Source organism: Engystomops pustulosus, chromosome 8, assembly GCF_040894005.1.
Source record: "Engystomops pustulosus chromosome 8, aEngPut4.maternal, whole genome shotgun sequence".
Lineage (NCBI taxonomy): Eukaryota > Metazoa > Chordata > Amphibia > Anura > Leptodactylidae > Engystomops > Engystomops pustulosus.
The window spans coordinates 88,597,391-88,669,479 of record NC_092418.1 but is presented as its reverse complement, the minus strand read 5'-3'; the positions used below and the strand labels follow the sequence as shown (position 1 = coordinate 88,669,479).

At 35.4% G+C, this 72,089-nt stretch overlaps 6 protein-coding genes across 9 annotated transcripts; all 6 read left to right on the top strand.

Annotated features, from left to right (window-relative positions):
- Positions 1–450: 450 nt before the first annotated feature.
- HOXD11 (homeobox D11) lies at positions 451–2,092 on the top strand. The gene is made up of 2 exons (XM_072119904.1): positions 451–1,072; positions 1,722–2,092. The coding sequence occupies exons 1-2, from the start codon at positions 451–453 to the stop codon at positions 1,952–1,954; spliced, it is 855 nt and encodes a 284-aa protein (XP_071976005.1). The 3' UTR covers positions 1,955–2,092.
- Positions 2,093–8,811: 6,719 nt separating this feature from the next.
- On the top strand, positions 8,812–11,759 carry HOXD10 (homeobox D10). Its single transcript, XM_072119903.1, has 2 exons — positions 8,812–9,599; positions 11,004–11,759. The coding sequence occupies exons 1-2, from the start codon at positions 8,861–8,863 to the stop codon at positions 11,279–11,281; spliced, it is 1,017 nt and encodes a 338-aa protein (XP_071976004.1). The 5' UTR covers positions 8,812–8,860; the 3' UTR covers positions 11,282–11,759.
- A 3,294-nt stretch (positions 11,760–15,053) lies between these two features.
- Positions 15,054–16,657, top strand: HOXD9 (homeobox D9). Its single transcript, XM_072119902.1, has 2 exons — positions 15,054–15,671; positions 15,959–16,657. Exons 1-2 carry the CDS (start codon positions 15,071–15,073, stop codon positions 16,198–16,200), a joined length of 843 nt encoding a protein of 280 aa, XP_071976003.1. The 5' UTR covers positions 15,054–15,070; the 3' UTR covers positions 16,201–16,657.
- A 5,289-nt stretch (positions 16,658–21,946) lies between these two features.
- On the top strand, positions 21,947–25,070 carry HOXD8 (homeobox D8). The gene is made up of 3 exons (XM_072119901.1): positions 21,947–22,012; positions 22,826–23,234; positions 24,474–25,070. Exons 1-3 carry the CDS (start codon positions 21,992–21,994, stop codon positions 24,752–24,754), a joined length of 711 nt encoding a protein of 236 aa, XP_071976002.1. The 5' UTR covers positions 21,947–21,991; the 3' UTR covers positions 24,755–25,070.
- Positions 25,071–28,588: 3,518 nt separating this feature from the next.
- On the top strand, positions 28,589–66,564 carry HOXD3 (homeobox D3). 4 transcript variants are annotated; one of them, XM_072121652.1, is made up of 5 exons: positions 28,589–28,863; positions 43,911–43,937; positions 59,076–59,160; positions 62,740–63,259; positions 64,302–66,564. In XM_072121652.1, the coding sequence occupies exons 4-5, from the start codon at positions 62,773–62,775 to the stop codon at positions 65,048–65,050; spliced, it is 1,236 nt and encodes a 411-aa protein (XP_071977753.1). In that variant the 5' UTR covers positions 28,589–28,863; positions 43,911–43,937; positions 59,076–59,160; positions 62,740–62,772; the 3' UTR covers positions 65,051–66,564. The 4 variants fall into 4 exon arrangements, with proteins under 4 accessions (XP_071977753.1, XP_071977754.1, XP_071977750.1 ...); XM_072121653.1 differs by lacking the exons at positions 28,589–28,863; positions 43,911–43,937 and adding an exon at positions 54,154–54,587; XM_072121649.1 differs by lacking the exons at positions 28,589–28,863; positions 43,911–43,937 and adding an exon at positions 54,154–54,591.
- Positions 47,562–51,153, top strand: HOXD4 (homeobox D4). Its single transcript, XM_072121654.1, has 2 exons — positions 47,562–48,827; positions 50,271–51,153. The coding sequence occupies exons 1-2, from the start codon at positions 48,419–48,421 to the stop codon at positions 50,570–50,572; spliced, it is 711 nt and encodes a 236-aa protein (XP_071977755.1). The 5' UTR covers positions 47,562–48,418; the 3' UTR covers positions 50,573–51,153.
- Positions 66,565–72,089: the final 5,525 nt, after the last annotated feature.

Below are 72,089 nucleotides of genomic sequence, written 5' to 3'. Positions count from 1 at the left end.
TATATGTATAATATAGTCTATAATGAAGTTCATGACTGTATGGAGGGTGATATATCCAGACTCATTATATAGATATGCAACAATTCTGGTAAAATAGCAGTAACTTTCCCACCTGGGAGCCCTTTAGTTGGTCTTTAGACCCAATCTGCTTGGAAATAGAGGTATCATTGTGTGTGAGAGAGGTGCAGGAGCAGAGGGTTGCACCTTTGTGTGTGTAGTGTGGAGGGATGTAGCATTCTGCAGGCTTCTTATAGATATCAGGACATTGTACATGGGGGGATCACGTGACGCAATTACCACTAGAATCAATCAAGATGAATTGCACGTCAGCAGCACGTTCAGGCTTTTTTCTTTAGTTGATGCTGTCCAAGCCCCTCTTGAGCAATACATGGATCTTGTTCAATGCAGTGAAATCTCCTTGTTGCTTTCCATCGCAAAAGGGGAGAAGAGATGACTGAGTTTGAGAATTGCAGCAACAACAGTGCAACACCCAACATGTATCTGCCTGGCTGTGCTGCTGCTGCTGCTGCTGCTTACTATGTGTCTCCATCGGATTTCTCCAGCAAGTCCTCGTTCCTGTCCCAGTCCTCCTCCTGCCCTATGACTTTCTCCTATTCTTCCAATTTAACTCATCATGTGCAACCTGTGAGGGAAGTGGCATTCAGGGAGTATGGCAGCAAGTGGCAATACAGGGGCAGCTACCCTTCTTATTACCCCAGTGAGGATGTCATGCACAGGGACCTCATCCAGCCTGGGAACAGAAGATCGGATATGTTATTCAAATCGGACTCAATGTGCAACCACCATGGACCCTCCGGTGCCACCTCCAACTTCTACAGCTCGGTGGGAAGGAATGGCATCCTACCACAGGGTTTTGACCAGTTCTATGATACCAGCCAAACATCATCTTACCAGATGGATATGGAGGAGCAGCCTGCAAAGTCTGAGCTCAAAACCTCCAACCCCAATAGCAAAGTGACCTCTGCACAGGACAAGAAAGTGACAAGTCCAGATAGCCCCGAATCCCCTTCTCCTGGGGGGGAGGCTGCAGCAGACAAGAGCAACACTTCAGGTAGGCATCAACTGGGGGCAAGAGTACAAGGCCAGCACTTTGTCAGCCTCCTTTTTATGTGCTATTTTATAAGCATTCAAGGGTTTTATATATCCTATAAGGTTCCCTTTACCGCTGTAAAGAGTGTGTTTACGACAGGGAACTAATTTAAGATGAGGATGGTCTATTGTTCTGCATTTTCTATTATGTTATCATGTTTTGCTGATCACCCTCCCACCACCATTACTTGTCGAGTGCCATAAAATGCATTAGTATGGACTGTAGTGTTCAATAGCTTTCATATTTGTTATAACTGTATGTCCTGTGTGGTTATGTCTACATGTCTGTGGTTATGTGTGTATGTACATGTGCACATGGCTCATATATATATATATATATATATATATATATATATATATATATATACATAATAAGAATATACAATTAAATTTTATATATTTGCATGGCATGTGTGTTTGTGTTTATTTCTATGTATATACCGTTTCTATATTATATGTATATATGTGTATGTAGCTAATATATATATATATATATATATATATATATATATATATATATATATATATATATATATATATATAATACATAAAAAGAATATACATATATTATGAATTACGTTTTTTACACATTTTCCCATTATTTTCGGCAGCTTCCCAGCGACTTAGGAAAAAGAGGTGCCCTTATAGCAAGTACCAGATTAGGGAGCTGGAGCGGGAATTTTTCTTCAATGTCTACATCAACAAGGAGAAGAGGTTACAGCTGTCCAGGATGCTCAACCTTACTGACCGCCAAGTCAAGATCTGGTTCCAGAACCGAAGGATGAAAGAAAAGAAACTCAATAGGGATCGACTGCAATATTTCACTGGGAACCCACTTTTTTGAGAGAGGGGAGACTGCACAATTTCTATACTTGGGATCCTTCTTATCATTGTACTTGGACCATGATATCTTGAGAGGATTTCCAAAACCTCTGGAGGATGCCTTCTTGGTAAGGAAAGGGTCTACAAAACGTCACTTACACAATGCAGCCAATGGTGTGTTTTTTTTTTTGGGGTGTTTTTTTTTTCTTCTTTTCTCCCCTTCCCTGAATCTATAACACTGATTATAGAGTATTTAGACTGACTGCAAACTACTAGGGGACTCCAGTGACTCCAGTACACATTAACGAATGCAGCTTTATCACACATACATATATATCTCTCTCCATATATATGTATGTATACATGTGCACGACAATGATGTTCTCTTGTGAAAATTGTTTTATGCTAAATCGGTGTTACCTTGGACACATTGCATGAGTTCCAATGTCTCAGAGGTCTTTAAATATATATGTCAGTCATTTATTGCATTATATATATAACCCCATCTGTACATATTTATTAAATTTTCAATGTTATTTTTTAACCAACCTGAATACGTCTTCTATGACTTCTAGCCTCATTTTTACATAAAGATGCAATAATGGAATATTCATTCAGAGACACGACTACAAATGTAACCACATGTATAGTCACGACTACAAATGCTACTACATTCATAGTCACGACTTTATAACCAGATTATATCAGTCTGTAGATGGAATAAGTTGAGTCACAATTGGGACATTTGGTGTGTTTGTTGAGGATCAAAAGTCAGGGATCTGGGAAAATTTGTTTATTTTGAAATCTGAAGAATTTGGTTGGGGCTTATTCCATTACAGTTTATATGGCGTGACCTACTGGGCTGTTTACAAAACCTTGAACTGTCTAGACAACACAATAAAAGTAAGGGGATCCAAGCACCATAATTGGCTTATATTAGACACCTTCTGGTGGGCTAAAAGCGATTTCCGCAAAGTGCAATAAAGGAAGAAGTGAGAAAGGGGGCTGTTTTCTTCAATGGCACTCAGTGGGCGTTATTATCCTGGCACAGAACTCAGGCAGACAAGGACTGAGGAACAGACCCACAAGAAAAGGAACTGAGAACAAAGACACTGAGAAAAATATATTGTTAGGGAAAAAATTCCTTCAATTTGGGGGAGAAAAAAACTAAGCAGTTGCCTTTGAACTTCCAAAATGTCAAGGTCATCACCTTTCACCTTACCAAATAATTAAATACCCTAAAGCTCTCTTATTATTTTTCCTAGCTGCCACCCAGTAGTGTGCATTGAAATATCTAGATATTTTATTATAGGCGAAGTAAATGACTTAAACAACATCCCCCTTCCTTCCTACCCTTTCTTCTTCTCCTTCCTCTCCCTTCTTTCTTTTTTTTTCATCCTTTCTTTCTTTCTTCTTTCTTCCTTTCTTTCTTTTTTTTTCCTTTCGTTCTTCCTTTCTTTTCTTTATGTCGTTCCATAATCATCACACTTTCCTTATTAATATGTTAGGTTTATTATAAAATTCCTGCTCATGGAATAAATCCCTAGAATCTATATAATTACCTACACACAAACATAAATATTTTCATCTGTACTAAAAAAAAAAAAAAAAATCAAAATATACAAATGTTGTAAATTAAACATGCCAAGTAAATTCCATTAATTATTTTTTAAATAGCAAGAGACTAATAATAATAATATAATACAAAAAGTAAATTCCCTTTAATGACATCTTTATTACAAAAATGTGCAATAAAATGTAATTTCTATCGATATATACTTGTTCATTCTTTTATATAACAATATTTTCCCATCTAGTGTCCTCGGTGCAGCCAAAAAAATATAAATGCCGCATTGTGTGCCATATCTCAAATGTCCACAAGAGGGCGACTTTTGCACTACAAATAGCTCAAGTGTTGCAGCATTGTCCATAAATTAGAACCCAAGTCACATAAGGATTCTAGATTCTTCTCCAGAGCAACAGTTCTGCTGAAATATGGTTTAAGTAATAAGTATTTGGATACCCATGCCATGGGCACAATCCTGAAATAAAATACACCATAGAAGAAAGAGGAAAATATTAAAATCACTGACAAATCCACAACCATAGGGAATGTACAATATGTACAATATCCATTCTGTGATGAGGACAGACCATATAGCAATAGTATATGTCCCTATAGTTTGTGTGAATTTGTATAAACGGCATTGTCAATATCATTGCTATCTCATTAGGAGAAGCAATGAGTGCAGGGAGTCTGTAGTATAGGAGCAGCTCAGACAGAGGAGAAGACTTTTGTACTAAGGTATTTATGGCTGGATCTATGCCGCAGGCTGCAGGAAACACTGTTTATTATGTTTTCTCTGTAGAAATACCAGAAGAATTCCAAATTCACCAGTTACTTCTCTGTCATTTTCATGGATCTGATAGGAATAATCTGTATCAATAAAATAAAAAAAATGTAGTTATAGACATAAAGTGATATTATTGTGCGAGAATAGATTTTCAGGCGTTGTTCAGAATTGTTGTATGTATGTGTACATATATATATATATATATATATATATATATATATATATATATATATAATATAGATTATAGATATGCACATATTAATATGTATATAGATATGTATGTGTTATATATATATATATACACACACAAAATGAATGCTTGGGCTGATAGACACATCTTTTTATATTTCGATTGAATAGAGATAACTGTAATAGACCCTTCCTTCCCTTCATATCTTTAAAAAAAGCAACAAAAAAATACACGTTATAGATATGTTTTTATCTATCCTGTCATATCTTTCATTTTTGTATGTAATTGGGATCCCTCGATATAAAGATAGATAAATAGATAGATGCTATATTTTAAAATTTCTGTATACATATATTTATTTAATTAATCACTGTATAGTTTAGCATATATGTTATTTTCTTTCTTTCTTTCTTTCTTTCTTTCTTTCTTTCTTTCTTTCTTTCTTTCTTTCTTTCTTTCTTTCTTTCTTTCTTTCTTTCTTTCTTCTAGTTTACATCTATCATTTAATTTTCTATATCATATTCCGTTACCTGAGGTTTACCTTTATCTATCTGTCTATCTATCTATCTATCTATCTATCTATCTATCTATCTATCTATCTATCTATCTATCTATCTATCCATCCATGTATCTATCACAGATAACCCCCATCTTTCTGTACCTTCCCTGTTTATGTGTTTATTATCTAGCTAGCTACATTTCATCTATCGCACTTCTGTTTAGCTTCCTATGTTCTATTTATCTGTTATCAAATAAGCAGTTGAGCTATGGGGGCATTTTCCTATTAATAATTTATCTGTTATCACACAAAAAATATCCAAACATATGAATATATCATATTTCATATGTCGATAAAGTAGATACATTGTAGTAAAACTTTTTAAGGTATATCTATCCGGCCTTCTCTCATATTTTAATTATATATTTTATAATATTTTAATACTAATCTCCGAACACTTGTATGTATCTATGATCGCCTTATATCTATTTTCTGTTTCACTATCTGTCCATCTATTTACTATCTATATATCTACGTACCTATCATCTATGTATCTATCGTCATCTATATATCTATCATTTTCTATTTATCTATTATCTATCTAGAGGCCTGGATGCCTTTCTGGGGAGCAAAAATATCACAGGTTATGGGGGGGGGGGATAAAAATATTTGTTTAATTCTTAAGGTTGGACTTGATGGACCTGCGTCTTTTTACAACTTAATATATGTATTTTATCTATGTTAATATATTTGTTATGTGTCTGCATATCTCTGTTCGCTCTACATCTCCATGTATATATGTATATATTCTGTCTGGCTTTCTGTCTGTCCAAATACTTAACATCTGCCTGTGTATCTAATATTATTAGATAGGAATAAGAATATTATTTTCTATTTCCTTGTTGGCTTTGAACTTTAAGGTCCCTGTCTCTGGTAGGAATAGTTGTTGCTATTTGTGAACACATTTCGTTCATTTGCACCCCTGGTTTATAGGAAGTATGTGATTGAATCGAGTGGGAAACATCATTTCTATAAGATATGGTCAGGTTAATGCATCTATCTATCCATCCATCTATCCATCCATCCATCTATCTATCTATCTATCTATCTATCTATCTATCTATCACTGTCTATATATATTTCTATATATCTATTGTGTATATAATTTGGAGAATTGTACAGAATTCTATTGAGCTACTACATGGTGTAGATGTGAATAATCATTATGAATGGTTTGGAAGTTTTGATTATAAAAGTTATTCTATAATGTTAGATTAAGGCAGACATATTGGCATATTTACAGGTTTATTTGGGATTTTTCTTGTTTATGTATATTTGTATGCTTATAACACACACACATATATCTGTTCAGGCTCACACACACAGATATATAGATAGATAATACACATATCATGTATCTTAAAACATACTGAACACACGGCTATGTGGGTTTTTGTAGATGGAAATACACATACATGTATCACATACATAACATAACATACTTGCACACCTTATAGATACATACATACACACCTTGTGTGTGTGGTTTTTTTTTTTAGTATGGAGATAGATAGATAGATAGATAGATAGATAGATAGATAGATAGATAGATAGATAGATAGATATGAATAGATAGATGCATACTCACATAAATATATAGTATGACAGAGAATAATAATAAACAGATACATAATAAAGCAAACTACATATCATCCCATATGTGTTGCATATGTCACTGCAGTTTTAAACAATACCTTCTGACTTGTTCACAAAAGACATAGACAGAATAGTTATTAGTTTTTATGCTTTTATTATATTCAGTAATACGCCACAAAAGATTTGATCCACAAGATATATGTTTAATAATGGATACATTCACTCCCTGACATCTGCATTAAGTTATACATGGGGTAGGTCCTGGCTTAAAGATAACTTTCTTCTATTGAATCTAAAATGAAATATATTTGTTGAGTTCAGGTGAATGAACCAGGATCTTGCGTTTGTTTTTATAATCTGAGTAAAAAAAAAAGTGCCTTGTATAAAATGTAGACAACACAGGTTGTATGTGTAATGCAGAGAGTAGGCTACAACTTGTGGAGCAACTATATAGTAATTGGGTGATTGGTGACTGCTTAACATGAAAGAGATTTACACTATTGAGCCATAAACCACCCAACTTTCACATGTAGGAGTAGGTAACATTAAGGTTGATATCAGTGATTTGAGGGGATGAAAACCTCATGGTAAAGATATTACCTTTATTGCACTATATGCTAGGACCAAAGCAACTTACAACTCTATCTAACCTCGTGGAGGAGGTTTACAGGAGTATATTCATGTTTATTAAATATATATATGTCTGAATGGCTGTATACTGGTGTATCTGCATATAGGTATACATGTGTCTGTCTGTGTGTAGAATTTAGCCCTTACAAGCCATTAGCCAGCACACAGGCAATTGCAGTTGTAAAAGGCAGTGGCTCTTAACCTGACAATGATGTTGTATTTGAACAGCTGCGAGTGAGGCTTCCATTTTATCAAAGGTCTGTCTCATTGCCACAAACCCAGACATTTTATTGTTTTAACTGCATAGGAAATAAAATGCCTGCAAAGAATAGGGGGTCTTAAAAGAGCAATGGCTCCTGGAATTCCCAAAATTCTAAATAACTTGCAATGAATCTCTGATTTTCAATCTTATTATTGTTTTTTCTCTATTTTTGTTCATTGTTGTATTTGGTATTGTTTGAAATGTTTCTTGTACGGGAAAAATACATATGTCCAGTACTGAGAGATATATAAAGAAAATTCCTCTTTTTCTATTTGCAAAAAAAAAGTTCTATAAAATAAGGCAAACAATTACCTTATTTCTTGCAGTCAAAATCAATTAGATCTTTTCCAATAATTCATATGACGAATACCATTATGCTAAATTTTTACCTATTAATCTTCCCCCCTTTACTAAGTTTCGATTGATTTGTGAATATAATATATGCTGGTGAGTGGTACCAGGGGGTATAACTCTCTAAAAAATAGCAACACAGGCAAGAAAAAAAAAAAGGGAGCAACTATCCAAGGAATGTAGATGAGATCAGTATTGATCGCCCTGATTCTTTTTAATATCTTTTAATAAATTGCACAACCTTTTGCACCTTCCAAGTTGTCAGGAATGAAGGCTTTTACCTAATCCATAAATAATCAGGAAAACAACAAGGTATTATAGATACTCCTCTATAACCACAGCATTACCTCTAATAATCCTTACTATCCTGGAAATGAGCATTGTGCAAACTTTCAAGGTGCATTGTGTGTGAACTCTGTGTTCTGGCTTTGCCTCCCCATAGTGACTGCCTTTAATTCTCCTTGCCATGAAGTAATGGCAGTCCTTTAGGTCAGCTGCAGACTCTTTGATTTGAATATAAAGCAATAAAGAAAGGGACTGGTGATTTAATTTGCATTATTATTACTGTATTTTTTTTTTTATCCCCTGCTATGGGACTGATGATGATATCAAGGGATCTACTGCATGTTGCTATTGCATTTCAAGCTTTTCAGTACAAAAAAAAAAGGATAATGTTTTAGGTATATAAAAAAAAATAACCTTAAATCAGCGCAGTGCACCAGGGCTGCTGCCATAGGAGACTTGCTGGGCAGCACTTTCACTGTGGCTTAGTAGATGTCGCTGTTGACCACAGTTGAGCTGCAGCCCAGGCTAGCCCAAGCACCATGTGACCTGCAGGGAGGTAGCAGCTCAAGGCCATTTTCAATTCTCATTGGCTTACTTGTCATGTGGTTGTGCAGAGGCATCCACAATTACACAGGGAATGTTTTCCTAGAGATGTCAGCCTACAAAGGACACAATCTCTCTTCTTCAAATTCCTCCCCAAAATGTCCTTTCCAAACAGCTCTCCTGCTGCAAATACTTTTTTAGTAGATTCTTTGATCAGTGCCTGTAGAAGTGACACTTTCTATGCTAACAACGCCAGCATGTACATGCCACCTAACTCAGACATTGGGACTTATGGGATGCAAACCTGTGGACTGCTACCATCTCTGGCAAAAAGAGAAGTCAATCACCAAAACATGGGTATGAATGTACATCCCTATATACCTCAAGTAGACAGTTGGACAGATCCGAACAGGTCTTGCAGAATAGAGCAACCTGTTACACAACAGATCCCCACTTGTTCCTTTCCTACAAATATTAAGGAAGAGACCAATTGCTGCATGTATTCTGATAAGCGAGCAAAAGTCATTTCTTCAGAGGTGCCACCATACCAAAGGATGGTCTCTGAGAACTGTTCTGTTGACAACTCTGAGGTTCCTGTCCCAGGATATTTTAGGCTGAGCCAGACCTACGCCAGTGGGAAACCCCAAGAGTACAATAATAACCAAGAAACCAGTTCATCCTTAATGTTACAGCTAAACCCCCGCGGCAGCTCCAAACCTCAGCTATCTTCTCCTCATCAGATGGATAAGAAAATGAATGAAAACCCGAGCAGCCAAGACTCCTCCAAAGTCCCCTCAGTGGAAAGTCCAGAGTCCAAGGCTGCCCTGCAGGAGGACAGGAGCTGCCTGGCTGAGGTGTCTGTGTCCAGCCCTGAAGTCCAAGACAAGGAAAGTAAAGGTCGGTATCATTACAAAGAAGTTTTATCAAGCATTGATTGCATGCTGTAGTAGTAGCACCATAAAACACTGTGTAAAATACTAGCATTGCCTCCCATAACATTTAATGGTAACTACATGTCAAGAAGGAACTGCCCTGTTTTTCTTCTTGTTTTTTTTTGTACTCAGGTATTTAAAAAATAAAATAGCTTTAGCATGCATGATCATGTATGATCATCATCCAGACACATCTCATGCAAGGGCTGCATTAAAAGTCCATTATCAATGGCTGTGCAGGATATAATCTCCCTCCAGTGTATTTTATAAGGGGTTAATTCTGGGGAAAGTCCAAGCATTTAGTTTACTTTTAGCGGACGATAATTTTGCCCCATGTTCAATAGATACAATATGTTAATGTATTGTTATATTAGAATGTCCCTGATATCATGTATCCTTGTACATTGTATACATCTGTATCCAGCTGTATAGTAGGTATCAACAATAGGTGACACTCTGAACGTTGTGTCTGGAAATTCGGAATTTATTTGTTTATGTTTCTCCTTTATATAATCTATATATGTGTTTAAAATGACTCCATATACTGTTTAATATACTACTGTCACTGACTACAATGCAGGCAGAAGGAGGCATTTATAGGATTGTTTTTGCTGCGCTTATATATCTGTGTACACTTTGTTAGCGTTTTCTGCATTATATTTGCATGTGTATATACAGATATATTCATATAAACTTATTATTACATTATATATACCTGTATACATGTCTATCTTTTGTATTTGCATGTGTAGACAGATACAGTATATTCAAATAAACGTATATTTACGTTTATCTATCTATCTATATATCTATCTTCCTATCCATCCATCTATATATATGTATGCAAGTATTTAGCTGATAACTATATCTGTATACAGGTATATAGCTGTTCGCTATCTGTATGTAGCTTTTTGCTTTTACAGAAATTACACATGTATATGTTTTCGCATATATCAGCCTATTTATTATGTTACATACATACGTATCTAGGTGTTTGAATAGCTATCTACAGCATGTGTGTATATATGTATATATATATATATATATATATATATATATATATATATATATATATGTGTGTGTGTGTGTGTGTGTGTTTGAATATCTATATACTATAAACATATAGTATATAGTGTACATATTGCCAAAACTGTATATAAATGTGGCAATGCACCATCCCATCCTCTGTTATGTCTTATATGAGGTTTTTATTTAATTCATTTTTGACTGAAGGGTCATTGTCAAGTCTATGCATAGAGTTCAGTTGTTGTTTTTTTGCGGGGGAGGGGGGTTATAAACAAAATAATTTATATATATATATATATTTATTTATTTTATTTTTTTGTTTTCTTTTGTTTTATCACAATAGAGGACATCAAGTCTGATACACCCACCAGCAATTGGTTAACTGCAAAGAGTGGCAGGAAGAAGAGGTGCCCATACACTAAGCACCAGACACTGGAGTTAGAGAAAGAATTCTTGTTTAACATGTATCTGACTCGAGAGCGCCGCCTAGAGATCAGTAAGAGCGTCAACCTCACTGACAGGCAGGTCAAAATCTGGTTTCAAAATCGCAGAATGAAGCTTAAGAAGATGAGTAGAGAGAACCGAATCCGTGAACTCACCGCCAATCTGACTTTTTCCTAAAAGCAACCATTGCCCCCCCCCCCCCTTACAGCAGAGACTGTGACCCCCCACATCCCATCCATCCCCTGTGATCTAGAATGTGACTCCTCATTTTATAGTGCTGCAAGTGTCTCTATGTATTTTCATGGGTATATAAATAATAATAAACTTCTAGCACATGTAATTTATTATTTTTATTTTTTTCACCGTATGGCAGGGTAAAACAATTGAAGAAAGTTTTATCATTTATAGTCTTAAATTATTGGGACTGGTCAAATCCATCCAAACAATGTGACTTTTTCATGTTTTTTCTAAGGAATAGTCTTTCTGCGTGTTACTTTATGGACCTCAGCATTTTAACCTTCATGTTTATTCTTATTGACTTTTGGGGACAAAACAAAAAAAAGCACATTTTCTGTAAATGTCTCTGCTCCAAGTAACTGAGAATCTGTTTGGTCAATGTGTAGTTTATTTGAGTCGTATTCCTGGTAGAACTTTTCTTGTGATATGTGCCAATATCAATGAGACAGCTCTGTGTCCATATTGTGCATGTTCTGTGCATGTCTAATGCAATAAATGGTCTGAACGCTTCATCTTCTCTGCCTGTTTATACATTGTTATTAGACTATTTATATAGACTTCTACTATGGTAAAGAGTATTATAGTGGTATCATAAAGGCACCCACTCTTGGCTTTGACTCAATTGTACGGAAGGTTGTAGCCAGAATGGCTATGTTTGTAGTCAGACCTGTTCATGTATTTCCTCTAAAATATCTAAAACCAACTTCCAGGTAAGTGCATGTAATATATATATATTGCTTCATTGAAGTTTTAAACATGTTAATGGGGTAAATATTCGATAATAGATTGATAGAAAGATGTGAATATGTAGATAAATAAATACTTGTATAGATATGTGTGTGTGTGTGTGTGTATGTATGGATAGATAGAAAGAAAGAAAGAAAGAAAGAAAGAAAGAAAGAAAGAAAGAAAGAAAGAAAGAAAGAAAGAAAGAAAGAAAGAAAGAAAGAAAGAGAGACATTGATGTGTGTGGATAGATGGATGGACGGACATAGATAGATAGATAGATAGATAGACAGACAGACAGATAGATAGATAGATAGATAGATAGATAGATAGATAGATAGATAGATAAATTAATAGATAGATATTACAAAGCTATTAATACATAACTAGATACATAACTAGATTGGCAAACATATGAGTAGAAACTTAAATACTGGATATATAGATAGATAGATAGATAGATAGATAGATAGATAGATAAAATATAAATAGATAGATAATATATATGACAGACAGATAGATAATAGATAGAAACAGATAGATAAATCATATATAGAGAGAAAAATCTAAGAGCTTGTGCGATAGATAGATAGATAGATAGATAGATAGATAGATAGATAGATAGATAGATGATAGATAGATAGATAGATAGATAGATAGATAGATAATGACCATAGAAATCCACACCACTACCTGCATACATTAATGTATATAATAACATATAATGATATTACAAAATATTACAAAATAAACTTTTACAATGGTTACAATATTTAATTTACAACATGTTAATGAATGCAGTGAATATGCTCCACTAATTTGTTATTTATTGTGTTGTTATTATTATAATGTAGATTTTGTCCTGTAGTCTTAGAGACATAGAGAGATAAATAAATTCTAAGTCCAGGAAACCTCATCCTGGGTCAGTGCTCCAGTGTTAGCCCCCGCTATGTTTGTGTCTGTGCATTTTGTATCTCTCAATGTCATTGCTGGATACAATTGTATTATCTGCTATAGAGCCCATCTCTCTGAGCTCTGTGGATCTCTGTATTGATCTGATGCCCCTGACTGATATAATGAGAGGAGGCTCATTCCCCTCCTGACAATAGATAAGTGTAGGATGAGGACTTTACAGCTCGCGTCCCCTTCTGCCCGCAGTGTTCTTCTACATTTGTTGTCCCCGTACATGGACGTTTATGACAGAACAGCATAGACCTTCTGTAGCTTCAGATAAACTCCCTTTTATACCAGGAAACAACCCCAATAAACTTAGAGCCTTCCTGCAAAATAACAAGAACATCACAGGCTCATTCAGTGCTGAGGTTTAAGAAATTCTTTCTAGCTGAGATCCTGGGGGACAGCGGCTAAATCCTATTTACTCCAACACTAAAACTGCTTCCATAAAAGTGCAATCTCACATTTCTTTCCCCTGCCTGATGCCCTTTGATTCTGATTATTAGTAATTGTTAGGATAAAGTTACTTTTTTTGTGTGCATTAAAATGTGTTGTGTTTGTCTATTTATGTGTATGTTCATTTATATGTCGTCTGTTATTTATATATATATATATATATATATATATATATATATATATAATGTATGTGTGTGTGTTGTGTGTGTTGTGTGTGTGTGTTTGTATAATATATGTGTTGTTATGTTTACTTGTTTGTGTTTAAGTATTATGTGTGTGTGTTTATATATATATATACCCATATGTGTGTGTTGTATTATATGTTTGTTTATTATATTTGTTTGTGTGCTTGTGTATAAATATAAATGTATGTGTATAATTATATGTCTATATTATATATTTATATATGGGTATTATATGTTATTTTGTGGATTATATGTGTGTGTGTATTATATATGTTTGTGGATTATGTATGTGTGCATATGATATGTTTTTGTGTGTATTGTAGTTATATATAGTAAATGTGTAGTATGTGTTTGTATGTATAATATATTTTTGTGTGTAGTTATTTGTGGATGATATGTGTTTGTGTTATAGGTATACAGTATATGTGTTTATATGTGTTGTGTGTGTAATATATTTCTGTGTGGATTATATGTGTGTATGTGCGTTGATATGTTTGTGTGTGTGTCATAGTTGTATATAGTATATATGTGTTTGTGTTGTGTGTGTGTATAATATATTCCTGTGTGTTATATGTTGATGTGTGTATTACTATGTGCACTACATATAAACGATTGATGCCACATTGAACACAACAATAGCAGGGTCCAGTAGCAGATGATTTCAGCAGAGGTTTTAATGTTCTTCTTTAGACCATTTGATTACAGGGCACATTAATGTATAATCAAATGCACCTCATAAAAATTTTATTGAATCCCATAAAAATCATGATAGTCTTCTTCCACCTGTTTTTAAAAACACTATGAAGGTTTTATGCATTTCACACATTACAGCCTCTTCTATGTAAATATGAACTGTTGCTGAACGCTGGAGGAGAGGGCACCAACAATGTGCTGCTGCCTCCTCTCCTTTCTCTCTGGTTTCTCTGTAATTTCTTGTTTGTGGCTAGTAAAACAAGTTTTATACCCAGAGGTCAATAATCAGAACATGCTTCCCCTAGTTCTCCTGTGAGGGTCCCCACAGTTTAAAGGGTAATTAAACAAATTCAGGCAAAGTGATTAAAAATGAATGGCAGGGGGAAAGAGAGAGAGAGAAAGAGAGAGAGGAAGAAATAGTCCCTGGTATCCCTACTCCAGCACAAGCAGCAAGGTGCTGGCGCCCCCGATCTGCCCCCTCCCCATGCGTCTCCTTCCATATATCTCCGCATAGTTACACTTTTATTTTTAATTGTATGTGTTTTTAATCACATCAGCCCCCCAGTTAAAGCGGATTGATTTACTCTGTATTGGTAAATATGATCACGTGGAGCCCACAACCAATGGACGGAGGATGCAGCCTGCAAAATACTATGATTGTTCTCAGGGAGGGTATTACATACAGTTAAGTGTAACCTTTTAGGGAAGCCTTAAAATGTCCTCCAGTGGCACCCTAAGTAACTACTATGTGGATTCCCTCATAGGACATGAGAATGAAGAGGTCTATGGTGCTGCTAGATTCTCCCAAGGAGGTCACACGACGACCTCTAGGCCACCACCAGGTGTTGGGGACACTTCTGATTTCTCTTCTTGCAGCTTTGCGTCCAAATCCAGCGTGTTCCCTGCGTCTTGGACTACGGTGCACCCTCAGCCTTCTCCAGGGATGACTGGGATCTATCACCCTTACATGGGCCAGTCCCACCTCAGCTCAGAGAGCAGCAGCAGATACACAGTGCGCTCCTGGCTGGAGCCCATCTCCACCACTGCTTCCTCCTTCCCTGGATTTCACCCCAACGGGCGCAGCTATGGGATCAAACCAGAAAGTGCACCCAAAAGGACCGAGTGCTCCTCATATGAATCCCAGGGAATGCCAGAGTATTCCTTCACAGAGAGCCCAGAGAAGCCTCCACCTAAAGACAATCCTGCAGCTGCTGCAGCTCCCAGCGAGGAAACAGACAACTCTACTGAGCTCAAAGAAGAGAAGCAGCAGCAGCCACCACCACCACAACAGCAACAGAATCAACAAATTGACCCAAGTAAGTACAAAAAAAAAATCAGGAGTGAGGGAAAGAAATTGCTGTTTGATTTATAGCCCCGAACCTGCAAAGCTCTAAATGTGCAAAACTGATAGTTTTACTAACCTATAAAACCGTCTAGACAAGCAGCATATAGCCCAAGCTGCAACAAGAGGCTATAAAATGCTATAAAACCACCTCAGATCAAGACATCACACTGCTCACTGTAAACACAAGACCCCCTTTTTATGATAATTCGTTATAAAAGTGCAAAACCTCAGCCCCTTGTCTCCTCTCTCTATCCCTAGATAATCCTGCAGCAAACTGGATCCATGCGAGATCCACCAGGAAAAAGAGATGTCCCTACACCAAATACCAAACCCTGGAACTAGAGAAGGAATTCCTGTTCAACATGTACCTGACCAGGGATCGTCGCTATGAAGTAGCAAGAATACTAAACCTCACAGAGAGACAAGTCAAAATCTGGTTCCAAAACAGGAGAATGAAAATGAAGAAGATGAACAAGGAGAAAGGAAACAAGGAGCAATAGCGAAGCACATGGGGATAAGCACTGAGTCTTCTCTGTATTATCTGGAACGATGAAATCTATATATTTAGGTCATTTTTTTCTTGGAATTAGATGTAAATGTGTTGTGTATTTTGCAGACTTGGTTGTCAGTGCGCATCTGAAGGTGCAGCCATTTTTGGGGACTATTTCTGATTGAGTAATATTGTGATTGCACGGTAGGTATAATATGACATTACTGAAGCATCTTATGGATCTGTAGGAGGTTAGTGTTTAGTTTCTTAGAATTACAAGAAATGTAAAGTAGAGTCGGAGTCGGGGAATAATAATTCAGTATCCATAAACCTACACAGCAGGAATATTCAGTCTGCATGTGATGTGACCCTAATAGACTCGTTATTAGTGGAAACAAAATAATCGCATGTACAACTAGGCCTAGGATTCCGTTTACAAAATGTTCTTATTTTATTCTAGGATTTGATCTCTGCATTCGTATTATTATTATTTTTATTATTATTATTTTTGCATTGATTTTTTTTTTTTATAAATCGATAACAAAACAAAATGGCTGATTTTCTATAATTTAAGGACTTTTATTTCTTTTTTTTAGATTAAATTAAATGCAACATGTTATCATGGACAGAACAAGATCGATTTATGCTGGAATGATGTGCTTTCATGTTTCATGGAGTTTTATACTCTTGTTTATTAGCTAGAGAACCGACTTATGAGAAATGTGTAATGGCAGCAGAGAATTCAGGGAAACTGCAATCAGCAAATGGATACTGTACCCTCTGCATTGGCATTAGGTGGCATTAACAACTTGTTTTCTGTAGTCATCTTTGATATTTCCATATTTATCGATCTCTCATCTATCCATCCATCCCTCTTTCAACTCTATCTATTTATCTATCTATTCTCTCTTTTCTCTCTCTCTCTCTCATATCTATCTTTCAACCAATTTCATCTATGATCCCTCTCTTTCTTTCTATCTCTCTCATCTATCTATCTATCTATCTATCTATCTATCTATCTATCTATCTATCTATCTATCTATCTATCTATCTATCTATCTGTCTATTTTATGTCATATTATTTCCCATGAAGAACGAACATCCAGCACTAAGCTCTCAGTATCTGGTTCTGAATTATGTTTACATTGACTTGTAACCTACATGCCTATGTTTTTGGACAATCTGAAATTCTAAAGGAAACAAAAAAAATAAAGTTTTTGTCCTTGTCTTTGAGAAGAAGGTGTTGTATTTAGATCATTGCCGGCTATATACCTTCTAAATTCTTTTAAAACAGGAAGAGCTGTGGTGTAATAAAGTCATTTGATCGGCTAGACGTCTGGACTTAATGGTTTTATGGTGGTCCAAGGGGGGCTTTTTTGAGTCCTTTCAAAGGGTCTTATTTAGATGTTTGTGTCTCTTCAAAAGTAAAACCTAAAAAAAAAAAACTGGGAAACTTGGACTATTCTTTGTCTGGTCCAGATGTCCAGAAACAACACCACGTTTAAGGATAAGCAAACGAATTCACATTCACAGGCCTTTCATATAGCAGCAAATTCTCAGCTCAGATGAAAACGTTTCTTTCTAGTTTTCTTTATTTTTTTTGTAGGCAGAATTTTATATTTATGAAATATAATTCATGTCTTTTATTTAGTCACACTGGTATATGGAAAGTCTTTGCTAAGGTTTGTAGTTATAGCTGTGATGGTGAGCAAAGGAAATCACTAGACTGCTGCAAATAGATCATTTTTTAATTTCTTTAAAAAATGTAGTATGAAATGTGTCCATTTTGTATAATGAGTAAATATGTATAAAAACGACTATATATATTATGTTAGTTGATATTATTTTATAAATAATATAAAATTTATAAATATATATAGAAGCAAATGTGTGGATATATAAGCACTTAAGCATATATGTATATATATATATATATATATATATATATATATATATATATATATTTGCATTTTGACTTTTGCACTTTGATTTAATTTAATTTAAATATATGCTTAAGTGTTAGACATATATATATGGGTATATATATATATATATATATATATATATATATATATATATATATATACCCAGATCTCGTTATATAATGGTTGGTCAGTGTGGACCAGAGTTCATTTGGCGTTCACTGTCTTTAACCCACTTTTAATTTACAAGGAAAACATCTAGTGGCAGCACAGAACTGGTGGCATATGGCTTGAAACCTCGTCATTTGCAAGATATAAAAATGACAGGGTTTGCAGCGTTATTTCTAAAATCCTGATACCAGCAGTAACTTCAATTGCTGTGAAATAAACATTTATGGTAAAATAAACAAATTTATGACTTGCGAGGACTCTGGGTGACCGCTAGGTAGCGCTCTTACTCCACTTGTTTTATAGCTGAGCTGTCATGATCCTTTCTTTAATGTCACTTCGTGTACAATGCCTTTCAGGGAGACTCATTAATCTAATCTGCTAAAATATGACTGATTTTTGCATAAAAAATAAAGATATTGTAAACTTTATTGCGCACAAAGCATAAACATATGGACAATCTACTAATATATATGAGACAACCAGCATCCCCTATATCATAATTTTGTGACAATAAGTCTTACCTTCCTAATAAATTCAACATATGTGACATACTTGTCCCCAACTTCAACTTGATACTCATGTGCATACTCACTAGCATTGCCCAAATCACAACTATGACATAGCTAGTATTCTACATACTATCATACCTGCATCATACCCGACATACCCACATCATAGCTATGTAGCTGGTATGTAGCTAGTAGTATCTATAGAACTATACTGCATGATGATCTACCTACCTATCAATCTCTCATTTCTAACTACCTGCCTACCTATTGATCTCGCATTTCTATTTGCCTTCCTATCTTTCTCTCTATATCTTTTCTATAATCTATCGATCATCTATGTTTCTATCTATGTATTAACTATTTCTGTCTATATCTGTCTACTTCTTCATCTAAATAAAAATAAAAACTCACACTTACTTTCTGTCCCATTGACTTCAATTTAAAAAAAAAACTTAAGGTCATGCGTTGTGGTCAGTTTAGCACCATCCGTTTTGGATCAGTTTTTTTCTAACGGAAAAAAAGTACTGCAAGCTGTTTTTTTTCTGTGCAAAAAAATGAAGAATAACGGATCACTGTACAACTGATGCCATAAAAATTTACATTGATTACAATGGGATTTAAAACTGATCTATTATAGTTTTTTTATTTTTCTGGGTAGAAATCGAAACGGTAATTACTACCGTAGTGTGAACTGAGCGTAATCTACTTTATATTACATCATCTACATACCTATGGGATGGTAACATTGCAGAGCTAGTATAATGTACATCATAACTACATGGTGTAACTAGCATTGCCTATATGATGACGAAATGGAATAGCTGCTTTATGTGCCATTGCTAGTTATACCTGATATGTGACATAACTAATCTGCTTTATACTACATGGTGTAACTAGCAATGCCTACATTATATCGACATAGCTAGTATTCCTACCTTGTCATTACATGTCATAAGTAATAATACCTGTATTATAAATAGGTGACATAACTAGTATCATCTTCCTAATAGTAAATGTACACCTAATAACATCTACACACCTATAGGATACAACTAGAATTTGCACTGTTACATTGCATAACTTATATTATCTACATCTACATCACTACTAGCATTACCTAAATGTTTACCACATGGCATAACTACTCTTCCTGCCTTATAGTTATATGTCATATCTGGTAAAACCTTCATTATCAATGTATGTCATAAAGCTAGTAATAGCAAAGAAGAGTATAATCTGCATTATACTACTATTATACTCATATGCATACCTAGAAAATACAACTGGGATTATCTGCAGCCTGGTTACATTGCAAAGCTAGTATCTGCATAACAACTATGTGGTGTAGGCATTGCCTACATTGTAAGTAGTTCCTATAGTTAGTAATACCATACCTGTTATTATATGCATGATACTACATGTACACTTTACATTATCTGCATATTTAAAGGCTACACATGGGATTATCTGCAACCCGGTTACATTGCAGAGCTAGTATCTGCATCACAAGTATGTGGTGTAAGCATTACCCACATCGTAATTAGTTCCTATAGTTAGTAATACCATATCTATTATTATCTGCATGATACAACATGTACACTTTACATACTCTGCATACTTATAGGATACAACTGGGATTATAATAATAATAATTCTTTATTTATATAGCGCACACAAATTCCGCAGCGCTGCACATTGTCAAATTGGTCCCTGTCCCCATGGGGCTCACAATCTAAACAACCTAACAGTATGTTTTGGAGTGTGGGAGGAAACCGGAGGACCCGGAGGAAACCATCTGCAGCCTGGTTACATTGCAAAGCTAGTATCATTGCATCACAACTATGTGGTGTTGGCATTTCCTACACTGTAATTAGCTCCTATAGTTAGTAATACCATATCTGTTATTATTTGCATTGTACTACATGTATACTTTCTTGATCTGCATACTGGGATACAACTGGGATTATCTGCAGCCTGTTTACATTGCAGACCTAGTATTATCTGCCCCACAACTATGTGGTGTAGACATTGCCTACATTGTTAGTTCCTCTAGCTAGTAACACCATACCTGTTATTACCTGCATGATACTACATGTACACTTTACATAATCCGATATTTAAAGGATACAAGTGGGATTATCTGCAGCCTGGTTACATTGCAGAGCTAGTATCTGCATCACAACTATGTGGTGTAGGCATTGCCTTCATTGTAATTAGTTCCTATAGTTAGTCATACCATACCTGTTATTATCTGCATGATACTTCATGTATACTTGACATAATCTGCATACTTATAGGATACAACTGGGATTATCTGCAGCCTGGTTACATTGCAGAGCTAGTATTATCTGCCCCACAACTACGAGGTGTAAGCATTACCTATATTGATAATATAGCTAGTAATACCATAACTAATATCATCTGCATGATACTATATGTACACTACATAATCCACATACTATCGGATGTAACTGGGATGATCTGCTTCATACAATATGTTACATATCTACAGTACATGCTACATTTAGTATGATCTGTGTATAGCATCATCCCTGTATATATGACAGCTGCCATACCTATACACCTGTAGGTTACACAGCTCTTATCATAAAGGAGTGACCTTTATCCAATATAGTAGTATAACCCCATGTACACCCCCCCCCCATGCTATGTGTGCATGTGCCTTTAAGCCTAGTGATAAATAATAAATAACAGACTGTAAATCATTTCCAGCCTGAGTCTAATGCATAATTCACTATTTTAGGTTCTCCTAGTTTTTTTTTTTTTTCAGTCAAGGGCTAATGATGGGAAATATATTCAGGGACATGACTTTAATTTAGTATCAATTAACCTGCAAGTTCCAGCCGAGCGTGCACAAGTCAAGGGTAAATGCTCATTGGATTTGCAAATCTCTGTGTATTCTCCTGTTACTTTCAGGTTTTAGTGATCTATAAACTACACGGGACATAAAGGATATGTGAATGGCTTATAAATGTGGAAATATTCTTCATATCCATCTATAGACTGCGACTCTCTGGATAATGGAAGAACCAGAAGATATCTGAATACAATAAAGTGCAGAGTGTTCTGCAGCCCATGGCGGAGGGATCTTGTGCTGTATCCCTCCGCAGGCTATGCTGCTAATCACTCTGCCTACTGGTGTGTGGAATGGATCTACTTCCCTGATGGGGGATGTTTGATGCCTCAGGACTCAGGACTGGTAAATGTAAACTAGAGCCAAAGATTTCCTAAAGTATATGAAGTTTTTTTTTTTTCTGTGTGTGTTTGCTATGTGCCTTGTAGGAAATGGCAAAGGCAGTGAGGCAAGACCTGAGTGTGTCTCATTATCCCACAGTGATCAGCAGGGTACAGTGAGATTGCTGCTATGCTATGAGTAGTGGGATTGCTGCTATGCTGTGAGTAGTGGGACTGCTGCTATGCTGTGAGTAGTGGGACTGCTGCTATGCTGTAAATAGTGGGATTGCTGCTATGCTGTAAATAGTGGGATTGCTGCTATGCTGTGAGTAGTGGGATTGCTGCTATGCTATGAGTAGTGGGATTACTGCTATGCTGAGAGTAGTGGGATTGATGCTATACTATGAGTAATGGGATTGCTGCTTTGCTATGAGTAATGGGATTGCTCCTATACTGTGAGTAGTGGGATTGATGCTATACTATGAGTAGTGGGATTGCTCCTATACTGTGAGTAGTGGGATTGATGCTATACTATGAGTAGTGAGATTGCTCCTATACTGTGAGTAGTGGGATTGATGCTATATTATGAGTAGTGGGATTGCTCCTATACTGTGAGTAGTGGGATTTCTGCTTTGCTATGAGTAGTAGGATTGCTGCTTTGCTATGAGTAGTAGGATTGCTGCTTTGCTGTGAGTAGTGGGATTGCAGCTATACTATGAGTAGTGGGATTGCTTCTATGCTATGAGTAGTGGGATAGCAGGGCTGTAGGAAAGGGCAGTCACTTTTGCACTCAGTTTTTTTTCCCTCTCTTCTCTCACTGTCTCCTGATATAACCCAGATGAGTTCCTATTTTGTAAATCCGCTGTACTCCAAATACAAAGCAGGAGATGCCATAAATCCGGCTTACTACGACTGTCACTTTGCCCAGGATGTCAGCAGCAGGCACTCTTTGGTGTTCAGTGCCAGCCCAAGTCTCCAGCACCCCAACCAGGACTTCTACCACCCTGGGAACCCCAACCCTGCAGGCTATCAGCAGGCTCCTTGTGGGATTACTTGTCATGGTGACCCCACGAAATTTTACGGATACGATAACTTACAGAGACAGCAGATTTTTACGACACATCAAGAGGCCGAGCTGGTCCAATATCCTGACTGTAAATCGTCCAGTGCTAATATTGGAGGGGATCCAGAGCACTTAAATCAGAACTCTTCTGCTTCTCAAATGTTCCCCTGGATGAGACCACAAGGTTGGCTGCAGTAAAATCTTTCATCTTATACCATGTAACTAGAATAGCACTAATAAAAGGCACCGAGGTCACACAACTTCTAGTGTAAACTCTGCAAACACAAAGGTATAGATAGATAAACACATAGATGTATGGATAGATAAACACATAGATGTATGGATAGATAAACACATAGATGTATGGATAGATAGATAAACACATAGATGTATGGATAGAAAAACACATAGATGTATAGATATATAGATAAACACATAGATGTATGGATAGATAAACACATATATGTATAGATATATAGATAGATAAACACATAGATGTATAGATAGATAGATAGATAAACACTTAGATGTATGGATTAATAGAAAAACATAAATATATGGATAAATAGGTAAACACAGAGACTTATTCATAAACACATAGATATTTGGATAGATAAACACATAGATGTATGTATGTATTTATCAATAGATAGATAAACACTTAGATATATGGATTAATAGAAAAATTCATAGATATATGGACACATAGATAAACACATGAATATATGGCTAGATAGATAATGGGGTGATTCTCACCATTTAATTGTTGTATTATGTTTATAGCTTTCTTCTATTTATTTGAACCATTCCATAGTGTTTTAGTGTTTTGATATGTATCATACTTTATGCTGTGCATTTGCATTTATACTTTTGTTGTGCACTCACACATCGTTTTTCATTTTCCACCATATCTCCAAGGACAGCAACTAGAGTTGAGTTGAGTCCGTTTTGTATCAGTATTGGTATCAGTTTTCTTTCACGTCCATAAAAATAAATACCTGCCAGGTTTCCAGCAGAATCAGTGTAAAAATTACTGCATACAAATGTCATGTAAAAAAATAATTAAATAAATAAAAATTGCGGATCCATTGACATCTATGTGGTAAATGCACCAAATATTTTCTGATCTTCTGCTAAATTGAAATGCAGAAAAGTGGCTAGTTTTCTGTATTTGGAAATCACAGCATATAAGAAAAAAAAAGGATGTGTGAATACACTACTGTCAGGGTTTCCTCAGGGTTTATCACTTATTATTTACGATTTGGGCGTTTGTTGAACCCTATAAAATCTTTTACGACCCTAAAGCTCCATGAATTGCCCATGCATGCCCCTAGTGAGTGCTGTAGGGGGCTGAATCCTACAAACACAAGAGTGAAAAGAAAATACATTGAAATCTGCCTATTTTGTTGTTTTGTTTCATTAGTAGTCCCTGGTAGAAGGAGAGGGAGACAGACCTACAGCCGCTTCCAAACCCTGGAGCTGGAAAAGGAATTCTTATTTAACCCCTACCTCACCAGGAAGAGGAGAATTGAGGTTTCTCATGCACTAGGACTGACTGAAAGACAGGTCAAAATCTGGTTCCAAAACAGAAGGATGAAATGGAAAAAAGAGAATAATAAAGACAAATTCCCAGTCTCCTCCCAAGATAGCAAAGAAGATGCAAAAGAAGAAGCAGAAGTAGACAGAGGAGGAGATACTAACTGATCCCTGCCTGAGACTTGTCATATATTAAATGGTCTGGGGGGGTTATACCCCAAACCTAATCCACTAATCTGCACAAATCACCATGGAACAAACTACCTATTTAGCAACCAGCTGCACTACTAGGTATTGTATCTCAGTACGATAGGACTACAGAGAGGGCATGCTGGGAGTTGTAGTTCCACTGGAGCACTGCTGTAAACCTATGTCACATACCTGCTATAAGGCAGTAGCACAATGTTGGAAATAGGCCATTACCTGATAAATATTAATTGCAGGCCATGAGGAATATTTAATTATGAAGGTTGATAAATAATTAGCCAATATATATATATATATATTTATAAAAAAAAATATAACGAGAATCATGTGCACTCTTAAATGATTTTAGTAAAATTGTTCATAATATTGAATATTGACTATAAATTGGTTTTGTCTGTATTATGTGTTGTTTTTTTTTATATATTTTTTTTTTTGCAAGGGTGAATAATCGGGAAAGAGTATTATGGCGTTTATTAAAAGTGGCCAAAAATAAATTTTATACAAAATTAAAACAGGCAAGAATGTGTTTGTTGTTGTCGCATTTGTCTAGGCCTCAGTGCACACTGTGGTATCGTTCCAGTATGGAATACGTTCACATAGGTTCTTGTACCTCATTTTTTAATATTCATTATTCAGCTACATGATACATGAAAGCTCAGACAGTTGTGTCTTTTATTCCAATCTTGCGTCTAGAAAACTGGAAGAAAAACGCTGTGTGGTATGTTATATCTGGCATCATTGAAACAACGGATCTACAGGAGACAATAATGTTCTCAAAGGACTTTTCACTTCTTTATGGAATATCCAATATGGCAATTATTAAAATATTGTAGATGTGAAAGTAAAATAAAAGAGAGAAAGAACAGAAACTGAATATCGATGCCATCCAGACATAAATAAAGATGAATGCAATTTCATCTATCTATCTATCTATCTATCTATCTATCTATCTATCTATCTATCTATCTACCTATCATCTATCTATCTATCTCATATCTATCTATCTATCTATCTATCTATCTATCTATCTATCTATCTATCTATCTATCTACCTATCATCTATCTATCTATCTCATATCTATCTATCTATCTATCTATCTATCTATCTATCTATCTATCTACCTATCATCTATCTATCTATCTATCTATCTATCTATCTATATCTCAATTCTATCTATCTGATATCTCTCTATTCATTTCTATCTCTATCTCAGATCTCTTTATCCCACATCTATCTATTTATTTACAATATCTATGTATTTATTTACAATATATATATATATATATATATATATATATATATATATATATATATATATATATATATTCTATCTACGATCTATGCATTATCTATCTATTAGCTCTCTTTTCTATCTCCTTTATGGCTTTTTCATCCTTGCCCTTTCCTTTGTGTCTTCCTCACATTACTCTCTGTATATATACTCTGTATACGCCTCTCTCTTCCCCTCGTTGTCTCCCTCACTCTTTCTACTTACTGTATTTGCTCTCTCAATACTTCGATTATTTGTGCCTATATCCTAGGAGAAGGGATACAAAACCAGGCTCTGCTTTTACATGTCATAACCCTTTTAGGGCAGTGAAATAGAAGGAAAATCCGTATAATATATAAAATAAACAAAAGAGCTAAAACATCTTTGGTCCCAGTAGGACAAAAGACTATAAAAGTCACGTAGTAAAATGCTGATTTCTTCTTTCATCTTGTGTGTTGTTCCCACTACAAGGGTATAAGCCACACACTCAACCTACATATTCAATAATAATAATAATAATAATAATAATAATAATAATAATTGTATCATCAGGTCTATTGGATATTTCCAGGATCCTTCTTACTGACGATCTTCTATGCAACAACCCATGGAACTGCGGATCCAATAAATGTCACAGAAATAAAACCTTTCTAAATAAAACCCAGTATAAAAGTAATAGCTGCTCCCTATTACAACTGTGTAATAAACTGGCAGCTATGGAGTCAATGCTCTATTTATGTGCCTGGCCTGAGCACAGCTCTCTGAGGGCTTCCCCACACTGAGGCCTCATGAAGGAGAATTTACAAGAAACCCAAGACTCATTCATGTCATCTTATTTTCAGTATAGTGAATGTTATAGGGCTGGGAGTAGAACAAGCATAGTATATTGTTACAATGTAGCATTGCTCCATCTCTGTTGCTTCTTTTTGCGTCAGTTCTGCAGCATCACTTTTGATCTGATCCTCACTTTGATATTACATGTATGTATTTACCTAATTATATATACACATTAAAACATAACACACACACATATATATATATATATACATTTAACCACATCTAAACACACACACATGTATATAAATATACAGGCTTCGGATGGAAGCTGTGAAATAAAGTCCACCTTTTTTTACTAGAAACATTGGAGTGCTGCCATTTTTTGTTTTCTTTTATTTTATGCAAGGCCATTGTAGAGCCAATGAAGCAGAGCTGCTATAGACTTTTTATATACATAATATTTAAAAGCAGCTCATATCGTGTTTTTTTTTAATATGTGTGCATAGTTAACAAATAGAAACATACAATTAAACGATAAAAATAAATAGATGCAATATATATATATATATATATATATATATATATATATATATAATTACGATTACGACTACCATTGCTATTATCAATATTAAATAATTAATAAATATATCCTAATTTATTCAGCTGGAGTCCAAAATCAAACAAAACAATTCCAAGCATAAACACATGTACAAAGTCTACCACTATGTATATACTCAAAATATCTACATCTTCACATTCATAAAGCTTCCTCGATTTATATTAGTGCAGACGTATTTTTATTACAATTAGTGCTGTGAAAAGAAGAAACACATATTGCATTTTTTATATCGATACAATATTTCAAATATAAATAATAAATGGATAATTTCCCCACCCCACAAACATTTTTTTAAATTAAAATAAATTATATATATATCACAGCAACATAAAAGAAGGATTTTTTTTTCGTCATAATTTAGTCGTGTGTGTGTGGGGGGGGGTGAAGATCATTTGAAGGTCATTTTGTAAAATAGAGACGTATTCTGATAGTTTGTATCCTAAATAAAAAATGTGTAATATACACGTTCGATTAACCATAATTTAATGTAAAATAACGTAACTTAATTAACATAATATCCTGTGCTTTATATAATAGACATATATATATATATATAGAGAGAGAATTTTTCTCTGCTTTACAGCTATTTGCCTTCAATAACTGAGGGCAAATATTATCAGTTTATCCAAGTGTTTGGTGCCAGATTCTGCTTTCTAATAATCTCTTTCCTAGTGATAGTTCAGTCCAGGAGGACCATGTAATACCCTGAGAAATATAAATATACTATGCTATGATAGGGGTCACAGCCAGCAAATATTACATGTGTTTATGCCCTTGTTAAATGATTATAGTTCAGGGTTTAGTAACATTTCTATGAATCTAGGAAAATAAAAGCTTTTAACACTGCTTTATACAAGAGCCAAGAAAAATGGCGCTGGCTGGCAATATGTCCAAAAATCCGCAAGGAATTGCAGTAAATTCCTTTTTTTTTTGTTTGAAGAAAATTTACAACTTGGTAATAGCCCTTGTTATGACCTCCCTGGCTCCATCATTGGCTGCTGCTGGTCACATGGAGCCTGTGAGATTCTTCATGGCCTTTTGCCTGGGCTCCCTGGATGATTTTTTTTTTTGCTGCCTTCTGCCTTTAGAGAGTCTGAAACCTTCTTTTTGTAACCTTTGTCTCAGATGAGGTGCATGTAGTATTATGTATGATCCTGAGTCCCCCCTCCCCATCCTGCTATTATTTTATCTCCTGCTTCCTGTTGTGGTTTGCTTTATGCTGCTGATCCCTTCCCAGAGTCACCAGCACCAGTGAATGATCAGTCTGATGCTTCTTCCCACTGCACTGGTGCAATAGAGAAGGAGTCTGGAAAAGCTTTCACTACTAGTCTGGTAACCACTAAAATGCCACATGGATTACAGCTCCATTCCTTTCTCTGCCTGCCTGCATCTGCTCAGCAAGGGTAAGTGCTGTGTGCTGCCTATTATATACAGCTCCTACTACCATCTGTACAACACCCTACTATACACCTCAGATATGTGCAGCTCAGGCTATATACAGAGAGGGGTAGACTGATCCATACAGTACAATGTATCACTAGGCACTCTGTATCATTAAGCTACAGAGATGGATGTTGTTATGATGAAACTTAGTTAATCTGTTATTAGTAGTAGGTACTGCTCTCTACTAACAATAATCTAGTGTAATATATGTGCTGATGTAACCCATCTATCTATCATCTATATTTATAGTATTTCACTTTTCAATTATTTCGTTTCATGAATAGCTGAATGCTGACAATGTTGTAATTTTGGTCGAATCGTAAACAAGTGCTAATAATCTGAATTGTAGACAATTATTTCATGCAGGGGGTGGTTTGCTTGTTGGAAAGTGCATATGTGGTTGTAAAATAGGTATATAGATTGATAATACATACACAGCTAAAAATTAGACATATAAAGTCAATTATGAGTTGACATTACAGAACATTTTCACCAATGGACACAGCTCAATAAACTTGTAATATATTGTATTTGACTGTAGAAAGGGAACATTGCAATAATATATGTCATTTTTATTGTACCTGTTATAATATGTTTATTACTATTAATTGCTGTAAGGAAATAGTATATTCCCCCTCTTAATGCAATATAGTGGCTGGTACCATTGGAAACTAAATAAAATTGGGTGGATAATATGTTTCTTATATCTGAGTGTACAAAATCCATATTCATGAACGTCTTCATCCTCCATGTTGTGCAGTGACATTCAAGAGGTATCTTGAAAAAAAAAAATGGATGCACTGATGTCATTTTGCAGCATGGAAATACCTTGCTCAACAGATTGTCTTCAATGGATTTTTGCATCGTCTTTTTTTGTCGGTTTTATACTTCATGGATTGAAATATTGGTCTACTTCTTTATTTGTTTCTTTATCTCTTTCTATCTATCTATCTATTTATCTGTATATCTGTTTATATATCTATTACTACGTATCTGCACATGTATTTATCAGGTTTGCTATCTGTATGAATCTGTCTATTTCATTGAAATCTCTCTCACTATTTATCTATCATCATTATCTCCTTACAGAAAACTTTTATTTATTTATCCATATATTCATCTCTTTTATTTATCTATTTATACCTATTAAGCTGTCTATCAAACTATCTAAGGATCCACCCACTCATCATATCTATCTATCTATCTATCTATCTATCTATCTATCTATCTATCTATCTATCTATCTATCTATCTATCTATCAAACTATCTAAGGATCCACCCACTCATCATATCTATATATCTATCTATCTATCTATCTATCTAGTTATTTTTGCACATTGTGTCTACAAAAGTATCAATGTGCAGTGTAATAATTTTAATTCTTTTCTACCTTCTACTGATTTATATTTGTTCATCTTTGCACAGTAGTAGTGCAGAGTAGCAATATGTGTTACCTATCCATCTTGTATGTGTTCTTCTTTGCATATTTTATTATTGATAGGAATCAGTGTGTGCTTGCATGATGCAGTATGGGTTAAAATGTGCAGGGTAGTAATTTGTTCAATTATCTATCTATCTATCTATCTATCTATCTATCTATCTATCTATCTATCGATCTATGATGTATATTTGTTCTTCTTTGCATATTGCATCTATATAGATCATATGATGGGTTGCAGTTCAGCTTAGTAATATGTGTTATTCATCTATCTATCTATCTATCTATCTATCTATCTATCTATCTATCTATCTATCTATCTATCTATCTATTAATGTGTCCTTTCATGATGCATCTACAGAGGTCTCATGATGGGTTGCAGTGTGCAGTGTAGTATTATGTGTTATTAGCTGGGGAAGGTTGTACTGCAGGAAAAGCAGAACAAAGAAAGTATTTCAGGCTTGTTTGTCAGACAGCTGGGAAGGTATTTACTGCCCCTCTGCACTGCGGCAGAACACAGCAGCATCACAGGAAATAGAGGAAGTTCAGGAGAAGAAAAAACCTCCATTCATACTAGAGGAGATGAGGTGCAATAGGCAGTAAAGCACTTCACAAAGTAGACAAAGGAATTTACCAGTTTTACTCACACTGCAAATCTCCTGAAAGGGGCAATAAGAAGTGTCATTACATCCCTTTCCTACAGAGTCATGTACACTAACAACCTCTTATTACTTCCTTTTATCCCATTGTCGAATACCTTTGACATAATAGTAGTCAAGGAGATAGATGATAGGATTCTCCAGACGGATTGGAAAATAAGGAGATAAAAGGTGTGAGATAACAGATAGATAATTACATATAGTACAACTTGTAAAGAGATGAATAGATAGAAAGACAGACAGACACATGATGGGGGTTATCTTAGAAAGATTGATACACATAGACAAATACTTAAAAATGTATAGGTTGGATGGATAGATAGATAGATAGATAGATAGATAGATAGATAGATAGATAGATAGATAGATAGATAGATGGTTGGATGGATAGATGGATGGATAGATAGCTAATATGACTATTAGGTGGCTTTTTAGATATATACAAATAGATAAAAGGAGACAGAGGTAGAGAGATAGATAGATAGATAGATAGATAGATAGATAGATAGATAGATAGATAGATAGATAGATAGATAGATAGATAGATAGATAGACAGACAGACATGATGAGGGGGTGGACCCCTAGATAGACTGACAGACATGGACAAAAAAATGTAAGAAGTGGATAGATAGATGATAAATTTATTTCTAAATTAGTAGACAGATAGAAAATAATAGTAGATATTATTATGGGATAGAATACATAACAAACCTTAAACTGTATAGGCACTGCACATTTTATGTAGTACAATATGCTGTATTTATAATGACTGGTGGAACAAATGACTTTTTAAAGATGGGTGCAGATATACATATATGATTTCATTTCATGCTTAAAGATATTTAACAGCTGTACATTGGATAGACCATGCAAATATGGAGCTGCTTTAAGTAGATACATAGTTATGGGATAGATAGATAGATAGATAGATAGATAGATAGATAGATAGATAGATAGATAGATAGATAGATAGATAGATAGATATGAGATGGCTAGATATTGCAATTTTACATCTGATAGTACTGTAAAGCATCTGATGGTTATTTGACAGTCCTAGTAGAATCCTTAGGGAGACAAATAGAATGGGAAAGAGATTCTGTATATTTAAAAATAAACTAGAAGAGTATAACAAATACATCACATAATTTGAAAACATACATCATTTTTTCAACAGCTGAGATTTTAATACTAAACAGATGGAAGATGGTGCAAACTATTATAATGGAAGAACAAACACAGGATATGACTGTGTTCTCACCAACTAATTTTTGCTAATGTATTTATGAATAAATCAATGAAATCTACAGGAAAATTTGAGTTGGTTGCCATAATATTGGGGGAGTCCTTTATGGGAGGAGTGTCATGTGTTTGACTTAAATGAGGGTAATGTAGGGCAGGTGATACAATTTGTATACAATGAATTAAACCTTATTGGGGATACTATAGCTGAGGTCTCTGCTGTTCTCCCTATCTTTCACAGCACAGCCAGAAGGGCAGGGCATTACAGATCCGCATGTAGGCAGTGCCCATTGTTCCTTCTGGTTCTGGAATGAAGACAATGGCCACTGCAGCAACTACATTAGAGCAGGGGACAGAGAAGCAATGCAAGAAACATTCATTGCTCAACTGAAAAATACATATAGTATTGACCATTGTGTGAACTTTGGGGGCAAAGCGGTTTTCCAAAGGTGAACCAGAGTGAACTGACCTTTATGTACCCTGTATTTGGGAATATTGTAGGGTATGAACTGGTAATGCCATTGTATGTATCACGGACTGTGTAAAGTGATAACACTGAGGTCTAGCAGTGCATTGGAGGAGAATAGAATTCATTGATAGAGCTATCACTTTCCTTTTTGTTGCAAGCAAACATAAACTACTCAAGTATGAATGCACCCACAGGCCACTTTCACCCTCAGACCTTTGTCCCTTGGGGCCTCTTTCACTTCACCATAGAGAAATACATTACACCCCTGCCTGTGAATGTATCCTGCATGAAGGACAGGCATTTATGATCTTAATGCACAGCACTATATATGTATATATGGAAATCTACCTTCAAAATACATCATGATAAACACTATACTCATAGACCCAGATCTTCTTCCATTTGTTATTCATGGCCTCCTTCCTTACTAAACCAACATTAAAATTATGCTAATGAGCCTGAAGAGCTACCCTAGCCCCTCTGCAATCTGGCTTTACAGGCTATTATACTGTCTCACCCTTCCCTCTGTTCCCTTAGCACTTCCCCCTTCTACCATGTGCTGCTGCTCTGAGAATATAGCAAAAAGAGGGAGAAGGGAAGTGCAGTGGGAGCAGTGGGAAAACAGTGTAACAGCCTGTGAATCTGCAGCACAGAGGGGCTCTGGCAATGCTCCCACAGCCCTTCTGGTGCATTAGCATAATTTTAAAAGTTTATTTTTTGAAGAAAGGGGTCCATGGATAATAAATATAACAAGATTACCACAGTCATGGTGCCTGGATCTATGTGTAAGTGCCTATGGTTTATCATGATGGTTTTTGATGGTGGATTTCCTGTAAAGTTGCTTTACACATTGTTGCAGAGGATATGAAGATACCTTCACTGTAGAGGGTATTTAACTGTAATGAATACCATCTGAAGCACAGACCTTACTCATAAGAAGATCACAATGTTGTATCCCCAGAGCTTTCTGGTCTGTAGATAATCATCAATCCCTATACTGACATTATGGAATTCTAAGTGTAACTCTGATCTCCCAGTACCATAGCTGTGTGTAAAATAACCAGGGTCTCCTCCACAGGACACAACTATCAGTGAAGAATGTTTATCAAGAATCTTGTAATAGTTTGCATACAATCCTCATTGAGTTATAGATGTGCATCCTGACAGAGTAAAACATAAGCAGATCCCTGTCCTGTACACCAGGTGTTTGAATCACTTCCAGAAAGATGGACTGTGCCCCCAGATCAAAGTCACACATTAACCCTCCATCTCTTACTATAATTCTTTTCTAAAAAAATGTCTATCTATTATCTATCTATCTATCTATCTATCTATCTATCTATCTATCTATCATGTATTTATATATCCATCTATATATCCATTTATCTATCTATCTCAGGGTGATTTCACATTGGCATTTTTTTTAACACCAGTGATTTTTTCACTGAACCCATTTTGACCTATGGACACATACAGATTGGTTTCCTCTTCCTGGCTTCAGTGATTTTTCACTCATGCCTTACTGAACCAATGGGCTTTTTCACACTTCAGTTTCATGTATTATCATCTATCTATCTATCTATCTATCTATCATGTATTTATGTATGGTCTATATATCTATCATCATTTATCTATCTTTTGTTAATCTATTTATACCTATTAAGCTATGTATCAAACGATCTAAGGATCCGACCACTCATCATATCTATCTATCTATCTATCTATCTATCTATCTATCTATCTATCTATCTATCTATCTATCATGTATTTTTCTATTTGTTATATATAGCTTCATCTATTTATCTATCATCTATATATCCATCTATGTATTATCTATTTTTCTATATCAAATCTATTTATTATTTAAGTTTCTATATGCAATCTATCTATTAAACAGTTTTATATATATTCTTTATACATTGGGCCTAATATATCAAGGTTGTGGTGCACTAGTTCAATTTTTGCCCCTAATTATCACAAGCTACAACCATCTAGACGATGCATTTTTATCAGCACAGAAATTGGCTTTCAATGTGGAAGGTTAAATTTGCCATATTTTCAGTGGTAAATTTTCTAGACGATCCAGACTATTTGCTGTTATCTTAAGGTTAGTCAGGAGCCATGACTAAGAGTGTGTAACGCGCTCGAAGCGCGTAGGCTTGAGCCTGTAGCCTACCGTCTGGACGCAGTGCCATTGTGCGTTTTTCATGTAGTGCCTTGTCTGGAATTCACAATAAAATTTGGAGGCACTTTTAACCTTATGCGCTGGATCGTTCTTCCTTTGGAATCTTAAGGTTATACTGTGCAGGAGCGCTGTCCCCTACCACTGCGTGAGATTACAGCGAAAGAGAGGGAGCGGAAGTGTTAAGGGAGTGAGAGTGAAGGTGAGACCGTGTAACAGCCTGTGAATCTACACCATAGAGGGGCTCAGGTAACAACGCCCATAGCCCTTGTAAAAGTTTTAAATATAGATTACTGGTACCTGGATCTATGAGTAAATGTACATGGTTTATTATGGTAGATTTCCTTTAAGTAATTAGTTGGGATGATTGCTATTATTGCTTAGAAAGACACTACAGAAAATAGTATTATTGAGCTTTTACTGAAGGTACTTAAGCATAGCATTAGGATTCCCATACACTTTAGGTTTATTCTCCCCTCCTGTTGAGAACACAGGCTTTGGGTCGGCTGGGCAGAGTATGCATGTGTATAGGGAGGACCAGTTTTAGAGCTTTAGGGGGTCCCACTATTTTAATGAGTTAGAATTAAAGTTGGTAAATCCAACCTATAATGAAGATCCGATTCTCCAAAATGTGCCTGTTTTGTTTTAAGGTACTTGGACAGTTCTTGCTCTAATTAACCATTCCCTTTAAGGGGTGGATCAATGGGGGGTATTTATCATGAGCTGACGCTTGTGCGCCCGTGGATGATAGCCTTGCAGACCTGGATATGCCAAGAGGACCTAAAAGGTCCTACCTGGCGTAGAAATAACCACAGTCAGCGACTTCTCAGATTTGAGATGCCACCGGCTGCCCCACTCCGGCCCACTTATCCCTGGCGGCAGCGCCTATAACCCTGCTAGCCACTCCCCCCTTCACCTTCCCCCTGGTATGGAGGTGACAGACAGGTGAAAATAATCGCAAGTGCTAGTAATAAGCTATAATTAGCGATTTTTCCCGGTCTTCTGCACCCCTTTTGTATAGTAGAAGTTCTGATAAATACCCCCCAATGTGTTCTAATTGTAGAATTTAGAAGTATTCCTTAAAGTTGACAAAATCTCACAAGGGTTTTCCTATCTAAGCCATGTATGACAATAGATGCAGGTTTTACCTCTGGGATATTCGATGAACGTAGATTGTGCCGCGCATGTGCAGCCTTTCTTCACACAACTGTATGGGAGCGCTGAGTGTATAGTGTCAGCCATTTCTTAGCTCCCATAGATCCTGCGCAGCACAGTTTCCTTTCAGCTCAGCTGCGGAAATGGGGTACACAGACATTCCTTATTAAGATAGGTGTGGGTCCTAGAGGTAAGAGCTGCGTCTGTCATTTACTTATGACCTATCCTTCAGATATTTCATCAATAGTCTAGATGTGTAAACTCCTGTATGCTTTACATTTACTGTCGCTCCTGATCTCTCCTGACTATACACATATGTTATTGGCTGAGTCCGGTGCCCCCTGCAGTAGTCTGTGTTTGCGTGGGTTTCCTCCAGGTCCTCCGGTTTCCTCCCACACTCCAAAACATGCTGGTAGGATTAGATTGTGAGCCCCATTGGGGACAGGGACTGATTTGGCGATCTCTGTGCAGCGCTGTGTAATCTGTGTGCGCTATATAAGGGAATTATTATTATTATACAATATATCAGGTTATTTTATTAGTAAATGGGTTCTTTATGCAGTGTCTTACACTTATGCTGACATCGGATGTTAAGAGACACCATTTTTGCATGTGAGGTCCTGCTGTACCAGCCCTAATGCTGCCCCCATCTTGCTGCAGTTGGTGCTGCCTGAGGCAATAGGCTCAACTCACCTCATGGCTGCTGCAATGATACTCCCAGACTCCTACAGAACTGGGTTATTTTTAGTGCACAAAAGAAATCAGGCAGTTGAATTCCAACTTGCCGGTCATCATTTCCACCTATGACTTCCATTATGGAAGAGTGGGGGGAATTGGGGCATTTGGTTGTATGAGCTATAAGATGTTTATGAATGTCTAATAACAAAGACTTGTAAGACTTGCAAAAGTAAAGAGAATTAAGGCGACACATGAAGGGATATTCTTATTTTGGACAATAAACTACCTGTACTCTTTGAAGAAATCCTGCAGAGAAATAGAGGTTTAACAAATTTTTATTTTCAGAAAGAGGGATAGAGGGAGGCTCCTGCTGTAGCCAGTTGTTTTACAGCCTCAGCCAATGAGTAGGAGGGGAATAGCCAATCTAATACACAATGTAGAGGATTTATCCCGGCACAAAAGCCGGAAATTGCAACTTCTTCCCCCTCTATGCCAAGTGGGCGTGGCAGGGAAGCTGCTGCACCATGCACTGGGCCGGCTCTGGGCGGTGCCTATAGCCTGCGCCTGTTCAGTGCTCCGGCAGCGCAGCGCATCAGTGTGCCGTGCAGCCGACTGGCCGGATTAATCTGGAGGCAGCATCACAGCACTCAGCACCAGTTTATGAATAATGTCCCAGAAGTATGCAACTGCAAAATTAAAGGAAATGTGGTTACAAAGATGGGATTTGTATAATCATTAATAGTGAATGGGACGGCTTAAAAAAAAAAAAAGAAATGGTAGAGACACTGCAAGTCCTCTATAGTTATTGGTGGAGATCCCAGAAGTCAGATATTATAAATATGCCACCACTTTATGTGATAAGAATAAAGCCTTTAAAGGAAATCTGCCACCAAAATCTTATAGTACTTATAGAACAAAATCTTATAGTACTTATAGAAAAAAATCTTATAGTACTTATAGATCCAGGCAGTGTGACTGTGGTGATCTTTTTATATATGTTATCCATAGCCTCTACCCTTCTAAAGTCAACTTTAAAACCAGGCTGTTACACTGTCTCTCCCTCCGCGTATCTCCCTCCTTCTGCCTGATGTAATCTGAGAAAGTAAATTTACTGCATGATGGGACTTAGTGCACTTCTGGCTCATTATCATAATTTTAAAAGTTGATTTTAGAAGGAAGGAGGCCATAAATAATAAATATAAATAGTCGGTCATAGTGCCTGGATCTATGAGTAAGTGTCCCTGGTGTATCATGATGGGTTTTGATTATAGATTTCCTTTCAGCACTACATCAAAAGTTTAGCAAATTTGATTAAGCTTTTGATAAAATCGTATGTCAGGACGGTCAATTTATATGCTATCAATAAAAAATGATTGCTAGTGCAGCATATCAAGTGTTGAGTGTATGGCTCATTTCACACCTCCAGTCCTTATTGCCTTTAAAAAAGTAAAGTATGGAGGCTTAACGTATCAAATAAAAATCCAATTTGCATCAATGTAAATTTAATGTCATCCGTTATGGTCAGTTTTGTCATGGATCCGTTATCCATGTGTTTATTTGGATGGAAAAAGTGATGGAGGCTGCAGTACATTTCCTCCATAAAGGATAATGGATCCATGACAAAACTGACCATAACGAATTCCATAAAATTTACATTGATGTCAATGGGGTTTTTAACAGATACGTTAAACCTCCATTCTTCACTTTTTTTTAACAGAGGTAAGGAACGGAAGTGTGAATTTGGCCTAAGAAATTACTTCTTGTTAATGAAAACAAAATTAGGGTTACTATCATGGACCTGAATGAAGATTGGCTGCATATATTCTCATACGTATGTAAAGTGGTCTACATAGGAATGACACTGTCAGTGTAACAAAGAGAATAATATTATCTGGATATCATTTTGTTCATAAATATTCAAGAGGAAGGACTCAAAATAGAGTCATAATACAAAATAGTTATTTTAATGAGGAATAGAAGAATTTTCTGAAACAGATATACTAACAATTTAAAGGGATACTCCAGTCACAGCTGCACTAATTAAAATGGACCTGTCACCTGTAAAAACTGTACTAGTGCTGGTAGCTTTATCGGAAACCTCCGATAACGCTAGCAAACACTGCCATGCTGTACAATAGAAACGCCAGTTCGCACTGTAAGCGGTCGGGCGTATTCATGAGGGGGCGGGATTAGGAGCGGTCACCAGTCAGCAGTCACCGCCCACCTATGGAGTAGGAGGGCCGGACCGGGTGTGAAGCAGCGCCTCAGACCACCCCCTCATGAATACGCCTGACCGCTTACAGCGCGGTCCGCAGTATTCTATTGTACAGCGCAGCAGTGTTTGCTAGCATTATCGGAGGTTTCTGATAACACTAGCAGTGTAACACTGTGGCACTAGGAGCTGCTTACTTTAGACTTTAGTCTAGTGCAGTTTTTACAGGTGACAGGTCCTCTTTAATTATTCCTTGTGCAGGGCCTGAAGGGAGGAGCATGACTCCAGGTTCTAGGAATACAATGGTAATGAGTCATGCTCCTCCCTTCAGACCCTGCCTCATGTATTATTCAATGAATTATCTGTAACTGGAGTGTTCCTTTAATAGGCAGTAACGTGCAAACATGGCTCCAAATATGGTTCCCCTTACCTTACAAAACTGTGCATGTATAGGCTTCATTATGTATTCTGACCCCCTTCTCTCGAACAATGGATCTACTAAATACATGGTAAGGGCTTGGTCATTGGCACCAAGATTATATTGTAGCTACATATAACAGAAGGTTCATGTATTTTTTTGTGAAATTTGGGGCCCAATATTACATATAAATGCTTAGATGTGAAATATTAGGTGTACCAGGTGATACAACATTCGGTGATATAGATGAGGAGATGGAAGTACCACCCTTAGTAGTTCTTATGGACTTCTTCTCCACCTCTTGTCTGTTCTAATGTCAGGCACATCCAGTATAATTTTCCAATACTTTATGACATTCCCACATTCGATTCCAAGCAGACCACGCACATTACCCTGGAGCAGCGGAGAATGCCCCTTTTGTTTTATGTAGAATTTATGAAAAGCTTGGTTGTTGGCTCTTTAATATCCTTTATTGCCATTGTCTGGACGACTGAGGAATAAAAATCATCAAGTGCTTGCACATGTTTGATATACTAAGATCTGCATTTACAAAAAATCTATACATATTGATTTTAATTGTTACATTTTACAGGCTTGTATTGAGCAATATTGAGAGATCAGGTGATACTCTATAACCTAGACGTCGATGGGAAAGAGATGGCACAAAGGTCCCATGGAGATCAGTGAGAATCACGTGTTCTCATCACATGGAGACCAGATGCTTCATCAGATACAAATGTTGAATACTACAGGCCACAGTTCACTGGCAGAGGAAGATTTACTCATAATAGATACCACTCAATTCTTTCAGGCCCACACACATTTGTGGCTTGCAGCCAATTCACCCAGACCAGTTGTTGTACACCAACTAGTTTGGGGAACCATATAGAAGCGTTATGTCTGCCATTATACTTAAAACTGTATTGACAGCCACTGTCAGCCAATACATTGAAAAGCTATTTTAGGCCATGGAGCAAGAGCCTTCAGTCTTTTCCATTCAGAGGGAAGCTCAGCAGCAGAAGGACCTTACCTATTACTCTAGAAATGCAACATCCGCATCAACCCACTAGACATGTGGGTCCATTGCAGCCATCCAGTAGAGTTTTTGAAAGGAAGATAGTGTTCCCCCTTTTGACAGACTTTATAAATACAATGCCTCACTAAACTAACACATATATACTAACTATAGTATCCAATTAGAAGACAGAATGTTACATTTGGGTGATGAATACTTGTACATACCCTGTATGCCTGTGCAGATGCCCTTCTTTATAATACAATAGACCAACCCATGTGGGGTTCTGCCATACTAGAATGGCCTCTATGACGGTACATATTTGACTTGACTATTTAATTCCTGGTGGTAACTGTTCCTGTTCACCAACATTTTACCAACAAGACAAGTAATGAAGAATATATTTATATTTTATTATTTTATTATTTTATTTTATTTGCAACTGGAAAGATCCAAACTTCAAATCTCATATTTTTGACTGAATTCACTAAAAAGTAAATATCCCTCCATATACCCAATACAACATACTGGGGCTAGGAGTGAAGTACAAGAAACCCCAATGTATTGTAACACATAGAAAGATCTATTCTGTAAGACCATACATTGGCCCATGTGGGATAATTAAAAAAGATATATTGGGGGAGGTCATATTTAATTACCAAGATCTATTGGTAACCACTCTAGGAATTACAGGGTGATAAAAGCGGTTCTACTTGCACTTTTATGGAGGGGAAATGGTTACAACAATCCAGCTTTAGCCAAGGATGAACTGAAGTTCATGTGCCATTGTTATTGTATGGTGTAGTTCCCCTGAGTGCCCATAGGAAGGCGCTGTTGGACAAGTCTCTTGTATTCTGTGAATTAGTGTGTGACTTGCCCTTTGGTTAACCTGGGGGGGGGGGGGTGAGGAGCACGTGATCTCAGCTAATGTCCTGTATTCATTATCTTTAAGACTCATACAAGACTCAGCCAAGTATTTTAATCTCTAAAGCATCAGTTAAACCATTGAATGAAAATTGCTGGAGAAGAAGCTTCTTCCATGTACTGTACTGATATACAATGCAGAGCTGTGTATGATAGATAGCTGAAAATGCAGCTCAGCTGATGACAAGAATTAATGTACTAGTTAAATAATGCACCTGCTTTGCCTATTTGCAGAGTTGTCCTCAAACATGATGGCATACATTAATCCCCATACCTTTCATAGGGAATAATACCCTTCATTTACTAAATGATTTTCTGTACTGAGCAAAGAGTAAAAGCTGCAAACACTGCTGAGACTTGTGAAGGTTGGATATAAAATCTATAAAATAAGATATATACCATTATTAATGCACTTCAATCACAGTGGAAACATTGTACATCAGGCATATAAGGACTTAATTACAATGAAACATCCTTTATACATTATTCAAAATGTACTTTTAGTCATATAGTTTATATGTATAAATGTGTCCATATGGCAAGAAATGAGAATATATATATATATATATATATATATATATATATATATATATATAGAGAGAGAGAGAGAGAGAGAGAGAGAGAGAGAGAGAGATTATAACATTAATTATCCACAATGTATCCAAGCACCTATTGACTGCAACATAATGAGTACACGTACAGTATATAAAGCCATAACATAATGTCCACAAGATATCCAATCACCTAACACCTAATGACTACAGAAAAATTAACAGACACATATATAAGATTCTAACAAAGTGTCCACAATGTATCCATTCACCTAATGACTACATCAAAATAATCATCTTCCCATCTAGTTATTAGACATGTAGTAGAGGTAGAATATTTTTCTGGTCCATAATTGGGATGCATCATCAGCCTCACATATGGTGCATCTGGTAAATTGTGATAAATTGTGCTTCTTCTGCATCCTGGGGTCTCCTCCTTCACACTCAGTCTTGGGAAACCTTAAGGAAATAAAAGGTATTCACACTATTTTGTTTTATGGCTTTACACCACATTCTCCCCAGCCTCCAAAGTTCAAAGATCTTCTCACTACTAGAAGTTGTAATCACTTTGTTGCTTTGTAAATTACAAGTGACACCCAAAGCACTGAATAAATATTTTAGTTTTCTTAGGATGTGGTCCATTTGCCAACCTCTTATAAAGACTACATTCCCCTAAAGGGGTGAATTCTTCCTCAGTTTCAGTATCTTCAATATTGCTGATTGGTCCTGCATAAAATAACATAGACAATAACATATAAAAAAGAACATGGAATTAATTTATATATTCTTTTATAATTCATGTATCATGGAATCTAGAGATAAAGGCAATTAAATATTATTTTTTATGGGATTTGTAATTTTTTTTTTACCTTTTTAAATATTTGGAATGTTGCAAAAAGTATCTAAATTGATCTATCTTTACCTCTCTCTAAATCTTTTTATCTGTCTATCTATCTATTATCTATCTATCTATCTATCTATCTATCTATCTATCTATCTATCTATCTATCTCTATATTTCTCCATTCATTCATTCATCTATCTATCTATCTATCTATCTATCTATCTATCTATCTATCTATATATATATCGATCTATTTAGCTATCTATCGATCTATCTATCTATCTATCTCTAGATTTTTCTATATATCCATCTATCTATCTATCTATCTATCTATCTATCTATCTATCTATCTGTATATCTATCTATCTATCTATCAATCAATTATCTATCTATCCACCTATCTCTATATCTATCTATCTATCTCTATATCTATCTATCTATCTATTTCCTCAGCATTTCTGTGCCCTAGTTCCCCCTCTTGGCTCTGTATGACCTGCACTGCAGCAGAACTTTCACTTTTTTTTAAATATTCCTTCTTTTATTTGGTGTTACTATTAGAGGCTTCTGGGAATCTCAATCTAGTGAATAGAAGTTTAAAGCTGATGGTTATTTATGGTTCCACTGAGATGAGTCCTGAGTGGCTGGATGGGAGCACGTGATTCCAATAAACTTTGTTTTATGGCTTGAGAGTTGACAAGCTAAAATATAATTCCCACCATAAATTAGTTTAACAGCATACAAGTGCAGATGCGTTGTGTTCCTGCATGTAGTAATAAGGATCAGTGTTTAGAAGGGATCATTCTGCCTGGATCTGCCAGCACTGGAGCCTTTCTATCTGCTGGATCCACTTTACAAGAAGAAGAAGAAGAAATAGGAAAAGAATAGAAAGTAAGTGATTCTCTATGTAACACTGGATGGGGGAGCAGGGGACATGCACGTGTTTGTGAGGGACAGGGCTTTACTTCACCATGAAAATACATAACCCCCAATGGGACAAGTTATCTATCTCTGTAATATACAGAATCTGGTATCATGTTTGATCTGGTTTAGTTCAACTGTGAACTTGAAGGCAATTTTGTGGAACAAAACGAATGAGAGCAATGTCTATGTGAGATGTAGTTTATGCTTATACTCCCTTTTATCTCTATTATTCTCGTTTATGTTCGTTTCTATTTGTACTTTACACTTTGTTGAATAAATTGTTTTGTTTGTTTTGCAACAGGTCACACACAATGGATGGAGATGTGGGGTAAGAATACGACTCTCCTATTTCTAGCTTTCCTATAGGTGATCATTGTGTACATCATCCAGTGTATTAGGGTGATATTATGGATTATTGTCAGATAATATTCCAATGTTATTTTATGGATTCATGTCAGATGATGTATTTGTATGATATTATGTATTATTATCAGATAATATTTCAATGTGATATTATGTATTAATGTCAGATGATGTATATGTGTGATATGATGTATTAATAGCAATGTGATACTATGTATTGTTGTGAAATATAACACATCCCTACGATATTATGCATTGATGTGAGATGATGCATCAAGATGAATTTATATATTATATATATCATAGATTATTTGCAATTATATAGTGTTGGGGTTTCTGCATAGCTAAATGACTTGGCAGTAATTTCATATGTAAATGAGTTTGGTGCATTCTGGGAGTTTATGGCAGGAATATGTGATGGGGGTACAGTTTTGACTGGAAGTGATGTAATTCTATTAAATACTTTTATTGATTCTGGAGATTTTCCAGTTGTCTGTCTTGGTTGGGTTTTGGATGTACTATAAGTTATTGTTGAACTGTATAGCGCCTCCCACAGTAAGAAGTGATAATATACAGTATGGTTTAGTATGGGATTTAGATTCATGGCACGAATTTACGTGAATGGATGATGACTTGGTGTTTGATTAAGTGCAGAAGTGGTTATGGGATGATCATCTCTGCAGTCTTTCTGCAATGGGATTAGCTAATTTCTCTGCAGTGCATATTTATTGAATTTGGATTAAGCTTTTATCAACATTGCAACAATATTTAATATACAATATTCGGGTTTTTTTTGTTTCTATGACATAATTACATTATAATTTATTTTTTATTTGAATATTCTTATTAATAACATAAGAAAAAAATGCTACTTTATTTTCTTTATAGAATTGTAATATTTAGGGATTGCCATTTCGCCCCTTCTGACTGCTGCACCTTATCTTATATCTTCATCAATGACAGGGGTGAATCTTAAGATATAAAACATTGAATAATACAATTTTTTTGGGATGAATTAGGCCCCATAAAAAAGGGGTTTAGATCAAAAGCAGCTCTATGGGCAGTGGAGCAGGAGGTGAATATTTAAGCTTTTGTTCATCAATAACACTGTGGCTTTGACCTGTCTGAGCAAGTCTTCCCATAAGGTGAAATGCAGGTCACCACGTCTAACTAATATGAAAATGTCAGCTCCAAGCTAGGTTCTCTTTACTGCAAAACTATGGGATGGAAATAGTAGAGATAAACATCACATTTAGTACACAATATGCACAATAATTGTTAATTTTAGAGGAAACACAGCTTCAAACGTCTCATAGACTCTACGATAAATATTCTACATTTAGGCACTGGAATTATATAGAAAAATAAATGATAAAATAGGATCTTGTAATACCGTAAAAATAGATATATATTCACATATATTCTGATATATATATATATATATATATATATATATATATATATATATATATATATACATATATATATATATATATAGAGAGAGAGATTTATACATATAGAGATTCATACATATACAGATAGATAATACATGCACACATTTGAAGACAGAGGTATAAATATAAATATTTATATATATGTATATATATATATATATATATAGAGAGAGAGAGAGAGAGAGAGATGAACACACACACACACATATATATATATATATGTAGATAAATTATAGATGGATAGATAAATATATGTGCATACATAGACACATGTAGAAATATATATATATTAGATAGCTTCTCATTATTCTATTGTATTGATCTTATGTATATAGTAATATGCCAGTGTCATATTAAAGTAAGAAAATGTATCAATTAATTCAACAGAACAGTTTCCCAGAATAATGAACCAAAAAATCGTATATTTAAAATGCATATATCATAATAATAATAATAATAATAATAATAATAATAATAATAATAAATATCAATCAACCAGTCAAAAAGCACATACCTTGCAAGGGTGTATCTGGGGTCATATTTAGAGAAATCCATGGTTAGATGTTTTGGAGGATTTTTTTTCCCTTTATTTGCAAGGGGAGGACACTGATTTTGCACATGGGTCAGGAACAAATCGTGAACTTTTGTCCTCTGCTGTGTGACTGTCGAGCCCTAAAAATAATGAAACTTTGGGATATGTTTGCTAATAGCCCTCTGACCTGCTCTTCACCATAAACGCTACCACACTCTTTTTCTGACATAGTGCAAAGGTTGGCTACTCACAAGAAACTTGACTGGTATGTAATACTTCTGTAATACTCCTGTAAAACATGTATTTATAGATAATTATCATCCCATTTACTATTGTGATGCTTCCTCACATTGAAACTACACAGTTGTTGTGTGTGAAATAATACTCTGAACTCATGGGTCTATTATTATTCTTTATATAGTATATTTTTTATATTCTGTATTTATATTTTTGTGTTAAATTGTATCAATCTGATGTTCTCCGGGAACTATACCATAGGCAGTCCAGATATGGTATAACCGAATGTATGTGCAACCTGGTGACTATTATGATATAAAACTGCTGCTCTATGTAACCATCATAAAAATGATAAGAATATCCTAATAATATCATATTGAGTGGTGCATTTATTACCTAGCTTTGCTGTATCTGCACATGGTGTGTGTTGTATCTATATTTTTTACTCCTTATCTAAGAGTCTTATTGTTTGCCTTTCGGATGTTTGTATCCTAAATAATTAGATAACATATTACAGCTTTGGGATTATATATAATCTTTATAGATATAACAATATATAAATACCATGTCCACAACCTGTAATAACATGAGGTCAGGTAAACTGCTTACAACCTATGACACTTATTATTTCATTTTTATTAGTTATAAGCTATACATTATTAGGATACATGTTCGTATAGTTAGTATTCTATTTATTCAGGTCCAATATATCAGAACTCCTACAGATAGATGGATAGATAGATAGATTTATTATTATTTTGTCCTTTTCTCTTCCCATCCTCATACCTGCCATCATCCTTGTCATGTAGGTGATTCATAGGTGATTCCTATGAGAGCATTAGATAGAGGGACTGTCTATACGTTGTCTATATGTACCCTGTAGAACCGAATTTGTGTGGTGTTTCAATAGTCACAGATTCGATTCTAGGGGAATATATGGTCGATGCAAAAACTTCGAATGCACCTAGAAAAGGTCACATCACATTGATATGAGAATAATTCACACATATTCATAGTTATTATTGCATTATTCATTTTCATTCCGTCTATGGTTAATATTGAATCTTTAGCCATTTATGCTCAGATGTGTCCCCTACCATATATACACACTACACCATATATATATATATATATATATATATATATATATATATATATATATATATATATATATATATATTACAGAACATAGTAACTATAACCTATAAATATATATAGAGAGAGAGAGAGAGAGGAGAGACTATCCCTTCCCATATGCAATATAGCCCTTATCCAATATACCATCTACCATTTCACCCAAATAATACATCCTATAAATCCTTTTTTTATCAATATATCCTCCATCTAGCTCTTGTTATAGATCTATATATACACATATTGATACCAACTTATCTATGTACAACCTTAATCCATATTTCCTTCTGATTTTATTCATATTTCTTTGCATTTTGCATTATAATAATTTTCTCCATCACATTTTTGGAGCAATTGATTGTGGACGGATTCAAGCCCCTAAAAGTCCATCCTTAAAATCCCCCAAAAGTTCAAGAATCTCCAATATAAAATGATATTTTGTAGGAATCTCTGCAAACATAAAATAATTGTCTCCTATTTTTGAACCCTGTGAAAAGTAAACCACAAGTTACTGATTATCTAATTTATTTTCAACCTGACTGGATTCTGGTAACTTTTGGATGACCCCTTGAAAGACAAAGGCAAAGACAGGTCTATTGTACATGTTATAGAGCCCCTGATGTCCCCCTGACAACACAAGAGCTCTCTCTCCCTTCTCACGTTAGATCACAGCAATAACTAACACAGACATTTATCTGCCTTAAAACCTAAAGATTCTTTCAAAATATTCCCTCTAAAATATGAGTTTCATGTGTAAAAAAAGATGGATTTTGATTTATCCAGTAGTCACTCTATGCAGGGATCAGGGCAGAATTTCTTGCATGAAGACTTGCAATGTGTGATTAAAGACAGGAGAGGGGATGGAATGTTTCATAATGATCCAATTAAATCAATATTATTTTGTTATTTTCTTTGAAAATTATGAGCTACAATTAAAAATGCAGTGATAAAGTTCCTGCCCTGTGATTGGCCCGCCTGGTCACGTGGCCCCCTAACTTTATTCAGTTGACAGCAAGTAGGAGGGCTCTATGGAGGCAAGAAAAAAAAGACAAGAGCAGAAAAATTAGTATTTTCTATCCTGAGAAATTAATGGCCATGAGTTCTTATATGGTAAACTCTAAGTATGTGGATCCTAAATTCCCTCCATGCGAGGAGTATGTGCAGAGCAGCTACCTAGCAGAGCAAGCCCCTGATTTCTACAGCTCCCAGCAGGGCTCTGACTATCCCCAGCATCCAGCTCTCTACACCTCCCGGCCAAACTACAGCGAGGAGTCCTCCTTCAGCTGTAGCCACCATGCACAAGGCTCTTCTGCACTGCAGCCCAGAGGTCACCATGGGCAGGACTCACAGAACCCATACCCTGCTCCTGAGGACCCTATGCCAGCTCCTGCCCAGATCTCCAGACCCTGCAGCCAGCAGCAGCACCCTAAAAATGGAAGTCTCTCCAAGCAGCCTGCAATAGTGTACCCCTGGATGAAGAAAGTCCATTGCAACTCAGGTAAGCAGCTTGCTTCTTCCAAATCCAGACTCTAATTCTAGGAAACTAGGCTAGGAAGCTGGTGAAAATATTATTTATGGCCATTTGAAGCCTAGGAAGCCATTACACTCATCATAAATTTTTATGGTTGAGGGAATAGGCCATGTGGCTTTGTTGTTTCTGCTGAGGAGCAAACTCCATCCTCTAAGTGTGTGCATGCATTAAGCAAGGTAGTGCTCTCTCTATTTACATATAGTCACATATTTAGATGGTATTGCTTCTGTATATTGATGCAGAATTGTTTCCATAGATGTGTGCACAAAGTAGCATTATCTAAAGGTCTGCAGATTTCATTAAGCTGCTTCTATATATTCATGCATAATGCACAATTGTCCCTATAGATAACATTGCTCTGATATATTTGTATATCATGTAGCAACAGCTCATGGTTTGTAGATTTCATGAAGTGTATGCATGCTTAAGCAATACAATGTTCTCTCTCTCTCTCATACATATATATATATATATATATATATATATATATATATATATATATCAATCATAGTCATATATATAGTGTTGTATCTATATTTTCATACACCCTTGCTCCTATAGATTTTTATATAATGGATATAATGGATTTCATGAACTGTGTGTATGGTAAAGCAAGGTAGTATTCCCTCTCTCTCCATATATATATTTTCATGTAGTCACGTATATATATATATATATATATATATATATATATATATATACACACACACACATATATAGTGTTGAATTTATATATTCAAACATAATGCACCATTGCCCCTATAGATTGGTATTTGTATTATATATATATATATATATATATATATATATATATATATATATTTATATATATATATGCTCCTATAGATATGTAGATTTCATGATTTGTGTGTATGGTTAAGCAAGGCAGAGCTCTCTTTATATAGAGTAAATGGTCACCTATACAATGTATACATGTCTATATATTCATAAATAATGCTGCGATGCTCCTATAGATATGTATATAATGAAGCATCATTGTAGCTTTCATGAAGTGTGTAAATGCATGAAGTGAAGCAGAGCTCTCTCTCCATAGTAACATTTATATTTACATCTAGTCACACGTACCTTGTATAACATCTGTATATTCATCAATAATTAAGCATTGCTCCTATAGATTTGTATATAATGGAGCATCATCTGATCATTGCATCTTTCATGAATTGTATGAATGCATTAAGCAAGGTAGTGCTCTCTCTCTCTCTCTGTATAGCAACATACATATATGTACATATAGTCACATGTATATTGTATTGCATCTCTATATTTATACACAATGCAACATCGTTTCCATAGATTGATACATAGAATATCAGAAGTTTGTAAAGTGATTGTACATCGATCAAAGACGGATGAGATTTAATGGAGTATGTTTTCGTTGCTTTGTTTCAGTCAACCCAAATTACACCGGAGGAGAACCCAAGCGCTCCAGGACTGCATACACCAGGCAGCAAGTACTGGAACTGGAGAAAGAATTTCATTTTAACAGGTATCTGACCCGACGACGCAGGATAGAGATCGCCCACAGCCTGTGCCTCTCTGAGCGCCAGATCAAAATCTGGTTCCAGAACCGGAGGATGAAATGGAAGAAAGACCACAAGTTACCTAATACAAAGGGGAGATCTTCATCTGCTTCTTCTCAGCACATACAAACTCTTACCAAGGAACATCAGACTGACCTCACCTCTTTATAGAAAGAAATGTGCAGATGATTATTTTTTTAATTTTTACTTCTTAATTTTTTTTTTCTGAGCTGTAAATGACATAAAATATTACCAGGACTTCATAAACCTGTACGAGGACTAGTAAAAGCTCACACCTACCAAGAATGTAGAAATTCTGGACATCAGTAACTGTGAGGACATGTTTCTTTTTTATTATTATTATTATTATTATTTGTTGTCCACACCAAGAGGACCCTGAAATGGTAAATCTGTCTGTATGTTCTGTCTCATAGCACAGGGCAGCATTGGGTTAACAAGGAAATGGGAGAGATAAAAACCTAAATGTGGCGACCATATGGGAAAGCTCTTCCATGATTTCCTTGTTTCTTCTTTGTTACTGCCAGTATTATAAATCACACGATACCAAATTTTACAGGAAAAAAAAATGATTATGATGTAATAAACGGGTTATTTTATTTGTAAAGTGTATTCACTTATTTATTTAAAGGGGAACTGATCTCAGAAGACACAAGAATAAAAAAAAAAATGATGATAATAAAAGCCAAATATACACAAAGGAAAATTGTTCTCATGTATAGTATAGGAGGGAGGATGCTCGCTCTGGCTAGGCTATATATTTATGGTGGGGTTAGGAGATACTCCGATGGAAGGTCATTCTCAAATAGGATTTTAGTTTATAGTCAAAATGTAATTTTTGGGTTTTGAATAAAAAAGATAAATTTGATAAATGTGCTATTTTTATGGGGGAAAAAAGGAAAATTTCAAAGGTCCTAGTAAAGTGTACAGTTCCATGTAGCATATTCTGTTTTATTTGTATTATTTTCTGTAGCAAATATAAAACTTACAATAAAGAAAAACCTCTTCTATAATGAACATTGGAGTCTTTTCTTCAGGGATAAATATAACATTTCAGGTTCGTGGATGGTAAAATAGGAACAAAATGAACAAAAGAACAAAATGGTGTTCAATACTACAAATTGTTCTGCATGTAGAAAGGAACATATAGTATAAGAAGATTCACAAATTATTTAGGTGTTGACCTCAGGTAGTATAGGATTAATTTTTTTTTTTTTTTTTACTGGATACCAGATTATTTACATTTACAATTGTTCAGATTTGCTACATTTTTCACTATAGGAGAACTATTTGACGCATTTTGTGACCGAATTTTGTCCCGTTCCCAGTCTTTTGAGGAAGAATCAGTAGCTGTATACATAAACTATAAGACAGGAAACTAATTGTACATGGGGTATGTAAGGAATCCTTATCTGGCTCATATAGTAACCACTGACAGGGAGATATGGGGGAATTCTTTGTTTGCTCCTGACTTCTCAAGCTACTGATATCTGGAGATAATATTAAAGATTTCCCATCCATGTGTTATAGGGGCATCATTGTCCCTATGACAGATCATACAGCGGAGAAACAGCTTTACGTTGAGAGGGTGAAAAAAAAGGTATTTTCCCTAAATTTCTGTTTAACCAAAAACAGGTTCATCCTGAGGACAAATTTTCTATGCGATTAGTTGTATTTCAGCCGGGAGATCTGACCTCTAAACCCTTGACCTCTTGGACCTTAACTCCCTACTTTGGACATAGGAGTCTTTTAGATTTACTTTGTATAAATGACTTCATTGTAAATGTTTTATCCTTTTTGAAGGAGTACCCCAGGTACACAGATACTATATTATGATCAATGCAGCTCACATCTATCTATCTATCTATCTATCTATCTATCTATCTATCTATCTATCTATCTATCTATCTATCCATCCATCTATCTATATATCTATCTATCCGCTTTCTTTTTCATTTTCTTTCTTTCTTATTTCTTTCTTCTACCTATCTATTATCTATTTATCTATCTATCACACTGTCTCTATATATGTGTATCCAGAAAAATAACTATTCTTAAAAATCGGTTACTATATTGTTTTATGACTTTTAACAAACCTGCATAGACTTCGTGTAGGCGCCAATAAACTGTTCTCCAATGTAGAGAACATGTAAAGTGTAGCTCCATATTCGCCTGTGATTATACATGTAAAGTAGGGGGAAGGGGTATCATAAAGAACACATGGGCTGGGAAGGCTCTTCTCTGTCTGCACATATGTCATATGTAGGTTGTGTGTACACTCTGTACACAATTGAGTCCACACATATGTGTATTTACATATAGAGAGGGAGAGAAGATAGATAGATAGATAGATAGATAGATAGATAGATAGATAGATAGATAGATAGATAGATAGATAGATACCAGGTACCTCTTACAATGTGTTGCCTGTTGCTATTTTCTTTTTGTGTGACCCAGAATAAATAAAGGAATGTGAGAAATGTCTCATCAGTCTCTCTTTAACTTTAAAATTCTGCACAGTTTTTGCTCAGTGCTCTCTATCCTCTTTGTCATCTCCACCTTATGATGAACTATTAAGGGATAGTAACTTAAAATAGTACACAAGACAGAACCCAAGGTGATGACCCAGAGTGGTGATTCAACTGGAAAGTGTCAATCTATAACAAATGTAAAGTATTGTAGATTCTATACCTCTAGAAACGTATAGAGTGTATGTATGTATGTATGTATAATATGTGTGTGTCTGTCTGTCTGTATGCATGACATCCACATGTATATGCTTGTGTGTGTGTGTGTGTGTGTATATATATAAAGTATATACAATGTATATGGCTTTATAAAACTATACAGTGTGTCATATGATATATGTGTATGTGTGTGACTGCCCATATGTATGCATGATTTAGACATGTTCATGTTTGTGTGTGGGTATATAGTTAACCAATGTACACATTCAATGTGTTGTAGATGTTATGACAGAATAAACTTATGCATTGAATCATATGATATATATTTACATGTGTATGTCTCTGTATGTATAGATAATATATATATATATACATATGTATATACATATATATAGTACAATGTAGATAGATTATAGATTCTATGACTTAATACAGTGTATAGTATGGTATAAATATATAATGCATACATACAGAGACATACACATGTAAATGCATCTCATATGATTCACTTTATACGTTTATATTGTCATAAAATTTACAAGTTTATCATATATATATGTATATATATATATATATATATATATATATATATATATATATATGTATATATATGATACAGCTTTTCTGACACCATATCAGTGAAGCATATGATAAACATGAACATGTATATATATATATATTATCTTCATAGTGTCTGGTCATATAGTATATGGACATATATATATATATATATATATATATATATATATATATATATATATATATACATCTATGTATATAATCACATCATGGCGTTTTGTGTGTATATATATATATATATATATATATATATATATATATATTTGTATATATAGTGATATAAAAAGGTATATAAAAAATTGATCTGCAGATAGATATGTATATATATAGATATATATTGTATGTGTGTTTGTGTGTAGCAGTAGCAGCAGTATGTGCTGTCTAATGGCTCCTCCTCTGCTACTAACAATACATCAATAAAATAGTGTGTATTATATCACCACTAGTCGTTATGGATAAGAATGAAGGGAAGGCTGAGTCAATAGCAAACAGCTCCCACTGTACAGTACAGTAAATCAGGAAGAATCCCTGAATGCAGAGCCTCACATCTTCCCTGCCATCTTCCACCAAGAGGCTTGTGCATTGATTTCCTAGTAAACATAGAGGAGGCATCAGCATCAGCAGCACAGGGGGCTCTAGAAATGTTCCTTACATGTTCAATATCAAAGTGGATGCAAGATGCCAAGAATAGGTTTCTTCAACTCCTGACCCACGTGATCCAGCAAATAATTAATTCAGCACGTCCCTTAAGAAACACAGCGTCGTCATTAATTTGCCAAGCAAAGGACTCTATCAGACTTGAAAACTGAAGAGATCCCAAGAATATTATATACAAAGAGAGCAGACTGTATACACTGCACTGTCTGTGTCATATAGCTGAGGAGAGGAGAGCTGTGCTGCTGGTGGGTATGTCTCTCTTCTTTCTATTATTATTATTGTTATTATTACTATTCTTATTATTATGACTATTATTTTCTTTCTTTCTTTCTTCTTCTTCTCTTGGCTGTCATCATAGGTTTGATAAATAGGAGCCTTTGCCTGTTCCTTGCAGTAGTCAGGAGATGTAGTGACCTTTGTTTCACAATGCTTAGGGTTTATAAGAAAATTAGGATGATGTATGCAACTGCTCCTTGAGTCCTGCTTTGGGGAAAGCCTGAGCAGTAAAGGGAATTGAATGGATTTACTTTAGATTTGGATGAGGGACTCAGATTTAGTGCAAGCCTTGAACAATACTGAACTGTCAGGGCATCTGCTGCCTTTTCTTAAGACACTGAGAAAGGGGCCCTGAACTTCTTTTCATGCCCTGGGTCGTAAATTTTATCTTGCGTCATAATAATAGAATTGGGGAGAAAGCTGAAATGTTACCCAAGGCAAATGTTACAGCAGCACATAATTATTTCCTAGTGTCCGCCATAGTCATTACTATTACACTTAAAGTGGATCATTTTCTGCTGGACACCGCCATTTATTCCCACCATTTGCTGCAATCTATAATAGTAAATGGATATTTACTGATCTGGCTGTGGATCCCAATAGAGAGAGACAGACAGCAGAATGGATACCTTCCCTGATTCCCAACATTCCTCACATTAAATAACACTGCCTATTCACATATAGGGCTGATAAATGGCTCCCTAATCTCATCCATTGTAGCCCAATGCACTCTAGAAACCTGCATTCTCTCTACATTTCTACATTTTGTTGTATTTTACCTTAAACCGATGATGCCCTTTCTGTGTATGTGCAATAATTTATCCTATTTACTCATCTGTCCATGTATGCTGTATTTGTAATAATATATAAAACACCAAATGTATTGTATTTATGAATTAATATTAATCTGCTGCCATCTCAAATAGTATAAAGTAAGGATACAATAATAGATAAGAAGTAATAATAATAATGATCTCTGGATAGAAAGTGTCAGCGCTTGTAATAATAACATTTATTTGCTGGCTGTAGTCATGGAGGTTTTATCAGTTGACAATGGGCCAAGTTGTTGTTATAAATCATAGGAAGTAAAGGCTTCTAGGCTGTTTGGGGGGCGGCTGAGGGGTGTAAATCTTGCAGTTTTATTGCCCTGTGCACATTATGCTGCGGTTCATTTGCTGTGGATCTTCTTGCTTGAATTGGATTGTGTAAAGTTAAATTCTCACCATCGGGCAGGAGAAAACAGCACTTTATTTTGGGTCCTTTTACACTCGGTTGGAAGCTGATGTTTTTGTAGCCTCTGAAGCCTATGCGGCTCTACTGTCAGCACCAGTGATACCATGTTATTCTTCCTATTATTGCTCCATATGGCTCCATACATCCATTCCTTCATATGCACCAGTGATACAATGTTATTATTGGCTTTTATATCTCGATACATCTATTGCTTCTATGTGCAGAAAGTTTTGATATTTAACAAACAGGAGAATATTTGCTCGTATCGGTCATGGAACACAAAGTAGAACATAATCTAATAACGCTTTGCTTACAATTGGCAATTTATGTTCAGACACAACAACAACAAACACCAACGCCGCCACCATATATATTTTATTAAAATATTTACAGCAGACACAAGTAAAAAAATTATTTGGTAAATAAGCATTATTTCAATGTATGTTTCAATAAGAAATTGCTCGTAGTCGGATATTAATCCATTTGATTAGTCGATTGTAAGGAGTATTATTTGTGTTTGTAGGTTGCAGATTGATCCAAAATCTGTGCAATTATTTGGTTGGAGAAGTTGACACATCCATGTATCCCCTGGCATGTCATGTTGTGTACATTGAAATTGGTTGTAGTCGGATATGCATCTATTTTTATATGCATCTATTTTTATTACCGGTCGATTGTACGGATTTGTGTTGTTGGTTTAGGGTACAGATTGATACAAAAATCATGCATGGGGGAATGCATATCTGTGCAGGGATGTGGTTGGCAAAGTTGCCACATCCCTGGATTCCCTGGCATGTCCTGTTGTATATATTGGCATCAAATAACAATCGGTTGAGGTGAGAGAGGAAGGCAGATTGCGATTGGGCTGGGAATATATAGGTTATATACAAAGCCATAGCTGCAGGGTTTAGTATAGAGATCACGTGAACAAATAGGTTTAAATCTTAAGGCAGAGCCTGAACTTGTAGTGATTATAAGGGGACATTACCAACATCACCCACCTAGCAATGGGTCTTCAATAAACCCCCTACAATGCAGACCTTCTATTAATTTAGCCAAGTTCTTTGATTTCAAACACTATGAGAGAAGTTCATTGCCCTGACTGTAATTGGTAGGTGAGTGCTTGCCCATTGCCTCTCTATGGGAATACTGTGCTGTGCTGCTACTGTAGGTGGAAATGTCTGCAAATCCGCAAGATCAGGGTTAGGACAGAATCTTCCACACACACAAAGGGTGAAGGATACATCTTAGCTCCATCCTACAACAAACCATAGAGACTGGAGGAACCCAGGGTTATGATAAATTGATACACAGGTAAGATCTTGCATGACAATCCACAGCCTTTGTATGGAGCCTTTATCAAGCTTAGTAGTGCTCAGATTTATTGTGTTTTCAGCATTTTTTTTAGGCATGGGGGACTTTGTCAGGAAAGCACAAATAAGCATTTTATCATGATTAATCCAGGTACATGCAATATGCACATGTGTACTATATATGTACAAGCTCTTCAATTTAACACATAATCTACCAATCTGTGTCTTACAATATGCAAACATATAATCCACATAGTAGGACTATATATATATATATATATATGGGAAGATACTTTAAAAAAGTACATGGAAATAAATGAGCTTTTTTTGCTGCTTCTGTCAAAGGAAGATTGAACACCACATTAACAGGGTGTCTTAGGCTATTGGACTGATTTATGTATATTTACAGTCAATTTAATGGCAAAATAATTTCTATAGGTGGAGAGAAGAATATTTCAATATTGCAGAAATATAGAATATTATTATTCTAATTGTTCATTATATTATTGCATTTATTTGTCAATAACAATAATATTGCATTGTATTAGTCATTTGCCTCCACAAAGTCTATATTTTACGGCACATCGTTATATTGTATATTAATTCTGTATATACTATGCCGAATTGTGTCTCCGATATTTATACAGTGTCTTCGTATATAGTATGCGGATATATTGATAGATAAAGAACATTTTAGTATATTTTATTCCACTATGATTTAAGATCACAATTCATATTATCAAATAGATGCGTTCCTGGTTATAACCGTAAACATGCGTTTCAATTATTACTATGCGTGAAGATGCGTTTTAATTATTACTATTGGGGTAGAAATAACCAAAAATCGTTAATTAAATAAAGGCCTTTGCGACCCAAATTTCCTCTTCAACGTGTTAAGTAGTGTGGGTGGACAAATACAAGATTTCTACACAAACCGGTGGCCATTTCTGTGTCATTGTTTGCCCTGCAGTCGTCACAGGGCCAGCTAAATGACACTGGGGCAGAGGCTTTTCATTTCATTTTGTTGATCCTACACCCACACTACGATATTAATATACAAATAATGAACTGCTTTCTACCTTTAACACTTGTTTACTCCTTTACGGATCGTACGCAATGGAAATCATCCGTATTCTATTCCTATTTCTGCTTATACACTTTTTAATGATAGAAACAGATAACAATATAAACGCAGGAGGTGGTGGATGATGCAGCAGAAACAGATGATACCGTAGAATTGGCTTCTAGTGATACATTTGGTTACAATATACAAACATTATACAAAAAAATGTACATTGACCTCCGCCCACCTGAATTGGGAATATCTGCTGTTTTGGGACTGGCCTCCTACCAGGGACCCTACACAGTCCCCAAGTCTTTCGCTAATTCTCATCTACAAGTCGCACTTCTATCCAGTCATTTTACCTGGTTTCATGGGGAGATAATGAGGATTTGCAGGAAAGTTGTTAGCACTATTCTGCTAGAAGCTACTGCTCACTTGGTTGTTCATTAAGTGGTGAGTTATTACTATACAAGCCAAAGGTCATAGGAATGGCTTATGGTAGCTGAATTTGTCTCTTATGTGGCCTAGCTTGTCTTTGTGTGGGATCCTTAAAGCTACTTAGTCAACACATTAAGGAAAAAGATACATTTCCTAAGCTATAGCCGCATGCTTATCTATATCACTCATCAGGATATGTATATATTGTAGCAAATACAGGCTACATTATCCAATGTCTACAGAATACGGAGCTAGTTCTATTAGCAAACAATAATGCAATTATTTTATAATATTTACTATTTTCAATTTCAACATATATTTAGCTTCCAGTAGATGAGACATGGCTTGTGTAGGAACATAAATCACCCCTTGTATACACAAATCACATTGCAATTTCTAATATTTTGCAGATGCCTATGTGGGACTGGCAAGAATAAGAAGACAGGGCGCCATCTAAAAAAAGTCAGATACAAGATCTGAACCTGGGAATCCAAGGTAAGTCGCCGACTACAATTATTATGGAATATAAATGATGTCTAATGTGAAACAATGATACATCTATAGAGGTGCCCTGCAGGCTGCACAGCGGTGCACTACTATACATGTATACAGCTATATACATGAGGAATAGAAGAGATCTGCTGCAGTCAGATCCTCCATTCCCTTTCATTTCAAAACATCTCAAACATTCAAAGCAATTCACTTCTTTTACAATCTCAAGAACAAAATATCAATAAATAAGGCGATAATAAAATGGATAAAATAAAAACATCCCCGGGATTTTTTTTTTCTTTTTGTGTTTTTCTGCTCAGAATTTTCGCCCGAATATAAAGCAATACAAAGGAAGTAAATAGATTCCCAAAGAAGCCATGGAATATTCTGCCGGTGATAAATATGAATGATCTCCTCCTCTCTATTTGGGGTGTCACATGCATCTGCAGAGCATTGCATCCTATATCCATTAGACTGAAGATGTCAGACTCCAAGTTTAATCCAAGTTTTTTTCCCCCATATTTTTTATAATTTTTTTTTCGGGTAATCCAGGAAAGGGCGATAAATTTGTGCCTGTGCTGGTAAAGTGCAGAGCTCTAGTAACACTCAGGGGCTAAGGGCAGCTTTTATAATTCTGCTCTACAGGCCTCTAAAAAGGAAAAATTTGCGGAGTAGGGGATTCTTTTCTGTCTTCCTCCTACGCTTGGCCTGTTTTACATTTGTGAAACTTCTCGGGATCTTTTCCCCCCCTTAGTAAAACACTGGCAGTCATAAATTTCTCTCCAAACCCCAATGACAGGTGCATTGATATGCTCTGTGTGGACTCAGCCTGTTTAATAATCAAAAGCCTCCTGCTATTTATAGTGAATAGATCTCATATTTTATAAGAAAAAATAATTGTATTGTTAGATTTAAGTAAAGCAAATATGAAGTCTTTGGTTTAACTCGTATAATCCATACAAAGGGGGAAACTGGGAATGTAAAATAAACAAGTATTTTATATTCTTCCACTATGATGTAAGAAGGAAAGTGATGTGAAAGGCCCCTCTGTACAATAGTTATATATCAGCTCATGATACAGATTCATTATACTGCTCAGATTAGATTTCAGGACTATATATATATATATGCTATAGGAGCTAGTGTTTTAATCTGTATTTTGCTTGTGGTGCTAAGGAAGAAGCACAATGCATTTGCCCATTGTCCAAATGATTTATTGCACATTGCTCCTTATTTAGGTTCAGACAGAGTTCAGTAACAGTTGGATCTTTCTGAACAAGAATAAGCCTCTTGCCTGTGTGTTCTAAATATGATCCTATGGAAGAATCCATGTATTGTTTGGGAAGTCTAGAGATGTAGCAGGAAGCCTTGTACTTGTATTTCCAATACTAGCAGTCCTTACCCCTCATTAATAAAGTTTTGATACATTTCACAAAATCTTTTCACAGTGGATAGATGATGATCCTCCCATTATAATGTATCCCAGTCTTACAATATGCAGATCACATATTTAGCCATAATGTTTACATTGACTAAACTTTGGTGTAAATCCATTGTAGAAAAAAAATAGTTTATGTATTTGTAGCATTAATTTTGGAGGTAAAAATTCGAATGCAACTTGTGATAATACAAGGCTGACGTGATATTATTAAAAGAGTCACTAAATAAAAGGTAAATTGGACTCTGTATCATGTAGAAGTGACTTAGTAATAATGTACAGGGGAGCTTGCATTATGCTTTACACTTTGATGTGATTAAACTATACTGTTTGTATAATTGCTTTCCATTTCCCTTCAATCGCTATGCTAATATGGACAAGATAATAAATCTTCTGTATATTGGCAATGGTGCTACTATTAAAACAATTACTGTCACAACACGCAGAAGCTGCTTGTACCTTGCAGTGAAAATACACAACACACAGCTTTAGCTCAAATCTTTCATAAAAGACATCAAATAATTACATTTCACAAAAGCTGACATTGCATTTTCTCCCCCCAAATGGATCAAACAGAAAGATGGTGAATAGAAGTAGTTATAGTTTAACCGAGCAGTTACAAGGCCTGGCTTACAATGGACATAGAGGGGTTTTTCTCTGCTAGTTTTTCAGGTTCTGAATGTAGTTCAATCCATCAAGTTATATACAGCTCACCCAGGCTGGAGGGTGCAGGGGCAAGTTAATCTTTATCCAAATTTTCTAAGGCAAGTCAAGCCTAGGCACTGAGAAATATGGCACAAAGTATGTCCTAGCTGGAAAGTGATATGTGTTTGATCACAGTGGAGAGAAGAAGTTTAGCAGTTGTTGAAAGAAGTAGAGACAACTATTAATACCCCAAGCAAATGCATTTGATCCACTTGAATGTGTGTTCATGTAAGGCTTCCACTTTACATCTAGAAGCTCCAACACCACATATAAACTGTCCATTGGGACTATACCTCAAACTGCTTAAAGCTGCATGATATAATATACACACGAAGACACACAAACTGTATAAAACATGCTACAAAACACACTCATACAATGCAAACCACAGATAGTATGTATGCTATGTTAACACCTATACAATACATGCTCTGCTATACACACATAATACACACAAACAATGTATAAAACATGATATAATACACACACATACAATGCAAGCCAAATATACACAGATACTATCCTATGTTAACACCTATACAATTCATGCTCTACTATACACACATAATACACACAAATAATGTATAAAACATGCTACAATACACCCACATTTAATGATGGCCAAAGAAACACAGATGCCATATATGATATATTAAACACCTGTACAAATCATATTTCAACATATATATTAACACATATAATAAACATATTGTATAATATTGCTATAATATACACACATATATGTTAGATAAATACACATTTTTATTTGCCATTATATAAGTGGGTGTATTATGGCAATATTTTTACAATATGTTTATGTGGGCGTATTATATGTTTTAAATACTATAATATTATACAATATACACATTAATACACATGCACTTAATATTATGATTAATAATAATAATACAGAACACATCCAAAAGTACCCACATATTAAATACCTAAACACAAATATATATAAAATTACATTTCATGTCATATAAAAACACATAAAATACAAGCATTTATACTAAATACTATATGTGATCTCTCATAAATATAATAAATGCTGTACAAAACACACACACATATTTAGATTACATGCATTTATATGATCATATAATGCTATATGTTCCAATATATGCTATAGCTCACTGTTATATAATACAAGCTATAATAATGTAGAATAGCACAGGCCCTAGAGGTACCAAGAGGCCTTCATGTAAACAAGGGACCATCATGTGACCAGTCTGAGTCCATTATCAGGAGAGGACACCTTATTTTTAAGGTGTCATTGAAATTTAAGTTACATATACTAAAATTTATCAAACTATGGTGAAACATAGTCACAATTTAGATCTGAAGGCAATAATGGAAACCCACCCAATCTCAGTGATGTGGTGGATTGGAGGAATATTTGCTCTGATTTCATAGAATGTATGTTTTCTTTTTCTTAGGGTTTAGACTGAGAAGATCCCACAGAGAGGTCAATGCTCATTGATAAGGGTGCAGAGTCCCTATCACTGAGAGACAGCAGGATGCAGAAGACAGCCTACTATGAAAACTCTGGACTATTTGGGGGTTACACCTATGCCAAGCCTGAGTCATACAGTTATGGCTCCAGTCATCAACCCTACTCCCAATCTGCTCTAGAGAATGATTATCCAGGTTCAGCATGTTCCATTCAACCATCTGCCATCAGGCCCCCAAACCATAAAACTAGTGACATTAGTGGCAGCTGCATGAGGACATCTTCTAATCAGAATGCCAGCCAGACCACCAATATGAATGACCAAACACACCAGGCTCCATCTCTGCCTCCATCCTCTCCCAACCAAGGCAATACCTCAACACAGAAGAAGAGCAAATCCTCTGGCTCCTCCAATTCCTCCCAAGGTACCATGACCAAGCAAATATTCCCATGGATGAAGGAATCAAGACAGAATGCCAAGCAGAAGAATGCCAGCACTCCTCCAGGTATACAACCCATGGCAATATCTAATGGAAACTGTTCATGACCATCCAAAGGAGATGGATATGGAGTTTGCTGCTTGGTTGTATATACACAACTACATCTATAGGCCAAACTGATAACCACAACACAGTCTATCAGTATTATATAAATATTATAATATGGTTAGGGGTAATGGAGAACAAAATTCTCAATAAATATAAAAAAAAAAAAATAGATTTAAAGAAATTATGTAAAACCCACATGGTGATATTATGGATATATTTAATTATTATGTTTGTATAAGTAAGTTCGTAGGAGAGATCATAAAGGACAAATCTATACTGATATAATATTATTGATTTAATTATTTAGTTTTTATCTATCTGTTTATCTATACTATAATATATTTATCTAATATATATATATATATATATATATATATATATATATATATATATATATATATATAATACTGTTTTATATTTATTCTTCTGTTCTATCCTATTACCTATCTATCTCATATCTATCTATGTATCTATCTATCCATCTCCTATCTATCTATCTATCTATCTATCTATCTATCTATCTATCTATCCATCTATGATCATCATTTATCATGTATTGTCTATTAAAACAAAACTTTTACAGATTACTGTATTTGGGTTAGGTTCTTCACCTCCATTTTGCCTATAAATAATTTGATGGGAAGTCAACATACATCTGCCCATAATAAAGTCCTAATATATGAAATATTTCCTTAAAAATTAATAATTAAATCCTGCAAGTGCACCAGTCTAGAATTTATTTCCCTTCACTGCAGTCTAAATCCTGGATATGTCCTAAAATAAATGTAGTAAATGCTCAAGGGGAGAAATAGCTGATGGTTACATATGGTTAACGATTAACCCTTGCAGAAGCAGCAGGCACAATGCTTGGTGCACAATGGATCCTCCTTAGTGCAGAGTTTACACTTGTGTTGTGCAGTATTTGCTGATGTAAGTGAAATAATTGTATTATTTTTTGGAATTCATGTATTTTTTTTCTGTGTTTTGCTTCTGAACCTAGGAGACAACTTGGAGGAGAAGAGTCCCACAGGTCCCTCATCCAAGAGGGTGCGCACTGCTTATACCAGCGCCCAGCTGGTGGAGCTGGAGAAGGAGTTCCACTTTAACCGGTACCTGTGTCGCCCCCGCAGGGTGGAAATGGCCAATTTACTCAACCTGACCGAACGCCAGATCAAGATCTGGTTCCAGAACCGCAGGATGAAGTACAAGAAGGACCAGAAAGCTAAAGGGATCATGCACTCCCCAGCAGGACAGTCTCCAGACCGCAGCCCTCCTCTCAGTGGCTCCAGCCATGTGGGCTATTCCAGCCAACTGCCCACTGTCAATGGCCTCAGCTATGATGCTCCATCTCCTACATCATTTGCCAAATCCCAGCAAAACATGTATGGCCTGGCAGCCTACACAGCCCCCCTGAGCAGCTGCCTACCCCAACAGAAGAGGTACCATGGTGCAGAGTATGAGCACCACCCCATGCAGAGCAACAGTGGCTTTGCCAATCCCAATTTGCAGGGCAGCCCTGTTTATGTTGGAGGGAACTTTGTGGATTCCATGCCAGCTTCTGGTCCTATGTTTAATGTAGGTCACCTCTCTCACCCATCATCTGCCAGTGTGGACTACAGCTGCGCTGCACAGATTCCAGGCAGCCATCACCATGGACCTTGTGACCCACATCCTACATACACAGACCTAACTTCTCACCATACGACTCAGGGAAGGATGCCAGAAGCTCCCAAGCTGACACATTTGTAACTATGAAGACACACAGAGAGAGATAGAAGATAACTGTTGTCCTCCTTTTAATTACCTCAATTTTTCTGCAAGGACATTGTTAGGATCCTTTATTGTGAGTGCCAACTTCTAGAAGGAATCATGAAGCAGCTCCATGTCCATGAGAAGGAACCTTATAAGTATTCTGAGCATGACAGTGCAATAAACTGCAAAGCAAGGCACAATATAGACTATTAATGATGTACTTGAAGGTAAGTCTAGATTAGCATTAGCCAGTGTCATGCGATTATTTTATTATTATTATTATTATTTTGTATCGAATTGTAATGAAGGGGATGTGACTTGCATATGAGATTTTCTTTATTTATGAATTATTTAGTGATGTGACAACCTATTTATTACTATTATTATTTTAGACTCAACACAACTTATATTTTTTCATCTTCTTCATTTTGTACCATGAATTATTTATCCTTGTCTTAATGTATTTATGTGAATATGTGATATTTTTTTTTGTACCTGGAAGAATGATTTAAGTCCATGATTATTTCGACTTTTTAGGTGAGAGATTTTAGTCCCAATGATCAATGGTGACTGTGGCCTGTGTGTCTAGTTGATGTAAAGGGTTAAATGAAAGGCAGCAAATCCAATGTAGTGAATCACAATGGGAATCTGAAAAAAAGAGTATTATAATTTCTTTCTAAATTCTTATTATTTGTCTAGTTCCATTCCAGCAGTATCTAGAATAAACTATATCTGAATTGTAGTGTATTTGTTTCAGTAGACAAGACAACTAGAAGGACACAAGCTGCAGTATAGGACCATGCTCCTTAATACCAATGCACCTCATCTTTTATGTCGTGTGATTTTTCATCTCCCCCCATCCCCCCTCCAGAGTGTTTGCAATAACCTGTTCTCTGCTTGGTTCATAGTTTTTGTGGCTTTTTCATTGTAATTCTTTGTATATTTAGATGTACATTTGAAATTCAAGGGAATTTTAGAAATAATAATAAAAAAAAACAAATAATGAAAAAAAACGAAAAAAAAAACGACAATCACCATAAAAATAGGAAAAAAACAATATGACAATGAGAGCCTAATGTTTTTTTTTTCCAGCGTTGAAAGGGCTTTCACACAACGGCAATTGGTTTACAGGGTATGGCCCATAGTAAGGGTTAATAAATAATAATATTATTATTGATGATAGAAAAGGATTTATTTTATTTATGGACATTGGCTGATGTGGAGATGAATGAGGAGCCCGCAGTTATTATTAGGATTCATCATTTTGTACTCAGAGTCCTCCTCTGCCTACACATTCCTGTTTGTTTGGAGAACACAACTCCTACTCCTGAGCTGTGACAAGAGATCACATTCCCTCCTCCTAGGAAAGATCTGACCCTTTAATGTTCTGCAAAGAAAGAAAACACAGACTGAGAGCACTCCAAAAAATATCAAGGAAAAAAAAAAAAACACACCGAGGGCCAAGGAGTCCAAACTGCAGGGAGGGCACAGCAGTGATCATGTACAGTTATTGTCCCAATAAAATCCATTTACAATTCTGACCGCAAGTTTCTGTGTCTTATTATTATTATTACTGTTGTTGTTATTATTATTACCATTATATTGGTTGTTTTATTTTCTTTTATTACTACTTATAATTACTATTATTATATCATTACTGTCCTTATTGCTATAATTGCATACGTTATTAGTAGTATTTTTTATTATATTATTATAATTATTGCTATTATTTTTGCTCCAATTGCAAAAACATCCTACCCTACAGCACCCGACAGTGGATAATGGCAATGTCAGTGCATTTCATAGACGGTCAGCAAATATTTACCCAAATACATGTTTACAGTAAACATGTATATATATATATATATATATATATATATATATATATATATATATATATATAAATTTTTTATATTTGTTTTATTTATTTAAAACATTATATTGTTTTATAATGTGTATGTATCAATATTGTATTGTTTTTCACTATATTTTACATTTTATTTTAGCTATTTTGCATATAGATATGTCAGTGGTAAAGATGTAACAGGGCTTAATTTGCCATTTAGAATAATTCATGGTGATAATGTGATTTTTGTAACAAATTTATTTTTCGGTAGAGTAGGGAGTCGGGTCTTGTAGGCACATACATTAAGGCTCGGAGATACACAATATAATTATGTGTCACATGTTTGTTTTCGCAAACTACACCATGTGTGTCATAGTTTTATAAGAGTGCTGGACATTCTATTTATCATCTGTCTATGTTTCCATGTATGTACCTGCTATCTATCTATCTATCTATCTATCTATCTATCTATCTATCTATCTATCTATCTATCTATCTATCTCATATCTATCCTCTATATATAATCTAATCTCTTATCATCAATCTGATCTAATCTATATGATCTATCTATCATCTATATACCGACTATTTATTTATGTATCTATCTATCTATCTATCTATCTATCTATCTATCTATCTATCTATCTATCTATGTATCTACCTATTATCTATCCATCTATCATCTATATATTGTCTATCTATAATCTATATATCCTCTATCTGTTATAATCTTGTCTAATATAATCGATCTGATAAAATATATATGTAACCTATCTATCTATCATCTATCCGTCTCTCTATGATCTATATAGCACCTATCTGTATCTATTTATCTATCTATTAATTAATCAATCTATGTATCTACCTACCTACTTATCATCTATATATCTACCTACCATCTATTATCTATGTAACTATATTTCTACTGTACTATATTTCTATTTAACTATCAATCCTAAAAATCGATCTAGCTATTTATTCTCTCTTTCTAATCTTTCTATCCCTATTGATGTCTTGTCTGCCAAAGTATTAATGAATGGACTCAAAACGTCATCCATGTCAGACCTCAGATTGCAGGACCACTCATAACAAACAATAAGCACCCCATAGGAAACTGTAAGAAACCAGATCTCATCACACACCTAGAAATGTAAATGTGAAGAGAGAAATAGGTTAAGTGTATGCGGCAGTAACAGAATCAGCACATCATATACTAGGGAGGATGTAACATTCATTGTGTCCAGATTTTGCAGTTAATTAAAATTCCTTCCTCTGCCAGAAGGAGCAGCTCTCCATCCAGGCAGCAATGAAGTGGTTAAAAAAGTGAGAGTCTGATCCCAGCTATGAGAAGGCTTCATGTTCCCTCAGCATCTCTTCATGTACTGTGTGCAATAACATCCTACACACTACAAGGGCAAACAATGCTGTGTGTGGGAGAAGAGCCTCCCTAGCAGTCAATTGATTAACTATAACATCCTGACCACAAATGGCCAGACCTACAATGTATGACAGTCCACAAACAGGATTAAGGAGCCACTTTACCATTAATCATGCATTATCCTGCTGCTGGACCTTAACCACACACTCACATCCTCACCCACTCCTCTGTACCCCTATGTTGTGGTCTCCTTACACCCCCTTGTTAGTACTGACAGCTAGTTAGTATTTACCTAACAGATACATGTAAAGCCATTGCTCCAGTATCTAATGGCCTATAACAGGGACCATCCTGCATTGCAGCTGCTGGGGACTGTAAGTGCCTCTCTACATAATCAATGCAAACTGGGTTAAGAAAAAGAAAAAGAAAAGATTGATTTATTTTATTGGGCTGCTCAGGATTAACCATTCCAGGCCAGGCAATGATAAATGAATCCCCATCATCCCTTGTGTTCTATGGATTTTCATAGCCAAGATTCACTAGAGAGAGAGAGATTTCTTTTTAGGAAAGATGTAGCAGCATACAATGTGTGTGTAGGGTCCTCAGTAATAGCAGGGCACAGCTGCTCATCCTATAGCTGGGTGCACAGCGCACCGCCCTGCTCGCCATCTTTGGATAAAGCTCGTGTAACGGGATCCATTATATTCCTATAGCATCCCCCCCCCCTATTACATCAGATGGGGAGGACAATAGCTGATCCCTCACTATAACACAAGGAGCTCTTCGGTGCTGGAGGAGGCAGTGATTTAATTCCTGGAAATTGTAGACATTCCAGCGATTAAATCCAATTTAAGAAACACCGATCTGATCTGATGTGATGGGTCTGAATGTGGTCCTGATCCGGTGCACTTTATAATCTGCCTCTTGTATGAAGGGAATGGTGGCTGTGGCTCTGCCAAGGCTTTGTTTTGTATCTGTCGGATACATTTATAGTTTTTGTTTATGATTTAAAGTTACATTCTGTGCAGGTTTTACACGGTAGCAACTTAGTGTAGTAAGACACAATACACAAGGGTGTGTGTGTGTGTGTGTGTGTGTTATAGATATGTATCTATGTATCTGACCCTATCTATCTATCTATCTATCTATCTATCTATCTAAGTATACACATATCTATCTTCCAATCTACATTTCTATCTCCATCATAATCTATAATATTTCTATCTACAGTATCTATCTACCTGTCTACCCAAAAACATCTATCTATCTATCTATCTATCTATCTATCTATCTATCTATCTATCTATCTGCATACACACTTAAATCTGTCTATTTATACATATAGCTATCTTTCTATTTCCATTATAATTATCTATCTATCTATCTATCTATCTATCTATCTATCTATCTATCTATCTAACTATTTATGTACAATATCTATCCATCTGACTACCCGTAAAACACTTATCTGTCTATCTATTGATATATCCATCTTTAATATATATAATCATGCACATACATATATTTCTATCTATCTATCAATCTATTGATACATACACACATCTATCTATCTATCTATCTATCTATCTATCTATCTATCTATCTATCTGTCTGTCTATCTATCTATCTATCTATCTATCTATCTATCTATCTATCTATCTATCTATCTATCTACCTACCCTTAAACATCTATCTATCTCTTTATATGTCTATTCATACACACATATATCTATCTGAAAATACACACATTCCAACACACACACATATATATATATATGTATATATATATATATATATATATACAGTATATCTATATACAAGCACACACACACACACACACACACATATATATAAATATATATATATATATATATATATATATATATATATATATATATACATACAGTATATCTATATACAAGCACACACATACTACTCAACAGAAGGACCCAACTATCAGAACCCTGCTAACTATTTAAATATGTTGAAGTTCCGCAGAGAGTGAAGAAGTCACATTACATAGAGGCACCATGCTATGTGGGGACACATGTAAAAAATAAGAGATGATTTGCACAGCAGTGCTGAGGCATTAGGAATGATTTAGGTAATCTTTGCCAGCACTGAGCCAATAGGGCGAGCAATGCCCTGGCTGCAGATAAGCCATCCTGATTTACAGCACATGGCTGGGAGGAAGAAGAATCCCAGAATCTTTTACACATGGAGTGGATATTCATGGAATTCAGAGAACTCTCCTGCCAGTAAGTGGAATGAGAAGAATGAAATGAGGAGCAGGATTATAAATGAAGTGCCTGCTATATTTATTAGGAGACCTCGCCCAGGTAAGTAAAAGTGCTCCTAGCAATTATACTAATGGTTATAAATTACAGGTTGAGCTATAAATCACCTACATGAGAGCTATCTCCTGGAAGACTCATTTAGTGCTCCCCACTTCTCATGTCTACTCTATTATTATCAGGTTATGGGGGTGTCTAGGTGCCAATCTAGGATTATTTTTCAACCAAACAAAAAAAAAAAACATCATCATCAATTGTGAGAATTTTCAGCAATATTTGGTGGTGCTTTTCATTAAAATGTAAAACAACACAAACATAGAGCTGTTGTATTTATTTAAAAGAGGCTACAAGCCCCAAATCCACAATGAAAACACAACAGACAGGTTTTTTTTACACTTTTGTTATGATACATTTTTTATCTTTATCTGATAAATCTTTATGGTCATTTTAGGAAACTTGACAAACTTCCATTTTTTTTTTCTCCTATAACAACATCTACTGGAAACCACCTAAAAAGCACCAAATACTGATTGTGCTGGATAAAAAAATTATACAAAAATGCCTGAAATGTTAGGAATTAATGAATAAATTGCAATATGTTTAAGGCCAAGTTCACACTACCGTTCCTTCCTTCCATTATCTATGCGTTTTTTTTCAAACGCAGGAAAAGTACTGCAGCGTCCGTAAATTTTTCTGTCCAAAAACACATGGATAACGAATACCTGCCTAAACGGAACGAATGACATAACATTTTATCAAGAAGATTTTTAAGTGATAAGTTAAACCTCCATTAAACTTTCATTCTTTACTTTTTTAACGGAGAGAAGGAATGGAGGGAAGGAACGGTAGTGTGAAATGAGCCTCCGATAAAAAGGAAAAAACAGAGGTTTAATGTATCAATTAAAAACCCCATTGACATCAATGTATATTTTATGTCATCAATTATGTTCTGTTAAGGCAGATATAAGTTATCTATGCGTTTTTCTGGACCAAAAAGTGACAATACTTTTCCACTGTCTGAAAAAAAAACGTATTATCCATGGATAACGGATCCCAGCCAAACTGACCATAACAGATGACATTAACTTTACTTTGAGGTCAATGGGATTTTTAATTGTTACCTTAAACTTCCGATAAACTTCTGTTCTTTACTTTTTTGACCAGAGGTGAGAAACAGGGGTTTGAACGGTAATTATTGAATTAAGCTCCTCCTTTTTTTTTAGGAAACTAGGTTCACACTACCGCTCAAATCTCCATTCCTAAGCTCCGTTATAAAAAGGTAAAGAATGGAGGTTTAACGTATCTATAAAAATTCCCATTGACATCATGTAATCGGTTATGGTCAGTTTGGCACGGATCAGTTATCCGTGTGTTCTTTTTCAAACTGAGAAAAAGTTCTGGAGCCTCCGTTATTTTCTCTGTCCAAAAAAACGCATGAATAACGGATCCCTGCCTAACCGCAACATAACAGATGACATGAAATATACATTGAGGTTTGAACAGTAGTGTGAGCTTAGC

Bases quoted from the DNA above. Each gene is read 5' to 3' on its own strand.
- HOXD10 (XM_072119903.1), top strand. From the start codon at position 8,861: ATGTCCTTTCCAAACAGCTCTCCTGCTGCAAATACTTTTTTAGTAGAT. The intron at 9,600-11,003 runs GTCGGTATCATT...TTATCACAATAG, and splicing joins CCAAGACAAGGAAAGTAAAG to AGGACATCAAGTCTGATACA.
- HOXD8 (XM_072119901.1), top strand. From the start codon at position 21,992: ATGCCTCAGGACTCAGGACTG. The intron at 22,013-22,825 runs GTAAATGTAAAC...GATATAACCCAG, and splicing joins TGCCTCAGGACTCAGGACTG to ATGAGTTCCTATTTTGTAAA. The intron at 23,235-24,473 runs GTTGGCTGCAGT...TTGTTTCATTAG, and splicing joins CCCCTGGATGAGACCACAAG to TAGTCCCTGGTAGAAGGAGA.
- HOXD9 (XM_072119902.1), top strand. From the start codon at position 15,071: ATGTCCTCCAGTGGCACCCTAAGTAACTACTATGTGGATTCCCTCATA. The intron at 15,672-15,958 runs GTAAGTACAAAA...CTCTATCCCTAG, and splicing joins GAATCAACAAATTGACCCAA to ATAATCCTGCAGCAAACTGG.
- HOXD3 (XM_072121652.1), top strand. From the start codon at position 62,773: ATGCTCATTGATAAGGGTGCAGAGTCCCTATCACTGAGAGACAGCAGG. The intron at 63,260-64,301 runs GTATACAACCCA...TTCTGAACCTAG, and splicing joins GAATGCCAGCACTCCTCCAG to GAGACAACTTGGAGGAGAAG.
- HOXD11 (XM_072119904.1), top strand. From the start codon at position 451: ATGACTGAGTTTGAGAATTGCAGCAACAACAGTGCAACACCCAACATG. The intron at 1,073-1,721 runs GTAGGCATCAAC...TATTTTCGGCAG, and splicing joins AGACAAGAGCAACACTTCAG to CTTCCCAGCGACTTAGGAAA.
- HOXD4 (XM_072121654.1), top strand. From the start codon at position 48,419: ATGGCCATGAGTTCTTATATGGTAAACTCTAAGTATGTGGATCCTAAA. The intron at 48,828-50,270 runs GTAAGCAGCTTG...GCTTTGTTTCAG, and splicing joins GAAAGTCCATTGCAACTCAG to TCAACCCAAATTACACCGGA.